This window comes from Dermacentor albipictus, chromosome 8, assembly GCF_038994185.2.
Source record: "Dermacentor albipictus isolate Rhodes 1998 colony chromosome 8, USDA_Dalb.pri_finalv2, whole genome shotgun sequence".
Classification (NCBI taxonomy): domain Eukaryota; kingdom Metazoa; phylum Arthropoda; class Arachnida; order Ixodida; family Ixodidae; genus Dermacentor; species Dermacentor albipictus.
This window is the reverse complement of record NC_091828.1, coordinates 42006534-42078622: the sequence shown is the minus strand read 5'-3', so window position 1 is coordinate 42078622 and position 72089 is coordinate 42006534. Positions and strand designations below refer to the sequence as shown.

The 72089-nt window shown below is 45.3% G+C and overlaps 1 long non-coding RNA gene across 3 annotated transcripts; it reads right to left on the bottom strand.

Moving 5' to 3' along the window:
• Nucleotides 1-38924: 38924 nt before the first annotated feature.
• On the bottom strand, nucleotides 38925-71373 carry LOC135896774 (uncharacterized). Of its 3 annotated transcripts, XR_011507690.1 has the most exons (6): nucleotides 71212-71373; nucleotides 68050-68156; nucleotides 64039-64116; nucleotides 62710-62916; nucleotides 46780-47249; nucleotides 38925-39934 (listed from the first exon to the last, which is right to left on the bottom strand). It is a non-coding gene; the product is annotated as an uncharacterized lncRNA (long non-coding RNA). The 3 variants fall into 3 exon arrangements; XR_011507689.1 differs by lacking the exon at nucleotides 64039-64116; XR_011507691.1 differs by lacking the exons at nucleotides 38925-39934; nucleotides 64039-64116 and adding an exon at nucleotides 44189-44367.
• Nucleotides 71374-72089: the final 716 nt, after the last annotated feature.

The following is a 72089-nucleotide window of genomic DNA, read 5'->3' as shown; positions in this document are numbered from 1 at the left end:
GACTGTAATTTTCAATATTATTGCGTGCACCTTGCTTATGACGCGGAAATACAATAGCGATTTTCATATCAACTGGAATCACACCGCCATCAAAAACAAAGTTTAAAAGAGATAGGAATACATGTTTAATTGCGTCAAAATTTCTCCGGAGTTCACTGACAGAGATTTTGTCGAAGCAAGGCGATTTGTCCGTCTGAAGATTGAAGAGAATGAACCTTAATGCTTCAAGCGATAGTAAACGAAGATATGCGGAATCTAGCAAGCTATCTGTTAAAGTACACACCGTTGGTCACCGTGTCCTTGATTCCGAGAGACTTGAAAAGAACTGACCAAATAGGTTTGCTAAAGTTCCGTCGTCTGCAGAAAAATAAGAAAAAAGGCGTTGTTTAGGCGTTGAAATGTTGCCACCTCTAAGATTATTGATTAGGGACCATGTTTCCTTTATGTCAGATCAAGGTTTTCGAAATTTCTTTCTAAAGTAAACGCGCTTCGCAAGTCTGATCATTTCATTCACCTTGTTCCTGAATACCCCAGACAAGCGCTGACGGCCAACTGGAAGTGTACTTGAAATTCTCCGGATATCTATACCTTTTTCAGCATAGGCATGCGCACACCAGTCGCCAAAACATCTGCAAATCAGCGACATTATAATCTTTCATCCAAAAATGTTACTTCTTTTCCCGACAAGGCAAGAGAGGTGGTGCATACACATTTATCTCCTTCCTTTCTAATGCGAATAGCCTCTACTATTTCCCTTTCCCTCTTACCTTTTCCTTTTCCTATGAATTTTGCCTTTTCAAATATGGGGATGTAGTGAGACTTGTTAAAGTGTGGAGCTAAATGACTCCCATAACCATTCTTTCGGTTACTGCTGTGCGGAAGAGCTCTTTCATTGAAGCACTTTCCCCTTTGGCAATTATGCGATTTTCCACAGATTAGCGGTATCTGATAGATAACGTTGCGCCTGCACTCAGTGAAACGAGTTTTATGATTTGTGGTGCACAAGTGCCTTTCGTGCTTGTTCATGCGATTACATATTGACAGCTTACAAGGGGCACTGAAAACCAAACTGACATCCTATAGACATAATATTAATTTGGTTTTCAGTGCGCCTTGTAAGTTGTCCTCAATATGTAATCGCATGAACAAGCGCGAAAGGTACTTGCGCACCACAAATAATAAAACTTGTTTCACTGAGCGCAGGCGCAACGTTATCTATGAGATACCGCTACGCTGTGGAAAATCGTATATAGGACAAACGGGACAGTGCTTCAATAAAAGAGCTTGTCAGCACAGCACTAACCTAAAGAATGGTGTTGGGAGTCATTTAGCTGCACACTGTAACAAGTGTCACTGCACCACCACATTTTAAAAGACAAAATTCATTGGGAAAGGAAAAGGTGAGAAGGAAAAGGAAATAGTGAAGGTTTTTCACATTAGAAAGGAAGGAGACAAATGTGTAAGCACTCCCTCTCTTGCCTTGCCGAGAAAAGAAATAACATTTTTGGAAGAAATATCATAATGTTGCTGATTTCAAGATGTTTTTGCGACTGGTGTACGCATGCCTAAATTTAAAAATGTATAAATGTCCAGTGAATTTCAAATAAACTTCCAGTTGGCAGTCAGCGCTTGCCTGTGGTATTTGTTTCCTTGTGTCCTCGTCTTTTTCGCGCTGTTTAAGCTCAATTCTTAGTGGGGAGGTTCGTTTTCAAAACGTAGTAGGTATGAAGAAAAGAGCGTTTTTGGAAATGCTGTCCTGTTACTTAGAATCTACCCTGGTCGAGTTTAAGGGTAGCGTATTTTTACAAAAAAAAATGAATTTGTATTACGTCTAGTGTTGCCACAGCGCTACGCAGTATTTTGCTGGGGAAAACTGACAACCTCATTTTCCCATCCTTGAAATACGATCATGTGGTCCGTGTGCTTAGATATGTTCAGGATTTTTTTATCTTTTTATGGCTTTCACAAAAGGACATTGTACATTGTATAGCACAAGGTATCTTGCGTGGTTTTAAGAAATTATCTCGTAGTTTAAAATTTCAATTACGCACTGCCGGATAACAAGGGCTTTAGATTCCTCGACATACATTTAACGTTTAACGACAATCACCGAATCTGCTGGATGTTTTCATCCCGGACTAAAAAAAAGCACTAATGCCGTATGGTTGTAACCAGTCAAAACTGGTCAAGAGCGGTGTAGCAGTTGGACGCCTTCTGGACGCAGTGCAGAAGAGCTGCTGCCACCGCATGAAGTATAGCCTCAAACAACAGGTTGAGAGTTTGCTTGCAGGAGGTCTCCCTTTCTCGGCCATTGAGACTGTTGCTGAAGCCTCTTGGCTGAGCGTCAAGGGTCCAGCAGGCCAGAAGTCGCCGACATCAGAGCGAAGAAGGCAACTAGAAGTAACACCATGCATTCATAAAATCACCCACAGCATTAGAAAGGTGGCGGGAAGGCAAGGTGTAAGCTTTGGGTTTTCCGCACGTTGCAAACTGGCTAGCCTATGCGCGAGGATTGGAAACGACGGGACGAAGAGAGGATTTGTAAAGTTAAACGTGTGAAACCCTTCATCGAGTGCATGACTGCTGTTGTTTACCGCATTCCGTTGGCTTCTGGTAAAGTCCATATAGGCCAGACAGGCAGGTGTGTTAATAGCACTAGCAAGAAAACAACACATCCTTAAGCGGCGACCAGAGAAGCAGTTTGGTAGTTCATTACCGCGGCTACAAGAAGTCCGAAAAAAGCACGCCGTTGTTCGGTCATGTGACTATTTCAGGGAAGGCCAAGGCCAGATACGAAAGCGAAACCTTAGAACCTTTGCACATTGGAAATAAGAAAGAAAATTTGCCAGTGATACAAATTTCTGTTTAAAAAGCAAGGAGCGTGCTCATCTATCAGCAGAACGGGGAAGGGATGTACGATGGGAGAATGATGGGGAAACGCTTAGTAGCGACCACTTCATTTTACCCATCAAGATAGAAACCCTCCCGATGAGGAAAAGACTTGGCCAGGCTAGGCTCACGGACTGGGTAGCGTGTCAAAAAACTAGGGCGGAGTCTGAAGACACTGAGATCACAAATTACGAGCTGAGTGGCAGGAATCAAGACAGACTGCAAAAGGCTAACCCGAGAGGTCGCCCTCACCTCCAACACACCCGAGGTGGTTAAGCATTTTTTACACCTGAGGGACACCAGAAGGGGGCTACTATTAAGATGGAAGCGGCAGAAGCACAACTGAAAACTGAGATTATCGATTAATGAGGTCACTAGAAAAACCGAACCGTATGCGACAGAACTCTCAGGCCGCAAGGGGGACCAAAAATGCAACGAGCTACAGCGGACACTAGACTGGAAAAAGACATGGGCCTTTCTAAGGGCTCTTATAGACCCAAGCATGACCAAGTCCGAAAATCGTAAAACTACCCGACGGATCACGCACCGATTCCAAGGCAAAAATCGACAAATGATAGAGAACATCAAGCTGGGCTACGCAGGGGACGCAACGGACGTCCACTGCTGCTTGGCATGCACACGCGAAGCAAATCGCGCGCTCTAGATGAGCCCATTAACACAGAAGAATCGAGACACGCTGTGATGTCTGTCACAAAGAACACCACGCCAGGGAGGGATGCCATCACCAACGCCATAATAAGGAACCTGGACGGAAACTTGATCAAACGATTAACAGAATTCATAAATAGACACTGGGAACGGTGCACCATCCCGGACGACTGGAGACATGCGGAAATAGCTATGATGCGAAAGTCGGGAAAGACTCCCTGCCTCGAAAACATGCTAGCTATTTCGCAAACGTCCTGCTTGGAAAAGTATACGAGAGAATCGCGCTTCAGAGTTTGGAGACCCACCTAAAGCATAACAAGCCCATGCCACACATTATGTTTAGATTCAGAAAATGCCTCTGTACGCAAGACATCCTCCTGCAGATTAAGGAGGAGGCACTTACTACCATCACGAAATACAGAAAAGATATCTTGCTTGCACTCGACCTTAAGGCGGCCTGCGAGAAGGTAAGTCATAGGGCTGTGCTGAAGGCTATCAGCAACATTGGTTGAGGACAGGCAATACACAACTACGTCAAAGCTTTCCTCAGTGAGAGAACCATTACCACTGGTTTCGAACATCAGGACTGACCCCCCTAACACGCCCAAGAAGGGAACGCCGCGAGGCTCCGGGATATCCCCAATGCATTTTAACATTGTTATGATCGGCTTAGCACGGAAGCTCGAAAAAATTTGAAGGACTCAGGCATGCTATGTACGCCGACGATGTCAAAATCTGAGTGAGCAAGGGATCCTTATGAGAAAAACAAGACCTTCTACAGAGTGCAGTAGATACAGTCCACTCGTACACTGAACACTGCAGACTTGTATGCTCCCCGGAGAAATCCAAGGTGCTAAAAGTGTACAGAGCAGGATACAGTCTGCAAAACTCCATAGACATCTGCACAGGGGGGAAGAAGATTCCGGAGGTATCTCAAGTTAATATCCTTAGCATGTTGATACAAAGCAACTGTCGCGTCGTTAGGCAAAACGTCAACTTATCCCAACGTTAAACAAGCAAAATGGGGCCATCAGCGCCATTTATTTAGCGTCGCGCCTACGTCACGCAATGAAGAACATGGCGGAATGTCTAGAATAGCACGCTAGGGCTCCAGAACTAAAGTGCACTCACCTTTTGCGCATGCGCTACCTTCTACATGTTTAATATTATCGTACGAAATCGGCGTGTAACCGCCTCATACGGGTAAAAAGTAGAACGATCATCACTAGTACGTTCAAGCACACAGAGCACTGTCCCCTGGCGAGCGTAGATTGCAAATCGGTATATTTCGATGGCTAGCCGGGTGTTGTTCTCTGGAGTGGTTTTCACTGATATTTGAGCTGATACCGCAGGCCACGTCCGTCACCAACTTTCTAGCTAACAGTGACTACGATACGTGCCGTTAAGCTGAAGACACAAAAATTTGTTTTTGCAATATTGAAATAAAAAGAACTTGAAGGAGAACCAAGATAACATCAGGCTGAAATAGATATTATGAAGCGATGCCTCCACCGCTGCCGTGGTGTATTTGATAGGACGCTCGCCACGGCTTCGGTAGGTGGTTCGTTCGAAACCCGCCGATGGACACCCGCCGGAAAAGGGTACAGGCGTCCCCCGTACACTGCGTCCGGTTGTATACGGGGTTTGTGAACGCCTGGTGGAGGTGACGAGGGTCAACCCGGAAGGGTGGTATTGCTCTAGACTCAAGTGCACGTGTGTCTTAGCTCTCCTCGAGTACGTCTTTGTTACACGTGTGCATTTGCTTAGGAATGAGTCCCTAATGACCATTCAAAAGCCGGTTAGAATGCATTCCGATGACTGCTTCTCACTAAAGAAAGGCAGAGAAACATGGTCCGATATACCTCCTCTTTTTTGGTTCCTCAGAACGGATGTTTTTGCCGGCTGCTTTTGTGCCTTGGGGTCGGGAAAAAATTGACCATAAAATGTAGGTAATCTGCAATCGGATACCATGAAAATTGAGTAAGACGTCGAAGCAAAAGTATATTTATATATATTTCCATGGTAATTATACATAATGAGAATTTATGTCGCATTCAGCATTCAATTCGTACAGTTTATCATACCGGGTTTCTTCCTTGCGTTGTTCTTGAGTTTACCAATAGCGCACTTGTCTATACAACACAGTTAAATACGAGTTCATCACAGTGTCGAAAACAAAGTTTGTTTTTTTGGTTTTGTTCGTGAAAATGTTCAGGCTTATCGTTTAGAATTGAAGCCCGAAGTGAGAATTTTCACTGTCAGAAGCGTTTTCACTCTGTACATTTGAGTTCAGAAGCATATGCACGAGCATATGGCAAAACGTAGGCACGACCCAAACCTAACCACTTTCTTTTCGACACTCTGATGAAGATTCCCTGGCGCAAGCTCTCGGGCTCGTTGGCGCATGGTGAAATTGAAAAAGGGGGCACCAGCGCAACACAACGCGCACACATGGAAAAGGTGTTAGACATGGACGGATGCTGGGCTTTCAATTGTACTTTATTGGAATTCACATTGCCGCCCATAACCTCCGACGCATACGCATTTTCTTCAATCTCTTTCAGTGCACTTTATAAAATTGTTAAAGGACGGCCTACCTGGAGCGAAGACAGCCTTTTCCTTTGACATAGAGAAACTTTATTACTCAAATCCCCACGATGAATCGTTCGTGGCGGTGCGTGAAACGATTGAACTTAGTCGGGAGGTTCGTTTTCAAAACGTAGTAGGCATGAACATAGGAGCGTTTTTGAAACCGCTCGCCTGTTATTTAGAATCTGCCCTGGTCGAATTTAAGGGTCGCTTATTTTTACAAAAGAAATGAATTTCTATTGCGTCTAGTGTTGCCCCAGTGCTATGTAGTATTTTGCGAGCGAAATGTCACAACATAATTTTCACATCCTTGGAGAACGATCATGTGGTCCCTGTGCTTAGATATGTTCAGGATTTTTTACTTTTGCAAAGTTTACACTAGAGGACATCATATGTTGTATAGCTCAAGGCATCTTGCGTGGTTTTAAGGAATGTTCTCGTCGTTTAAATTTCACTGACGCACTGCCGGATAACAAGGACATTAGATTCCTCGGCTTACAGTTCACCTTTCACGACAATCGCCATGTCTGCTCGATGTTTTCACCCCGGAAAAAAAAAAGAAGCACTATTGCCGTATGGCTCTGACCAATCTAAACTGGTCAAGAGCGGTGAAGCGATTGGGCGCCTTCTGGAAGTAGTGCAGAAGATCTGCTGCTACCGCATGGCGTATAGCCTCAAACAACAGGTTGAGAGGTTGCTTGCAGGTCTCCCTTTCTCGGCCATTTAGACTGTTGCTGAAGCCTCTTTGCTGAGCGTCAAGGGTCCAGCAGGCCAGAAGTCGCCGACATCAGAGCGAAGAAAGCAACTAGAAGTAACACCATACATTCATAAAATCCCCCCCCCCCCACCAAGCATTAGGATGGTGGCGGGAAGGCAAGCTGTAAGCATTGTGTTTTCCGCTCCTTGCAAAGTGGCTAGCCTGTGCGCGAGGACTGAAAACGACGGGACCAAGAGAGGGGCCTGTAAACTTAAACACGTGACACCCTTCATCGAGCGCTAGACTGGTTTTGTTTACCGCATTCCGTTGGCTTGTGGTAAAGTCCATATAGGCAAGACAGGCAGGTGTGTTAATAAGCGCTTGCAAGAACAAAACACATCCTTATGCGGGGACCAGAGAGTCAATTTGGCAGTTCATCATCGCGGCTACAAGGAGTGCAAAAAGTGCGCCATTGTTGTGTCTTGTGACCATTTTGGGGAAGGCAAAGACCACATACGAACGCGAAACCTTAGAACTTTTTCACATGGGAAACAAGAAGGGAAATTGTGCCAGTGATACGTCTTTCTCTTTAACTAACCAGGAATGTGCTCACCTATCAGCAGAGGGGGGAAGGGGATGTTAGACGGGAAAACGATGGGGAAACGCTTGGTAGCGACAACTTCATTTTGCGCATCAAGATAGAAACCCTCCCAATCCGGAAAATACTTGGCCAGGCATGGCTCACGGACTGGGTAGCGTGTAAAGAAACTAGGGCGGAGTCTGAAGACATTGAGATCACAGAAATAACGAGCTGAGTGGCAGGAATCAAGGCAGACTGCAAAAGGCTAACCCGAGATCTCGCCCTCACATCCAATACACCCGAGGTGGCTAAGCATTTTTTACACCTGAGGGACGCCAAAGGGGGGCTATTAATAGGATGGAAGCGCCAGAAGCACAACAAAAAACTCAGATTAACGATTAACGAGGTCACTAGAAAAACCGAACCGTATGCGACACAACTCTCAGGCCGCAAGTGGGACCAAAAATGCAACGAGCTACAGCGGACCCTAGGCTGGAAAAAGGCATAGGCTTTTCTATGGGCTCTTATAGACCCAAGCATGGCCAAGTCCGAAAATCGTGAAACTACCCAACCGATCGCGCACCGATTCCTAGGCACAAACGGGCAAATTATAGAGAACATCAAGCAGGGCTGCATAGGCGACGCAACGGACGTCGACTGAAGCTTGGCATGCATGCGCGAAGCAAATTGCGCGCTCTGGATGAGCCCGTTACCACAGAAAAATTCAGACACGCTGTGATGCCTGTCACAAAGAACACCACGCCAGGAAGGGATGGCATCACCAACGCCATAATAAGGAACCTGGACGAAAACTCGATCAAACGATTAATAGAATTTACAAATAGACACTGGGAACGGGGCACCATCCCGGACGACTGGAGACATGCGGAAATAGTTATGATGCGGATGTCGGGAAAGACTCCCTGCCTCGAAAACATGCTAGCCATTTCGCAAACATCCTGCTTGGAAAAGTGTACGAGAGAATCGCGCTTCAGAGGTTGGAGACCCACCTGGAGGAAAACGAGCCCATGCCACACATTATGTTTAGATTCAGAAAATGCCTCTGAACGGAAGACATCCTCCTGCAGATTAAGGAGGAGGCACTTACTACCATCACGAAATACAAAAAAAATATCTTGCTTGCCCTCGACCTGAAGGCGGCCTTCGACAATTTAAGTCGTAGGGCTGTGCTGAAGGCTATCAGCAACATTGGTTGCGGGCTGAGAATACACAACTACGTCAAAGCTTTCCTCAGTGAGAGAACCCATACCAATGGTTTAGGACATAAGGACTGATCCCCCTAACACACCCAAAAAGGGAACGCCGCGAGGCTCCGGGATATCCCCAATGCTTTTAACATTGTTATGATCGGCTCAGCACTTAAGCTCGAAAAAATTTGAAGGACCCAGGCATGCCAAGTACGCCGACGACGTCAAAATCTGGGTGACCAAGGGATCCTTAGGGGAAAAATAAGACCTTCTACAGAGTGCAGTAGATACAGTCCACGCATACACTGAGCACTGAAGACTTGTATGCTCCCCGGAGAAATCCAAGGTGCTAAAAGTGTACAGAGGAGGATACAATCTGCAAAACTCCATAGACATCTGCACAGGGGGGAAGAAGATTCCGGAGGTATCTCAAGTTCAGATCCTTAGCATGTGGATACAAAGCAACTGTCGCGTCGTTAGGCAAAACGTCAACTTATCGCAACGTTACGAAAGGAAAATGGGGCCATCAGCGCCATTTATTTAGCGGCGCGCCTATGTCACGCAATGAAGAACATGGCGGAATGTCCAGAATAGCGCGCTAGGGCTCCAGAACTAAAGTGCACTCACCCTTTGCGCATGGGCTACCTTCTACATGTTTGATATTATCGTAGGAAATCGGCGTGTAACCGCCTCATACGGGTCAAAAGTAGCACGATCATCACTAGTACGTTCAAGCACACAAAGCACTGTCCCCTGGCGAGCGTAGATTGCAAAGCGGTATATTTCGATCGCTAGCCGGGTGTTGTTCCTTCGCATGGTTTTCACTGATATTTGAGCTGATACCGCAGGCCACGTCCGTCACCAACTTTCTAGCTAACAGTGACTACGATACGTGCCGTTAAGCTGAAGCCACAAAAATTTGGTTTTGCAATATTGCAATAAAAAAAACTTGAATGAGAACCAACATAACATCAGGCTGAAATAGTTATTATGAAGCGATGCCTCCACCGCTGCCGTGGTGTATTTGATAGGACGTTCGCCACGGCTTCGGTAGTTGGGTCGTTCGAAACCCGCCGACGGACAACCGCCGGAAAAGGGTACAGACGTCCCCCGTACCCTGCGTCCGGTTGTGTACGGGGTTTGTGAACGCCTGTTGGAGGTGACGAGGGTCAACCCGGAAGGGTGGTATTGCTCTAGACTCAAGTGCACGTGTGTCTTAGCTCTGCTCTAGTAGGTCTTTGTTACACGTGTGCATTTTTGCTTACGAATGAGTCCCATATGACCATTCAAAAGCCGGTTAGAATGCATTCCGATGACAGCTTCTCACTAAAGAAAGGCAGAGAAACATGATCCGATATATCTCCGTTTTTTTTGGTTCCGCTGAACGGATGTTTTTGCCGGCTGCTTTTGTGCCTTGGGGTCGGGAAAAAATTGACCATAAAATGTAGGTAATCTGCAATCGGATACCATGAAAATTGAGTAAGACGTCGAAGCAAAAGTATATTTATTTATATTTCCATGATAATTATACATAATGAGAATTTATGTCGGATTCAGCATTCAAGTCGTACAGTTTATCATACCGCGTTTCTTCCTTGCGTTGTTCTGAAGTTTACCCATAGCGCACTTGTTTATACAACGCAGTTTAATACGAGTTCATCACAGTGTCGAAAACAAAGTTTCTTTTTTTGGTTTTGTTCGTGAAAATGTTCAGGCTTATCGTTTAGAATTGAAGCCCGAAGTGAGAATTTTCACTGTCAGAAGCTTTTTCACTCTGTCCATTTGAGTACAGAAGCATATGCACGAGCATATGGCAAAGCGTAGGCACGACCCAAACCTAACCACTTTCTTTTCGACACTCTGATGAAGATTCCTTGGCGCAAGCTCTTGGGCTCGTTGGCGCATGGTGAACTTGAAAAAGGGGGCACCAGCGCAACACAACGCGCACACATGGAAAAGGTGTTAGACATGGACGGATGCTGGGCTTTCAACTGTACTTTATTGGAATTCACATTGCCGCCCATAACCTCCGACGCATGCGCATCTTCTTCAATCTCTTTCAGTGCACTTTATAGAATTGTTAAAGGACGGCCTACCTGGAGCGAGGACAGCCTTTTCCTTTGACATAGAGAAACTTTTTTACTCAAATCCCCACGATGAATCGTTCGTGGCGGTGCGTGACACGATTTAACTTAGTGGGGAGTAAGATCTTGATGAGGGCTAGTTGGTTCATACTTAGAACTGAGGTTAAACAGCACGAAAAACAAGAGGACACAAGGAAACAAATACAATACAATACAATACAATATTTATTGTGCATAAAGAAAACAAAGTAGATATAGCAGGCCTACCAAAGCCTCAGGGGGCTTGACTGGCAGTGCCTGACAGTCAGGTCACAGAAAATTGCTCAAGGTTAATAGCTGAGTTAGCTATTAGTGGGTCGGAGGAAAATGTTGAACAGTTATACAAAATGTTACGTTAAACATCGATAATTCTAGTTTCTTAATCCCACGTCTTGTCTTTGCTTCTAGCACAGGCGTTGGCAATTTATTAAATATGGCAGGAACATAGCATTGCCGCGTTCTCCTTCCCTACTTTGTCGCAGTCTTAGGGATGACGAAGGGTTCCTTCGGTCTTAAGGAACGGACAGGCGTATATCGTGTTTTAAAATCATTATTCCAGAAGTGTTTAATTACAACACTTTCGACAATCAGGGAAGTGAAGTTTGTCAAATTCAACAACCTAAAGACATCTGCATCTTCCTTTGGACACAAATCTTAAGCCACTGTTGACAGCTGTGAACGTAAGATTGAATTAATTCTTGAGCTCCACCTAAGTGTACAATGGCCATATACAGTCAAGCCATAACGTAGCAGACTGGAGACTAAAGCATGGACAATAATTTTTCGAACGGAGATTGGCATAAGACATCGTATATTGTATCACACACAGGAGACCGCGCGAAGCCTTTTGCAGACGTGGGATAATTGCGAGTTCCATAAAAGATCACTGTCATAAAGAAATCCAAGATACTCAACAGAAGATGCATTTTTAACATGTTGACATGTACATTCATAACAGTCCGATGTGTGGAAGCATAATGATGTCGTAGGCAGGATTTTTTTATGGGGTAATGGAAACAGACAACTCGAGTTTTAGAAGGGTTGATGCTTATTAAGTTACCCATAAACCAGTCCATAATTTTAGTTGCCTCATTCTGTAAGGCGCTGATTGCATCCGAGTAATTAGTTGCACAGGGTACAAGAACAGTATCATCGGCATATCGATACATATAATTACTTACTACACTGGACAAATCATTCACATAAATGTTAAAAAGCAGGGGGCTTAATATTGAGCCCTGAGGGACTCCAGAATGAATACTCGTAAAGAAACTTAAACTATTTCCCACCTTTACACATTGTCGTCTATCCTGCAGAAAGTTAGTTAATAAATTCAAGAATGATCCACGAAGGCCTAGGAGAGACAGTTTCTGTAACAATATGTCATGACAAACAATGTCAAATGCCTTAGAGGCATCCATAAATAGGGTACATGCTACCCGGTTACGGTCTAGTGTTATGTTTAAAAGATCATAGAAAGCTTCTAACAGTGTTTGTGTACCCTTCCCCTCTACAAATCCATACTGATGTGATGATAATACACTATGCTTATCTAGAAACTGCGTTATCGTAAGAGCCACATGTTTTGCTAATATTTCAACTATACAGGGAATTATCGAAATAGGTCTGGAATTTTCAATACTATTGCGTGCACCTTGCTTATGAAGCGGAAATACAATTGCGGTTTTCATATCAACTGGAATCACTTCGCCATCAAAAACAAAGTTTAAAAGAGATAGCAATACATGTTTAATTGCGTCAAAATTTCTCTGGAGTTGACTGATGGAGATTTTGTCGAAGCAAGGCAATTTGTTCGTCTGAAGATTGAAGACAATGAACCTTAATGCTTCAAGCGATAGTAAAGAAAGATATGCGGAGTCTAGGAAGCTATCGGGTAAAGTACACATCGTTGGTCGCCGTGTCCTCGATCCCGAGACACTTGAAAAGAACTGATCAAATAGGTTTGCCGAAGTTCCGTCGTCTGCACAAAAATGAGATGAAAGGCGCTGTTTAGGCGTTGAAATGTTGCCACCTCTAAGATTACTGATTAGGGACCATGTTTCCTCTATGTCAGATCGAGCTTTTCGAAATTTCTTTCTAAAATAAACGCGCTTCGCAAGTTTGATAATTGCATTCACCTTGTTCCTGAATACCCCAGACAAGCGCTGACGGCCAACTGGAAGTTTACTTGAAATTCACCGGACATTTATACCTTTTTCAGCATAGGCATACGCACACCAGTCGCACAAACATCTGCAAACCAGCGACATTATAATCTTTCATCCAAAAATGTTATTTCTTTTCCCGACAAGGCAAGAGAGGGGGTGCATGCACATTTGTCTCCTTCCTTTCTAATGTGAAAAGATTCTACTATTTCCCTTTCCCTCTTACCTTTTCCTTTTCCTATGAATTTTGTCTTTTCAAATATGGGGGTGTAGTGACACTTGTTATTGTGTGGAGCTAAATGACTCCCATAATCATTCTTTAGGTTACTGCTGTGCTGACGAGCTCTTTCATTGAAGCACTTTCCCCTTTGGCAATTATACGATTTTCCACAGCTTAGCGGTATCTAATAGATAACGTTGCGCCTGCACTCAGTGAAACGAGTTTTATGATTTTGGGTGCACAAGTGCCTTTCGCGCTTGTTCATGCGATTACATATTGACAGCTTACAAGGGGCACTGAAAACCAAACTGAAATCCAATAGACATAATAATAATTTGGTTTTCAGTCCCCCTTGTAAGCTGTCCTCAATGTGTAATCGCATGAACATGCGCGAAAGGTACTTGCGCACCACAAATAATAAAACTCGTTTCGCTGAGCGCAGGCGCAACGTTGTTTATCAGACACCGCTAAGCTGTGGAAAATCGTATATAGGACAAACGGGACAGTGCTTCAATGAAAGAGCTTGTCAGCACAGCAGTAACCTAAAGAATGGTTGTGGGAGTCATTTAGCTCCACAGTGTACCAAGTGTCACTGCACCCCCATATTTTAGAAGACAAAATTCATAGGGAAAGGAAAAGGTATGAGGGAAAGGGAAATAGTAGAGGAAGGAGACAAATGTGTAAGCACTCCCTCTCTTGCCTTGTCGGGAAAAGAAATAACATTTTTGGATGAAAGATCATAATGTTGCTCATTTGCAGATGTTTTTCCGACTGGTGTACGCATGCTTAAGCTGAAAAATGTATAAATGTCCGGTGAATTTCAAATAAACTTCCAGTTGGCAGTCTGCGCTTGTCTGTGGTACTTGTTTCCTTGTGTCCTCGTCTTTTTCGCGCTGTTTCAGCTCAGTTCTTAGTGGGGAGGTTCGTTTTCAAAACCTAGTAGGCATGAACATAGGACCGTTTTTGCAAATGCTGTCCTGTTATTTAGAATCTACCCTAGTCGTGTTTAAGGGTCGCGTATTTTTACAAAAGAAATGAATTTGTATTGCGTCTAGTGTTGCCACAGTGCTACGCAGTATTTTGCTGGCGAAAACAGACAACCTCATTTTCGCATCCTTGAAGTACGCTTATGTAGTCCGTGTGCTTGGATATGTTCAGGATTTTTATCTTTTTATGGCTTTCAGAAGAGGACATTCTACATTGTATAGCACAAGGTATCTTGCGTGGTTTTAAGGAATGCTCTCCTAGTTTAAAATTTCACTTACGCACTACCGGCTAACAAGGGCTTTAGATTCATCGACTTACATTTAACGTTTTACGACAATCACCAAATCTGCTGGTTGTTTTCACCCCGGACTTAAAAAACAGCACTAATGCCGTATGGTTGTGACCAGTCTAAGCTGGTCAAGCGTGGTGTAGCGGTTGGACGCCTTCTGGAAGTAGTGCAGAAGATCTGCTGCTACCGCATGGCGTATAGCCTCAAACAACACGTTGAGAGGTTGCTTGCAGGAGGTCTCCATTTCTCAGCCATTACGGCTGTTCCTGAAGCCGCTTTGCGGAATGTGAAGATCTAGCAGGCCAGAAGTCGCCGACATCAGAGCGACGAAAGCAACCAGAAGTAACACCATACATTCATAAAATCCTCCCCCCACCCCCCACAGCATTAGGAAGGTGGCGGGAAGGCAAGCTGTAAGCTTTGTGTTTTACGCACCTTGCAAAGTTGCTAGCTGTGCGCGAGGACTGGAAACAACGGGACCAAGAGAGGGGCCTGTAAAGTTAAACACGTGAAACCCTTCATTGAGTGCAAGACTGGTGTTGTTTACCGCATTCCGTTGGCTTCTGGTAAAGTCCATATAGGCCAGACAGGCAGGTGTGTTAATAAGCACTTGCAAGAAGATAACACATCCTTAAGCGGGGACCAGAAAAGGAATTTGGCAGTTCATTACGGCGGCTACAAGAAGTGCGAAAAAAGCACGCCGTTGTTCGGTCATGTGACCATTTCAGGGAAGGGCAAGGCCAGATACGAAAGCGAAACCTTAGAACCTTTGCACATTCGAAATAAAAAAGAAAATTGTGCCAGTGATACGACTTTCTGCTTAAAAAACAAGGAACGTGCTCACCTATCAGCAGAACGGGGAAGGGATGTTCGATGGGAGAATGATGGGGAAACGCTTAGTAGCGACCGCTTCATTTTGCCCATCAAGATAGAAACACTCCCGATCAGGAAAAGACTTGGCCAGGCTAGGCTCACGGACTGGGTAGCGTGTCAAAAAACTAGGGCGGACTCTGAAGACACTGAGATCACAGAAATTACGAGCTGAGTGGCAGGAATCAAGGCAGACTGCAAAAGGCTAACCCGAGAGGTCACCCTCACCTCCAACACACCCGAGGTGGCTAAGCATTTTTTACACCTGAGGGACGCCAGAAGGGGGCGACTAATAAGATAGAAGCGGCAGTAGCACAACTGAAAACTCATATTAACGATTAACGTGGTCACTAGAAAAACCGAACCGTATGCGTCAGAACTCTCAGGCCGCAAGTGGCACCAAAAATGCAACGAGCTACAGCGGACACTAGGCTGGAAAAAGACATGGGCTTTCTAAGGGCTCTTGTAGACCCAAGCATGACCAAGTCCGAAAATCGTAAAACTACCCAACGGATCGCACACCGATTCCAAGGCACAAATCGGCAAATGACAGAGAACATCAAGCTGGGCTACATGGGCGACGCAACGGACATCGACTGCAGCTTGGCATGCACGCGCGAAGCAAATAGCGCGCTCTAGATGAGCCCATTACCACAGAAGAATCCAGACACGCTGTGATGTCTGTCAAAAAGAACACCACACCAGGGAGGGATGGCATCACCAACGCCATAATAAGGAACCTGGTCGAAAACTCGATCAAACGAGTAACAGAATTCATAAATAGACACTGGGAACGGGGCACCATCCCGGACGACTGGAGACTTGCGGAAATAGTTATGATGCGGAAGTCGGGAAAGACTCCCTGCCTCGAAAACATGCTAGCCATTTCGCAAACGTCCTGCTTGGAAAAGTATACGAGAGAATCGCGCTTCAGAGGTTGGAGACCCACCTGGAGGATAACGAGCCCATGCCACACTTTATGTTTAGATTCAGAAAATGCCTCTGAACGCAAGACATCCTCCTGCAGATTAAGGAGGAGGCACTTACTACCATCACGAAATACAGAAAAAATATCTTGCTTGCACTGGACCTTAAGGCGGCCTTGGACAATGTAAGTCATAGGGCTGTGCTGAAGGCTATCAGCAACATTGGTTGCGGGCAGAGAATACACAACTACGTCAAAGCTTTCCTCAGTGAGAGAACCATTGCCTGTGGTTTAGGACATCCGGACTGACCCCCCTAATACGCCCAAAAAGGGAACGCCGCGAGGCTCCGGGATATCCCCAATGCTTTTAACATTATTATGATCGGCTTAGCACGGAAGCTCGAAAAAATTTTAAGGACTCAGGCATGCCATGTACGCCGACGACGTCAAAATCTGGGTGACCAAGGGATCCTTAGGGGAAAAATAAGACCTTCTACAGAGTGCAGTAGATACAGTCCACGCATACACTGAACACTGCAGACTTGTATGCTCCCCGGAGAAATCCAAGGTGCTAAATGTGTACAGAAGAGGATACAATCTGCAAAACTCCATAGACATCTGCATAGGGGGGAAGAAGATTCCGGAGGTATCTCAAGTTAAGATCCTTAGAATGTGGATACAAAGCAACCGTCACTTCGTTAGGCAAAATGTCAAGTTATTGCAACGTTACGAATGCAAAATGGGGCCATCAGCGCCATTTATTTAGCGTCGCGCCTACATCACGCAATGAAGAACATGGCGGAATGTCCAGAATAGCGCGCTAGGACTCCAGAACTAAAGTGCACTCACCTTTGCGCATGCGCTACCTTCTACATGTTTAATATTATCGTCGGAAATCGGCGTGTAACCGCCTCATACGGGTCAAAAGTAGCACGATCATCACTAGTACGTTCAAGCACACAAGCACTGTCCCCTGGCGAGCGTAGATTGCAAAGCGGTATATTTCGATGGCTAGCCGGCTGTTGTTCTTTCGCATGGTTTTCACTGATATTTTAGCTGATACCGCAGGCCACGTCCGTCACCAACCTCCTAGCTAACAGTGACTACGCTACGTGCCGTTAAGCTGAAGCCACAAAAATTTGGTTTTGCAATATCGCAATAAAAATAACTTGAATGAGAACCAAGATAACATCAGGATGAAATAGATATTATGAAGCGATGCCTCCACCGCTGCCGTGGCGTATTTGATAGGACGTTCGCCATGGCTTCGGTAGGTGGTTCGTTCGAAACCCGCCGACGGACACCCGCCGTAAAGGGGGTACAGACGTCCCCCGTACCTGGCGTCCGGTTGTGTACGGGGTTTGTGAACGCCTGGTGGTGGTGACGATGGTCAACCCGGAAGGGTGGTATTGCTCTTGACTCATGTGCACGTGTGTCTTAGCTCTCCTCGAGTACGTCTTTGTTACACGTGTGCATTTGCTTACGAATGAGTCCCATATGACCATTCAAAAGCCGGTTAGAATGCATTCCGATGACTGCTTCTCACTAAAAAAAGTCAGAGAAACATGATCCGATATACCTCCTTTCTTTTGGTTCGTTTTAACAGATGTTTTTGTCAGCTGCCTTTTTTGGCGTGGGGTCGGGAAAAAATTGACCATAAAATGTAGGTAATCTGCGATCGGATACCATGAAAAATCAGTAAGGCGTCGAAGCAAAAGTATATTTATCATTATTTTCATGGTACTTATACATAATGAGCATTTATGTCGCATTCAGCATTCAATTCGTACAGTTTATCATACCGCGTTTCTTCCTTGCGTTGTTCTTAAGTTTACCTATAGCAAACTTGTTTATACAACGCAGTTAAATACGAGTTCATCACAATGTCGAAAAGAAAGTTTCTTTTTTTGGTCTTGTTCGTGAAAATGTTCTTCATGCGCCTTCTTCAGTGCAAAAACACACAAGCTAGGGAATCTGCTTCATAACCATTGTGTTGGAATTTGTGGCTTCGTGTTACTTCAGAATTTCTGTAGGAACACTTTGACAGGTTGAGAATTGAGGACTCATTCCTTGCTCGCAGCTGAGTGTTGTACACTTCCTGCCGGAGCATAATCTCGGGAAACACGCAGGCTTAGTATAGACATAAATCTATAGTATTCATTGCCACAGGTGCGTTGCCTGCAGTTTTTTAAGGACTGCATACACGATCAAACGGATTAGCTGGAATTTGCTGAAAGGTGTAAATTCTGTGTGCAAACTTTCTGGAGCTTCTTCATTCCTATTTAAAGTCAATTTTGGTCTGCTCGGATGGTGAAATATTTGTCCAGAAAGCAGGCATGTGCATAAGTTCCTGTGCTGCGCCTGTGCTCAGTAGTATCTTCTTGAGTTACATTGGCCAGGAAATTAATCCAAACCTGAGTAGGCTTGCTCTTAAGATTTTCGGATAGGTGGGCGATAATTTGATTTTCGTGCACGAACGTAACTTTCGCAGAGCTGTTACCGTTGTACTGAGGCTATTTAGAGAACAAGAACAAGGTTTCAACTTTAGAAGTTCAGGAGAAAGATGTGCAGCAATTTCTTCCTATCAGGCTTACTTTTACGAGATATCACGTGTGCTAATGACATTAGCCAAGAACTTCCCTTCTTGAATAAAGGTCTAGCCATTCAAAACTTATTAAGCACAGCATTGTCGCTCACGTAATTAGAGACTCCCTAACCAAGAGCTGCCCCCACCTTATTCTTGAAAGTGGGAGGAATCTGGTGACAAGGCTTAATGAGGCAGATCAACCAGTTTCAGTGATTTATTTATCTTGAGACAAGGTAATCATGGAACTTCAAGCGCAACCAGGGTAGTAGAAGCAAGAGCGGAACAAAATTGGTATTATCCCCTCCATTCATTCTCCCACAGGCTGAAAAATGTGGCTTCTAAGTTCCGGGTCACTATTGGGTTTTCGCACAAAAATAAGCCGAAGGGAACATGTGAAGCAGTAAACAAGCGCGTGCTTCACACGGGGTGTCTGAGCAGGGAAAATTGCAAAGTGAAACATGGCATGCAGTTTGTCCCTTGCACACAAAATGTTGCTTATCTGATTCCTTTTTCTTGCGGCCTACAAAATATTACATCGGTCAGACTGGAAGATGCTTGAACATTCGAAAAGGGGGTATACCATAGTTGTTCGAAGCTTCTTTTGCACATTCGCACCTTTCGATGCATTGTTGCGATTGTGGGTGTCATCCAGTTTTTGAAAGCTCTACTCTGCTATTCAGACGCTGTGAAGAGCTCTCGAAGGAAAGGAGGCTTATCACAGAAAGAAAGGTTCACTATATGTCAGCCGGCCATCCATATCGCTGCAAGCTAGCGAGCTTGCCTTGTTAGAACTTGGGTAAAGCCACCGAGTTGCCTCGTACCTTAGCAATATTTTTTTGCGTTGATTAATCAGCCATGGCATCTGCGTCGCCGTCGAAACATGAGTATTCTTTGACATGAAGGTCGGTTTTGATAGTGTATCTTTCGATAAACTTCAATTGTCAGTCAGCACCGTATTGTGTCCCCTTCTATTCCTTTCGTCCGCGTCGGTCACGCTGTAGCTGAGTGTTGGGAATGACGATCGAGACGCACGGCAGAAACGGCGAGACCACGACCCGGCTCATGGCGAAAGCGGCGAACGCCACGAGACTACTCAAGCGAGTCACGACCAAGACAAGCAGAATGGGGGAAGAGATCCTGATCAGACTCATCCACTGGTTCGTCATATGCCACGTAGCGTACGTGGCGGCCTACCGCAAGTGGAAGAAGAGCGAGAGAAACAAGATAGATGTACTCATCCGCAGAGCCTACAAGACGGCACTGGGGCTGTTCGAAACAACGAGCACCAACCGTCTCCTGCAGCTTGGCGTGCACAACATGCTAGAGGAGGTAGTGGACGCCCGACGCGCCGCTCAACTCGAAAGGCTCTCTACGACCGAGGCCGGGCGGAAAATCCTCGACAACCTGGGAATTGGACACCAAGGCAGGGAGCAGACGCAGCTTCCCGTCGCCGATGAGATCAGGCGCACTATCAGAGTGGATTCATGCACCCGGAGTATAACAAAGGGAGGAGAGCGGCGAGAGCCAAGGCGCTGATAGACCAGCACGCGGCCGACGAACACGCACGATATGTGGACGCGGCTGAGTACGCCAAGCTACACGGCTTCACGAGGGTCTTCATTGACGCGACCGGCACCGTTCCCACGACCGCCAGCAGGAGATGCACCAAGGCAGAGCAAGCGGAGGAGGTGGCCATTGCCCTGGCCATCGCCGACCGCGACTGCCACATAGTGCTGTGTGGCTCGAGCCAAGCGGTGAGAAATTGCGCCAAAGCCTGGATAGCGAAGGAAGCGGTGCGCATACTGCAGGCATCAAAGAACGACGATGGCTGCAAACGACAAGTGAGAACCAAGTGGTTCCCGGCGTACGCGGGCGAGGCGACGGACCGCAACGTCAACCACAACGAGACGGCACACGACGAGGCGCGCTCGCTGACCGTGCCTCGGTCGACTGGCCTCTGTGGTTCAGCGCCAAGGACCGAATGACCGAATACAACGAGATAACCAAGGCTTCCCGCCTGACTCGCAGAACCCTGCCACCCCCTTCCTCGGAGTGAGTCGAGGGCAAGCCGTTTCATTCAGACAGCTGCGGACGGGCTCACTCCCAAGCCCGTCGCTGACGCACAGAATGTATGCCGAAACGCACCCGATAGAGAAGTGCAGTCTACCGAAGGGAGATGGCCGGCTTCGCACATATGCTGTGGAATTGTACCAAGTAGCAGGAAGACGGCATTAGTGCTTTTTTTTTTAGTCCGGGGTGAAAACATCCAGCAGATACGGTGATTGTCGTAAAACGTTAAATGTAAGTCGAGGAATCTAATGCCCTTGCTATCCGGCAGTGCGTAAGTGTAATTTTGAACTACGAGAGCATTCCTTAAAACCACGCAAGATACCTTGTGCTATACAATGTACAATGTCCTCTGGTGAAAGCCCTAAAAAGGTCGAAAATCCTGAACATATCTAAGCACACGGACCACATGATCGTTCTTCAAGGATGTGAAAATGAGGCTGTCAGTTTTCGCCAGAACAATACTGCATTGCACTGGGACAACACTACACGGCATTCAAGTTCATTTCTTTTGTAAAAATACGCGACTCCTAAACTCGGCCAGGGTAGTTTCTAAATAACAGGATAGCAATTTCAAAAACCATCTTATGTTCATGCCTACTAGGTTTTGAAAACAAACCTCCCTACTAAGTTCATTCGTTTCACGCACCGCCACAAACGATTCATCGTGGGGATTTGAGTAATAAAGTTTCTCTATTTCAAAGGAAAAGGCTGTCCTCGCTCCATGTAGGCCGTCCGTTAACAATTCTATCTAGTCCGCTGAAAGAGATTGAAGATGCGCATGCTTCGGAGGTTATGCGAGGCAATGTGTATTCCAATAAAGTACAGTTGAAAGCCAAGCATCCGTCCGTGTCCAACACCTTTTTCTTGTGTGCGCGTTGTGTTGCGCTGGTGCCCCCCTTTTCAAGTTCACCCTGCACCAACGGGCCCAAGAGCTTGCGCCAATGAATCTTCATCAAAGTGTCGAAAGGAAAGCGGTTAGGTTTAGTTCGTGCCTACATTTTGCCATATGTTCGTGCACCATATGTTCGTGCATATCCTTCTGAACTCAAATGTAGAGAGTGAAAAAGCTTCTAACAGTGAACATTTTCACTTGGGGCTTCAATTCTAAACGATAAGCCTGAACATTTTCGCGAACAAAACCAAAAAAAGAAACTTTCTTTTCGACACTGTGATGAACTCGTATTTAACTGCGTTGTATAAACAAGTGTGCTATTGGTAAACTTAAGAGCAACGCAAGGAAGAGACACGGTATGATAAACGGTAAGAATCGAATGCTGAAGTGCGACATAAATGCTCCTTATGTGTAATGACCATGGAAATATTATAAATATACTTTTGCTTCGACGTCTTGCTTATTTTTTATGGTATGCGATTGCCGAATACCTATATTTTATGGTCAATTTTTTCCCGACCGCACGGCACAATAGCAGCCGACAAAAATATCCGTTAAGAGGAACGAAAAAAAGGAGGTAAATCGGATCGTGCTTTTTTTTTCTTTCATTGAGAAGCAGTCACCGGAAAGCATTCTAACTGGGTATGGAATGGTCATACGGGACTCATTCGAAAGCAAATGCACACGTGTAACAATGGCGTATCCGAGGAGAGCTAAGACACACGTGCACTTGAGTCTAGAGCAATACCAACCTTCCGGGGTTCACCCTCGTCACCTCCACCAGGGGTTCACAAACGCCGTACACAACCGGACGCAGGGTACGGGGGACGTCTGTGCCCTTTTCCGCCTACCGAAGCCGTGGCGAACGTCCTATCATAAACGCCACGGCAGTGGTGGAGGCATCGCTTCATAATATCTATTTCAGCGTGATGTTATCTTGGTTCTCATTCAAGTTTTTTTCTATTGCGATATTGCAAAACCAAATTTTTGTGGCTTCTGCTTAAGGGCACGTAGCGTAGTCGCTGTTAGCTAGAAAGTTGGTGACGGACGTGGCCTGCGGCATCAGCTAAAATATCAATGAAAACCGCTGTAGAGAACAACACACGGCTAGTCATTGAAATATAACGCTTTGCAATCTACGCTGGCCAGGGGACAGTGCTTTGTGTGCTTGAACGTACTACTGATGATCGTGCTGCTTTTGACCCTTATGAGGCGGTTACATGGCGATGTCTGACGTTAATACTAAACATTCATAAGTTAGCGCATGCGCAAAGGGTGAGTGCGTTTAAGTTCGGCTAAAATAAGCCGCCGTGTTTGAGCACAAGTGACGGAACTGAACCCTCGTGATCAGAATAAGTAAATATTTTTGAGCGTTCAATACCACTTCTAATGGAGGAGGAAAAGAAGAAAGTAAAGATAGTTACGCCGACCAGTCGCGGGTTTGGTTTTGTAGCCTATATGGGGGGAAGGGGTGTAACGGTAGAAAAGAACGGAGAGGAAGGGAAAAAGGTTCTCTCAATGTGAACACGAGCGGTTGTCTATCCCTTCACGCCCACAATTGTTTACCGAGGCCTGCGCTTTCCATGAATTGTAGCAGCGTCATCGTCGCTTTGCAAGCGTGCGATGCGTGCAGGTAGCACACAAAGTCTTCAAAACGTCGTATTAATGGATTCAACGTCTCAAACAGATTTGTGACCAAACTCGACGCGTTACAAACCTCGCAAGCAGGATAGCTTAAAAACGAGGGTTGAATACGTTGCGAAAACGTTTTCATTAGTCTGGCCGTGGCTGTTCAGTTAGCGTGTTGGGTTTTCGACGGCGCCGTTTTTTGCGGGGAATTAAGATTTATTTTGGAGTGTGCAACAGACGTTTGTGAAGATGAATACGGCATGGCGCACGTAAAGAGCTCTTCACAGTTGGTTCAGCGCTGCGTGTCGTCTCATCTGCCTTCTCTACCGTTTCGTTCTGCCTGAGCTTCAACAATCTACAAGATAGCCTATCTACAAGTTCATATAGCTACCCTCATTGCATATGCAGTATTTGGAGTTCGGCTGCCACGAAGTCATCGTGTCAGCCCAACAATAACCTCGCGCTACCTGTGCTCGGCATCGGCTTCTGGAAAAATTATGTGTGTATATTGGTCGTGATTGTACATATCCGCAATCACGAGCTCTTAGCTTTATTGCTCCAAACTATATGCTTGCTGCAAGCGCTACAAGGACCAACCCGAAAACTCGCGTGTGCCCCTGAACGAAGCCTCAAATGATCTGTGTGATTACTGAACGTGGAATGAAAATTGTGTAGTGAAATTCAGGCTGAGCGCTAGCGTGGTTCGTCCTTCACCATGCGTGTGCTGTATATATATATATATATATATATATATATATATATATATATATATATATATATTATAAAGGAGATTTATTGGGGTCCGTAGCGACCGCCGGTTCTAAGATGCACCGAGCAGTTCCCGAGCCTCTGCTGCGCGCTTGATGCTGCCGATGCTGCTGACTGTGTGCGCACGTTCGTTGTCTTCCTTACAATGGCCCCGAGGAAATAAAGGAGCCATCCTGGTGACTTAGTTTTCTAGAAGGACGGTAGAATGGTGGTACGGCTTGAGACGCTGCACGTGAACTACTTCGCGGTTACGACGTCGCATGTCGGACGGCGGCGTTAGCGGCTCAAAGAGACGTTTAGCTTGTACGCTAATCCGGTAAACGGGAGCGGTTTGGGCGGGTTACCGGATGGTCGGGGCGTAAACTTGAGTGGTGAAGCCGCCTGGCATTGTAGAGCTCAACCAGACAAACGCATAGCTAAAACTGCAGTAACTCACCATATCCTGCTTCGCCACTCGCGCAAATTTTCGGCAGCGGCGTAATTGTGAACACGATTACGCCACTGTCGAATATTTACCCCAGCAGCTAAGCAGAATACAGTAATTAGCTCTGTGGTTGTGTGGTTGAGCTTTGCGCCACCAGCTGGCGCCACCGATCGGGCCGCTCACCTTTACGCCCCCGCTAAACCGGAAAACCGGCCGCGCTTTCCCGGATACCGGACGCGCTAAAAGTCCCTAGTGATGTTCGCTCGAGAACGCGGTATGGCCCGTCGTACTTCGGAAGAAGTTTTGAAGCGAGGTCAGGCGTGCGGTGTGGCACTAACAACCAGACGAGAGCACCCGGGGGAAAAGTGGGAGTCGAGTTCTGGGCATCGTGAACGGCTTTTTGACGGTTCTGGTCGTCCGAGGTGAATCGGCGGGCCAGCTGGCGACATTCCTCGGCGTGTCTGGCAGCTTCCGAGATCGGCAGGCATTCGGATGGGTCCGGTCGGTAGGGCAGAATGCTGTCAATTGTGTGCGAAGGATGACGGCCGTAAAGAAGGTAAAAGGGTGAGAATCAGGTAGCGGCCTGAGTCGCGGTGTTGTAGGCGTAGGCGACAAACGGAAGAACTAGGTCCCAATTAAAGTGATCAGGTGAGACATACATGCCGAGCAGGTCACCAAGAGTTCGATTAAAGCGTTCCGTGGTACCGTTAGTCTGCGGGCGATAAGCAGTGCATTTACGATGAACAATAGCGCATTCAGCAAGCAGTTGTTCGATGACTTCAGATAAGAAGGCGCGGTCTCTGTCGCTTAAAAGTTCACAAGGACCTCTATGACGAAGGAGAAAACGGCGAAGTATGAAATTGGCGACCTCCTGCGGTGTAGCATTTGGTAGAGCAGCAGTCTCCGCATAACGGGTTAAGTGGTAAACCGCAACTATTATCCCCCTGTTGCCGGTAGGAGTCAACGGAAGTGGCCCGTAGAGATCTATGCCCACGCGATCAAAGGGTCGGGATGGGCATTGTAAAGGCTGGAGTTCACCGGCGTAGTCGTGCGGTGGCGCTTTGCGGCGTTGGCACCCATGACAAGAGCGGACGAACTTTCGAACGAAATTGTACATTCCCCGCCAGTAATAGCGGTGTCGGTCTTTCGCAGGTCTTGAAGACTCCCGCGTGGCAACACTGAGGGTCGACGTGGAACGAGGAGTAGAGCTCTGATCGCAAGATTTTCGGAATGACGAGTAACCAGGTGCGTTCCTCTGGGGCATAGTTGCGCGTTGATATAGTAGCTGGTCCCGAATCGCGAAATGAGGAACTTGGCGCCGAAGCGTACGTGAAGCCAGAACTTTCGACGCATGCGAGAGAAGGTCAAGCAGAAATGCAGTCCAGGGATCATTACGCTGTGCAGCAGCGATAGTGTCAACGTCCAGAGAGCATAACGTGCACTCGGAGGAGGAGTCGTGACTGGCCTTCAGGGGAAGCGGTGATCGGGATAGCGCGTCAGCGTCGGAGTGCTTTCGCCCGGAACAGTAAACCACGCGGTTGTCATATTCTTGGATTCGCAATGCCCAGCGGGCAAGGCGGCCCGATGGGTCTTTGAGCGTCGACAGCCATCATAGTGCGTGGTGGTCGGTCACTACGTCAAACGATCGGCCGTATAAATATGGGCGAGACTTGCCAAGCGCCCTCACAGTGGCCAAACACTCCTTTTCTGTAACGCTGTAATTGGCCTCCGCCTTGGTTAACGTGCGACTCGCGTATGCGACGACGTATTCTGTGTGGCCAGGTTGACGCTGTGCTAACACAGCACCAAGGCCTACACCGCTTGCATCGGTTTGGATTTCGATTCCCTTAATCGAGAAGATGCCGTTGCGTGGCGACAGCTTCAAACTAATTCATTTCCCTGCCTCTTTTATCTTCACCTCTTCCACCCCACAGAATATCCCTCATACTGTCCCTATTGTGGAGCAAAGCCCACAATATATCATTGCACCTGGGAGTGCCCACATCCTCCGGGCTACTCCCGTATTCCTTCACCTTCACCTTCCTCCTGGGAGACTGCGCTGACCAGCTCAGACCCGCAAGAGCAGCGACGGCTGATCCGGCGGGCACGCGGAGTGGCGCGGGCCAATGGGGCCCTGAACTAAGGGCTCCACCCTGCGAGGAAGTCGCCCAATCTGATGACAAATAAATGTTTTCTCTCTCTCTCTCGGTTGGCGCTTGAGGGTCAAAATGGCGAAGAATTGGTGGCGTCGTTAGAAGATGGCGCAAGGTTGTGAAGGCATCGTCACACGCTGGAGACCATGATGAGAGATCTCTAGCGCCACCAAGGAGCTGCGTGAGAGGCGATATAATTGATGAAAAGTTTCGAACGAATCGCCGGAAGTAAGAGCAGAGGCCGATAAAACTGCGTAGCTCTTTCATAGTGGTAGGTTTTGGGAACGCAGTAACGTACAGCACGTAGCTTCTCGGGATCCGGGCGAATGCCCTCCTTTGACACGACATGGGCTAAAATTGGAAGCTGACGAACAGCAAATCGACACTTCCTCAGGTTAAGTTGCACCGCGGCGTTGGTCAAGCAAGTGAGTACGTGCTGAAGGCGGAGCAGTTGCGTTGGCAATTTAGGGGCGAACGCCACGATGTCGTCAAGATAGCAAAGACAGATTTTCCATTTGAGGCCACGCAGAACATTATCCATGATTCTTTCGAACGTAGCAGGTGCGTTGAAAAGTCCGAAAGACATGGCGGTGAATTCATACAAGCCGACTGGTGTAACAAAGGCAGTTTTCGGGCGATCGGCCTCTGCCATCGGAACCTGCCAGTAGCCTGACCCGCAAATCCAGCGAAGAACTCGGCTCCCTGCAAACAGTCCAGAGCATCATCGATGCGTGGTAATGGGTAGACCGTCTTCAGCGTGATCTTGTTCAACCGTCGAAAATCAACACAGAAGCGGATGGAGCCGTCTTTTTTTGGGACGAGGACCACGGGAGAGGCCCATGGGCTTTGGGAAGGTTGAATGCGCCTCGACGGAGCATGACATCGACCTGGTCTGCAATGACGCGACGTTCCGTAGAGGACACGCGATATGGTCCGACGAGCGGTGAGTGAGAGTCAGTGTCGATGTAATGCTCGACCGTCGATGCACGGCCAAGAGATGTTTGCGCAACGTCGAAAGAACGACGGAAGTGCTGAAGGATTGCGAGAAGTTGATATCGGTGCGAATGTGTCATATCTTCGGCGATGAATGGGCTGAACACACCAGTCCATGTTGAGTCGGGTACGGAGAGCGCGCTCAGTTCATGGACGGCAATAGAAGGCACTTCGTCGAGGACGGAGACAATTCGTGTTGAATCGACCGACTCGACGTAACCAAGGCATTCGCGGCGGAGCAATGATAGCGGCGTTGAAAGATGATTGTAAATGGGCCTCGTGCTGACACCGGCGGCAAGGTGACTATCCTTCAGATAGTCATTTAAGCATAGGCCCCTTTGGCCTACATTGAACTTGCCACAACTGAAAAGTATCTCTAGACTACCCCACAGCACAATCCATAAAATGGTTGGCATGATTTTTCATACATCCTTGTCTCGTGGTACGAAAATACAATTCGGATAATTTGATGGGCTTGTAAAAAAGCAACTGGGACACCATATCTAACTGGCACGTTCTTCAAGCTGTGGCTAAATTTGTGCACATATGGCAATGTAAGGTCTAGTGGCGTCTGTTCCTGTTATGTCTGGTTGTCAAGTCCTTCTCAGGATGCTCTTCAGATTTCAAAGAATGAAATTGGCCATGGCACACGACCTATAGGGCTAACCTGCTTTTCAGAGCCTGTCTATCTGTTCTGTCTCATTTCACTATCAGCAATAACTAACTGACTGCTGTTACTGTAGCCACTTTAAAGTCCAAAGAGATCCCTTTTTGGTCCCAAAATATGGTTGCTGTCACCTCAGCTGCAGAAATTTGGATTTGGAATTCCTTAGGTTGAGGGAAACAAATCTTTTCACTTTTCTTAGTATCAGATTGTAAAAAAATAACCAACACGGCGCAAGTGGCGCGTCGCAGCAAGAACTATCAGCTCCTCGTGCAGCAAGTTGATTTAACTCTGGTATAGAGAGACCAGTTTGCCAGCGTTGTGCTAGCATAGAAACTGCATAAGTGCTCTGGTTTAAAGCAACATAAATGTCACAAATTTTGCTTTGTTACTTAAAGGCAACAGCAAAATTATTCAGTTTCACACGTACAAATGTTTCACACCGCTGAACAAGTTTTCGGCATGAAATAAAAGGTCCTTTTTTTGCTGGAGTACCGATATTCGAACCGACGGAAACAAATCAAGTGTTTTTTTCGGGCATCGTCATGCCTTATATGAGGTTATGCTTTGACATAGCAATTCAATAGTCAGCAAGCATGACTCAGCTCGGTATTCAAGTAGCTCGCTCTTTCGAGGCATAGCATTGACTCTAGTGAGCCCTCAACTTTCGCTTACTTTAGCGTGCTCAAATTAGCCACTTCTCGAGCTAATGCACAGAGGTGATGGAGTGCGCTCATTATATTCACGTCACTGAAATGTTCATGCACTTTGCTGGATCTGATACTGCGCCCACACTTTGAAGGAAGCAAAATGTAAACCTAGGGTTTAGGGGCACGTTGAAGTAGAGATATTAATCCGGATTTTTTTAATAAGGCTGCGCCTCACGGTGAACGTCTGGCGTACTGTTATTACACATTGCAGCGCTATCGCAAGTTGGTGACGAATGACACAACCCAAGCCTAACTGAAGAATGTGAATGGACTTAATGTCTCGAATTATTAATCAGAGTGAATGGATCCGGTCAGCCAGACGTCGCTTCATGGGCATAGCACCTCCCAGACACATACCTTCACCGGATGCTGAAGCAACAGGAGCCTGCCGTGGCTGCCAGTGCGAGAGCAGAGAGACGATGAAACCTATGAAGCATCGGCGGGGAAACTCAGTGAGGTATCAGATCACCCAGAGCAACAATTTAAAGACATGTATTTTATATTAATATCAATTTATTAAACAATTTTCTCCCCCTAGCATGGTGAAGAGGATATCTTAACCAAGCCCCAATATGGACAGGCAGAAGAATGACACAAATGTCCAGTGGTGCCACCAGGAATGTCAACATACGAGCACTGAAAACGCAGTCACCGGTGATTTGAGGACTGAAGACCTAACAAGAACCACGATGTGAAACTCAAGGCGTGAGTGCGGACACCCGTCTTTCAAAAAAGATCCATTATCTTACTGAACGCACCAATCCCATGCTGCGCCCCGATCAGTTTCAAAGCCATGAACTGCGCTGTCTTACAGGGTGCCTATTCCCCAACCGTCCCATAGTTGCACTTCTGCTGCAACATATGTCGCGGTGCTTGCCAGCAAGCTGAATTGCTAGGTGTATACTAGATTGAGAAGTTGCCATATGTTTGCATTTCTTGTCAGCAATTGGGGCACAGTTAGCTAAAGCTTTCATGTTTGGTGCATTAGTGGGTATTTACCGCAAGCATCTTTATGACAAATCGAGCGTCTCTGCTATGCATTTAGCTGAAAACCTATTTTTTATGGCCGATTCTGAACAGTATTCACAATTGCCCGGCAGGCCACTTCCTTATGCCTCTTTGGATATTCTCTTCCAAGCTGAAGTAGCTAGCCGGTATCACGCTAGGCCATCTTCCTTTCGACCAGAGGACCAAAAGAGACAATCAACTTGTAGAAAGCATAGGGTAAAATAATTATTGTTTATTTGGAATTTATAATATGGAAAAGGGAAATGAAAGTGGACGGACAACTTGCTGTAGGTGGGAGCTGAAACCACATTTTCAATAGACATGCTGCATACTACCAATTCAGCTACTATGGCACTCACCCTCCCATTTACTTTAAGTATTTGTGGGTGTTTGTAGAATAGCAGCCCTGGGAGTCAGCCAGTACCACTCAGAGCCATGGCAGCGAATGTAAAACATTTTAACGCGACAGCGTTAAGGAGCTCGTGTCGCAGAAAAGCCGGTGTCGTCGGTGTCGACGTCATCTGCGTTAGCCGTGAGCGATAAATCCCAGCAGGCACTTCATGAATAAAAAACATCTTGCAAGATGGGCTGGGTGGGAATCGAACCAGGGTCTCCAGAGTGTGAGACGGAGGCGCTACTACTCAGCCACGAGCTCGATGCTTCAAAGCGGTACAAAAGCGTCTCTAGTGCATGCGGTGTTGCCTTAGAAACGAGCTGTTTCTAAGACTCAGGCGTCCGTCGCTTGCTCCGGCGCACATTTAGTTGCCGCGCCGAACGCGGCGCTGCTCGACGCTCACCGCGTCCGATGCGGGGCGCGTAGTCGCTGCGCCGTAGCCCACTGTCTGACACCCCTTGGCGGGTCGACGGGAACGCTGTCGCGTTCCACTCTTGAAGGCGAAGCTCAAGCGTCCACCAATTTCCTTAAGTATTTTGCCGTCAAAGTGACCCGCCGGGAATTTGTAGGCTCCAACCAGTGTATTTTAACTGCAGCCGTGGTGCAATACATGAGAAGGCATCTGCTCAAGGTCCCAGACTTCGGTTGTCTTGATGCCTTAAGATGGCATACAATGGTTTATTGGCCATTTGCCCAATTAGGGGACAAGTAGCATATTTATGTGGTTTCTTCAAATGAACAGGCATGTAAAAGCCAACTTCACTCAATTTGTTGTGCATGTTGTGACTGAATCTGTACTTTGAAAGTAGAATAGCAGCTCGACTAGGACAAAAGGAACAGAGGTAACTAGACCCGAATTTGAGCCATATGTGCACCACAAAGTGAAGAACTTAGATGCTAAATATGGCGTCCGAGTGGTTTCTCCCACAACCAACCAATTAACCCAACTGTGTCCTTGTACCACAAGAACTGAGACAAGGGTGTATGAAGAACCATGCCAGGCACTTTGTGTGTTGCACTCCGGGCGTTATCTATGAGACACCTCTCAGCTTTGGCAAGTCCTATGTGGGTCAGAGTGGCTAGTGTTTAAATGACCATATTAGAGAGCACTCAAACAATTCAAGTAAATTTGATGGGGTTCATCTTAGAACACTGCAAAATCTGCCAATGTGAGCCGTGATTTTTGTGTGTTATGATTTGGGCAGTGTGTGAGCTCATGGAGGCATATTTTATCAGAAAGATCCTGCATGTGTTAGTAACACCTTAACTTATATTCCACAGAGGTGCTCTTGTCTGAGGCCAGCTTGCAGCATTACTAGTAACTAGCACTGTCATAATATCAGCATCTTGCGCATGCACAAAATTTGCACCCTATGTTTGATCCTATGAAACAATAAATCAGTTGGTAGTTGAAACTTTACGTGTCTTTTCTTTGTTTGTTTCTGCCCAAAAACAAGAATTAAGATTTTGATATTGTGATCAGCAGGGTACAATAGCATAATTGGTTTCCGGCAGAACGTACTGACACGGACAGAAAGGGACGACGCCACTTTCCATACTACATTCAAAAGAAGCGACAAGCATAAGGGGATCCAGCATGCTCAATTTTTATTATTGACAATCACATCAAAGAAATGGACAATGAAGCCAGGGAAAGCATAGGAGAAACTAATTGTGTTTAATTGTAATGTACAAACAATAAGGAAAATTAAACTGCTGCAGCTTGGAGTCGGACTAACATCTTCCACATTACACGTGCATGTGCTTTACCACTAAGTTACCGTAGCAACAGTCCTTTCAACTTTCTTGGGTATTTGCCTATGCGTACACGATTAGCCCTGGAAGTGTTAACCAGCACCGCTCACAGTCATGTTGGCAAATGAGAAACAACTGTTTAACTGCAGGGATTATCCCAGCCATTGCAGCTGTATTTAAAAGGGGGTGAAGTGTAAAAATGCCCTACAAAGTGGCTCATAATCATATTGTGGCTTTGGCACAAAAAACCCCATAATTCATTTTAATTGCATGTGACCTTAGAAGCAGGCAAGCGGCCAATAAGCTCTTGTATGCCAACTCACTGCACTGAGGCTGTCAGTCAGGGCCGTCGACCATTTGCCTGTTCCTAAGCTCATGTATTGGCAAGTCAGTTCTGTGGAAGCCCGCAAGGAGGGTTTACGAAAACGAAAATCGTCATCAACTTTACTGTAGCGCAACGTCCTGTGTTTTATTCCCGGACCAGGAGAAATGATCAAGCTTTGTTTTTGAAAAACCCATGCAGGTTTCTAAAGAAATGCTTTCAGCTAAGAAACCCATGAAGCCATTGTTGCTTTAACATACATCACATGACATAGCTATTGGTACGTACGATTGTACAACACACAGTCACTGATGACTTCACAATCCATGCTTCTCTTGCGTATGCTTGTCCAGTACACATGTAGAAGCCAACAATTGGCATGTTGTAAGCTCACCCCGAATGACCATAGTAGAAATCATGCCATCGGTGTCACACCATCATGGTCACTGCCGTCTTGTTGCTGTCATACACACATAGTTGTTCATTTTCAACAAACATGTTGGTCGGCCTGGTAACACTTCACGTTGACCGTATCGATGCTCGGTAGCCAGTTACTAGCAAAATGTTTCCCATAACATTGATTCCCAAAATGCATGGGAGATGCTTCACTTTGATTTCCAACTTGTGTAACTGTTTAAACCTTCTGCTTAAATGAAAATTCCTAAGGCCTCATGGTAAATTATAGAAATTTGATAATGACTTGCAGGCTAATGCAATGTTTTGTGACTTGTGATAAAAGCATTGTTAGTAGAGGTGCGTGTGCAAAAAACCAATAAACATGAGCAATGCTTGAACATCTCTGAACTGCATGAGCTATTAAAATATCCCTATCACGCAAGAAAGTGCAGAGACCTTTTGCTAAGTCATCAGTAAGTCATCTACATCAGTACAGGACAAAGTAGTCCTTAGTCCTGTAAACGTTCATGTCTTCCTCGTCTGTTGTACAGCTGTACAAGAGCCCCCACTGTGTCTACTTGGTGAAATACCGATGCCAAACTTGGAGGAAGAAGCTTGACCCACATTGAGTGACTGTAATGTGACAGTATTGTTAGGATTACCAACATTCAGGACTGGCTCTCATTACAAACCACATTGAAACTCTTGCAAGAAACCCTCACTAAAAGACAAAGCACACACTTTCTGATGAGCTTACCCTTTGCATTTTCATTCTTTAAAGCTTTGTCCATATTTTTTCTTATAGGTTTTAACTTCAGAAACATTAGCTACACCGGGTTTTTTCCATTCATGGTCAAAATCCATTTACAAAAGAACCAAAATTTGTGCTAGTCAGTGTCGACTAGGCCAAATTTCAGTTTTTCATTGTTGTATGTAATCTTGCTTTTGTGTTTGTGGCACTTAAGATAGCACCATCGACATTTAGATACAAAGTAATACAACCATTTGTATTAGAGACACCAATTATCACACCAATGCAAAAAATACTACTGTTGAAGGCAGAAAACACTAAAATTTGGCAAGAAGTACTGAAATTTGTTTTCTATGTAGGGCGTACACTGTTCATTAAAAAAAATTGATTGGCTTTGAGAAAGGCTTTAAAAAATATTGTATAATTTGGTTTCCTAAAGTCAGTTTCCTCACAATACAGGCGTGTTGCGCGGTGAAGCACATCAAAAGCGAAAAGGGGTTGTCACAGGATGTGTGTTGCACACGCGTGCACTCGCCATCTCCAGCCACAGTATGAATACCGAGACACGTAATAACTGTACTGGATGTTATTCAAAGCTATTTCTGTGGCGATTTAAGTCCTATATTCAGGGGTGAAAAGTGTGGTCCTAGATGTAATATATTCTTTAAAAACCAAAGTTCTGATGTTCATGTTTTTTAAAGTGTTCATTATTTCTCAAATATAAGCTACATCCTTGCGATGTGGTGGAAACAAGAGTTCAAATCGCCACAGCCAAGTCCCAAGTAGCTCTGAAAGCCTGCTAGTACACTAAATAGGTGTCTCAGTGCTTTTACTGAAAGTAGATGGTGGGTTCGCGTGTGCATAATTAAGGAACATATACGTGCTATGACAGTGGCCCCTTTCTACAATTAATATGCTTCACTGTAGTAGATTGCACATGCTTCAAAACGTAACACGACTGTATTGCAGCGGAACTGACTTTAACCCATTAAAGACCAGCGTGACAATATGGTCACGTTAATCTGCACAGTGGATTTCCAATAATAATTATTAACAAAACTGTACCAAAATCGCCTTTGACATGCTGATTGACAGATTAGAGTCCCCTTTATGGATACCAAGTGTCAGCAGCTGTCAGTTGTTTTGTGGGAGCCCCTCGCAAAGGCGGGAATAAGTGTTGCTCTGCGAGTAGCGTCGCGATGCATCGCTCCAAGGAGTAAGTGTTGTTTTTTTCAGTACTTGTTTAAGCAATAGTCGGATATCATTACCTCCATATTGCTCTTTGAATATGTGACTTTCAATGAGCATTTGTGAAAGAAATAAGTTTGATTTATCCATGAACGAGTACGTTATCTTGTGCGTTGCCGCATGGTCACGCTGGGCCTTTAGGATACCCAACTTTTTTATTTTTTTAAACTGCATTCTCATTTCTTGCATGGCTGCTGGCGCGTTCCCGCAGTGGTTATTTGTTATTTTATTGTCTGGATAGGTAGATGTAGGAAGAAATAGTGAAGATACTCGAAGAGAAAGATGACGATGTGCCAGTGATTTCTATCGAGCTGCCAGAGGCTAGCACCAATTCGGATGAACACTCGGCCGATGAAGACTCAGACAGGCTGAACTGAAGGGAGCACTGAGGCGAAAAATGAAAGAAGACACAAAACTCATCTGCGCAAGCTCAGGAATGGTAACACCACGTGTCAATCGGGTACACGTGCTGGTCTACGTGAGAGATAACTGTTAAGGCACTTAATCTCTTCCTTATGTAAAGTAATCGAAGGCTGACTCACGCACGCACTTCCCCATTATAGATATGTCATGCCTCTACCATAAGACGCGTATCTTCATTCTTATGCCTGTACAGTATCGCGCATTCATCTAACTCTGGATTGCAGTTACAATCTCGGCAATGTAGTGAAAGATTAGAAGACGATCCACCGGTTAACGACCTTTTATGCTCCATTAGCCTCTGATTGGGTTAAAGGCAAACAACGAACAGATATTTGTCCAGTGAAGCACAATAAGAACAACAGTTTTACTGAATGTCGTGTGGGTGTGGTTTATCAAATTCCCCTTAGCTGTGGCCAGTTCTACGTAGGGCAAAAGGGACGGTGTATCAATCAGAGGCTAATGGAGCATAAAAGGTCGTTACCCGGTGGATCGCCTTCTAATCTTTCGCTACATTGCCGAGATTGTAACTGCAAGCCAGAGTTAGATGAATGCGCGATACTGTACAGGCATAAGAATGAAGATACGCGTCTTATGGCAGAGGCATGGCATATCTATAATGGTGGAAGTGCGTGCGTGAGTCAGCCTTCGATTACTTTACATAAGGAAGAGATTAAGTGCCTTAACAGTTATCTCTCACGTAGACCAGCACGTGTACCCGATTGACACGTGGTGTTACCATTCTTGAGCTTGCGCAGATGAGTTTTGTGTCTTCTTTCATTTTTCGCCTCAGTGCTCCCTTCAGTTGACAGTCGGCGTTCGTGTTGTCCACTTCTCTACACTTGTGTCCTGTCTGCACGCCTCACTTCTATTTTGCATTTTGACGAAGCCGTCGTGGAGCTGCTAGTCGAACAAACAAGAAATATTATTTTGAATATGCCTGATACAAAGGTTACCAAAGAATAATTGAACACTCGGCAAGGTTATGCCGATAAGTTTTCTTGGAGTACTTGTTTTTTCCAGCTATAACCGCTTGCCAGATAAATCGTGCTATTGAGACAGCGGCACGGATATGTGCAACACGATGGCCTAGAATGCTATGCGAAGAAATCGCTTCATACAGATAATGTGATTCCTGCACGGAGCGAAATGGAAGCCTAACACTTAGTGACAAGTTGGCAATGTTGCGTCCATTGATGGCACTATTGAAAACAAGGTTTCTGGAGCACTTTCAACGTGTGTGTCACCTGAGCTATGACGAAAGTATGATTGAGTATTATGGTCGTCATGACTGGAAACAGTTCATACGCGGAAAGCATATCTGCTTCGGGCATAAAGTATGGCGCCTAAATGCCAAGAACGAATACCTTGTAAACTTCAAAGTGTATCAAGGCTAGCAGGGATCTCGGAACACCTAAAAAATATTAAAAAGACTTCAGAAAAGCAGTGGCACCACTTCTTCAAATGGTGGATGAACTTGCAGCAGAGACGCACAACCTTCCTTTCTTTCTCTATTTTGATAATTTATTCACAAGCATGCAGCTACTCAGGCATCTCAAGGCACAGGGCTACGAAGGCACGGGCACAGTGAAGCAGAACCGTGTTCCCAAAGAATGCCCTATCGCTGGTCCAGAACTCGTCAAGCGCCAACCTAGCGGGCACGAAGAGCCCGTGCTGAGTGACAATGAGATAATCGTTGTCCGCTGGATGGACAATTCTGTAGTAACGATCGTAAGCACCATTCACGGCGTAGAGCCAATGTCATCTGCAGACAGGTCCTCTCGTGTTCAGAAGAAGCGAATCAAGGTCGCCCGCTCAAACACTGTTGCTAAGTACAAGATTTACGGGAGGTACGGACTAGATGGATGCAAGCGTAGGCGCCTACAGGTTTGCAATCCGTGGCAAAAAGTGGTGGTGGCCGATTTTCACTTGACTTTGTGATGTATCTATCAGCAACACTAGGATGCTAATTCGTAGCACAGGGTTGAACGTCACGCAGGTGGCATTCCGCAGGCAAATTGCACAAAGCTACCTGATGCGATGGGACAATAAGCCTAGAGGACCTGGTCAACGCAGAATCCCAAAGACTGGTGATGTCCTGACTGGTACAGGGCATGACCAAGGGGCCCACTTTGTTGCACCAATACCTAATGGCAAGAGGTGGAAGTGTGCATGAGATAATTGCAACAATGCAGTGCAACCAAAACGCACAAAGTATGACGTCGGCATGTGTATTCCGTGATTTAAACCATATCACACTAAATAAGTGCTCGACTATTCGCTATTATGTTTTTTGTGACGTTTCATGGCTTGAAATAAATGTTTTTCACTTCGCGTATTTTGCTGTAGCGCAAGGGCCCAGTGTGACCATATGGTCACGGGCTATATTTCAAAAACTAATTAGGCTAGAGTAATAATTTTTTGCAGGTGGATTATTAGTATAAAGGTAAGTTAATATGTTTCATTTATTTCAATATAGCAAGAAAAAAAGTGAATTTAAGCAACGAACTCGCTCCGCGCCGGATCGCTCTCACTCGCTCCGCCGCCGAGGCGTGGATTTGGGCGGAAATAGCTCGCGTCACTTTCGTCTTCAAGGGAAATCAGTACCCGGTTGGTACGCACAACATTGTGTTGCTTCGCAAAATGGCTGCGTTCGGTACTGCTGCAGACAGTGGCTGCAGAGCTCGCGTTTAGCGATGAGAGCTCGGACGACCGCGATCACGAGGTGACGCAGGTGCTGTACAAAATTAAGCCTTCTATGCACGTTGTGCATGCACAATCCTTGCGGGCGCGATATGGAATTGACGGACTATGCGAATGCCGCGGTAACGTGGAAACGTATACAGAGCGGAAGTCGGGCATGGTTTCCGGAACCGGTTTCTGCGACGTGTACGCAGACTGCCTGTGTGATTTCCCACGGAGCGTTTTTGCGCTCCGCTGGCCGATTCGGATTTGTGAAACCCGAGCGCTCGCTCGAGGATTTCGGCGGCTGCTCCAGATCAACCAGTGAAAAACGCCACGATGAGTGATTTTTTATGGCCCAATATTTTGGACCTATTGATTATGCGGACCTCCACGCACAGCAACATCAATCGATATAAGCAATGTATAGGGCAAGAGAGTCCTCGATAGATGTTATGTCAATATTTCATTATTAAAATTCATAAAATATAACAAGCGACTATATTGAGCTGCATGGGTGTTCAAAGCATTGTTAGAGAACAAAATCTGCGAGTCTTTACTTAAACAGTCAACATATTGAATAATCGAATACCTTTTAGCATTTTCATAAAATTTAGTTATTTTTTGGCTTCCACTGACGCATTCTCTTGATTCTAACATTGGCAGTTCTAAAAATCTCAACAGACCACCTAACCATATGCAGCAATTTTTTAACAAAGCACATATTAACTGCATTTGCCTGCATTCCACATGGCTGCCCATAATCAGTAGCTATGATGCAGATTCTTTATATTTGGAATGGGCTACTTAGGCAGAGCCTCAGAGCACAGAAAAGACGATAAAGCCGTTTGCATATGTCCAACAAAGCATTTAATGCATACATGAAAAGGAAAAAAAATTGTAAAGACAAGAAAACAATAAGACATCTTGACCTGACGTGAATTAACAGCAAACTACCACAAATAAAGTAATACAAGATAAAGCGAATGAGGAAAGCACTTATCAGCCAAAGAAAACAGTTCACCGTTGCAGCAAGGTGAGACGAATACGGAAGCAGCAATGTGCACACCTCAGCAGCCACAGGCTTGACCTAAGGGTCCAAGACATCACAAACACTACACTTGGCCGAAGAAGCAGAGGCCATATCAGGAACCTCCAACAGGAACACTAGGAGGAATTGTCCTGGCCTGGCCAGACAGAAGCTTGTAAGGCTGTGTTCTGGCCACAGAAATGGAAGCTCACAGGCCTTATGTTAGCATTCTGTGGCTGGTGAAGTTGCAAAGCATGCTCTTGTAGCGATGTGTTGGTCAAGCCTTGACTGGTTGCCCTGGTCCAGTGAAGTTTTGGCGGCCTGGTTCCAAAAACGGACGGCATGTCTTCGGCACAGTCCTCTGGGCAAACTTCTTCCTATGTGGCTTCCCTCCGTGTTCCAACTATACCCTTCACTTTTCTCTTCCGGAGCTCCTTAGTCCCCAGTGATTGGTTCTTTACTTAGTAGGTATATAAACCACCCCTAATTTTCCTGTTTTCTTGCCTTGCATGCTTGGGTGCCTGTCGCGTAGAGAAGAAGGTGGCATCTCTTACCTATCATTATCGTTTTCACTAGAGTTCCAATAAGAGAGTAAGATCAGGGTAGCCATGACATCTGTCTCAGTTCTTTGCATTTAGTGCCGTAACCAGTACTCCTACTGCGGCTGTAGGCGTCATGTGCAGGTTCGCAAGGCAGGAGCACCTTCCCCTTGCTCTCCTGTCTTCTTGCCTTTCAGCACAATTGCCCGAAGTTTGCAAGGCTGGGATGCCCCCGGAGATGAACAACACAACCTGTCAGCCCAGCCTTCAGAGCAGCCGATGGCATGCCTAAAATGCAAAGGACAACTGCAATGACAACTTTGAAGTTGGCAAGGCTGGGACAATGAATTTCTTGAGTGAAATCCATCTTGTGGGCTTAGCCCTCGAAGTGAACAACACACAGAATGCAGATGTGTGCCGCTATCACTACAATGACTGCTCCATAGCTTGCAAGGCTGGAATAGCGAGTCTCATTTGAAGCCTAATCGTGCAGGCCTTGCCTTTGAAATAGCCAATATTGGGCACCTTTATCATGATGGCTACTCCAAGGTCTGCGAGGTTGTTTTTGATGTTTTTACTGCCAGAATATATACTTTCAGGCATGTGCTATCAAATATTTGCTTCGTTACAGTCAATACTGTGACAGATTCCTCATTTCTGCCTTCATTATAGCAGCAGAATACAAACTGATTTTTATATTAAGTTTTTTATATCATATAATTTTTTATACCCATATACATAACCTTATGTCCAAGTTCAACTGTATATGAAGAAACATTACACAAAGAAAGACAGAGAAATACACTGCGTTTTATAGCGGAACTTAAAAAGCAGATCATTCAGACGTCCGTGATGTATTAACAAGCATCACAACGCATTGCATTGAACATACATATTTCGTAGGGGCGTGTGGGCAGTAATATTTGATATCCATACAGTGTAACACAGGAATCCAATCGAATCAAATACGAAATACTTTTTGAACAAATTAAATTATAGGGTTTTACATGCCAAAACCACAACGTGATTATGAAGCACGCCGTAGTGGGGGACTCCAGATATTTTGACGACTTGGGGTTCTTTAACGTGCACCTAAATCTAAGTACATGGGTGTACTTTTTGAACAATGAACAGTCAGTTTACAAGTACTAGTATAAAACAGTGATCAGATCCTAGTTCTCACAATGTTAGCAACTTTCTGTCATTACAATGTGTATTAGGAAACATTCTTTATTAAATGTATGAACAGAGCACTAGAAAACAGACAAACAGCTCATTCACATACACAGCGCTCTTCAGAAAGTGCAAATGATCACTGCAAGACCCAAGCAAGCATGACTCTTGGTAGCATAGCCTGCTCCACTATTTAAGTTTATGTTTATAAATACCCTGTAGCTTTAAAGTTACTATATTATAATTTCGATGGGGGCGAAATACAAAAACACCCGTATGCTTAGATTTAGGTGCACGTTAATGAACCCCAGGTCGTCAAAAATTTCCAGAGTCCCTCACCACAACACGCCTCATAATCAGATCAGGGTTCTGGCACATAAAACCCCACAACTTAATTTTTAAGAAATACTATGATGTGTTTCACAATAGGTTGTTAAAGAAAGTTGTTTATACATAAGATAGTCATAATACAGTAGATATATAATGTGTTCAGATCACCGATTTAGTAAATTAATATCACGCTATATTTAGCAGTTCTGGATATATGTCCGGGAGAAATATGTGAAGAAAAATCTTTTTTAATGGTACAACTAAAAAATTCAGTTAGCTTTATTGTGCCTACTCACTGACCATGCCCAGATGTTTTCTGTAATGTCATTAGCCTTGCAATGCATTGATTTATTCATCCGGAAATATCAACAGATATATCGATAAGCTGGGAGCTTGGATATGCATTCGTTACAGCCTATACCACGTAGACTACCCATGATGATGGAAATGTTGCCAGCACATTAAGGCAGTGCTGCCTGATTGCACCACGACTTATCCGGGTCTAACCCTAAGCTCACAAGAAGGCTAAGATAGGTTACTTTGATAGCTATGTAGAATAATAATAATCCTTATACCCTTACAATACAGCATAGACCGCTTACAGTGTAAGTCGCCAGAATAGCGAGTGTCTGCACTACAACCAAAACAACATTTTTCTAAGGCTGCAGAAGTGCAAAACATTTAGACCAAGCTGCTGCACATATCCAGGAATCGAAGCTTGCGACCACGTTGTTTGCATCCGTTTGAACTTTTGAATTCTCCAAGGTTAATGTCTGAGGACCCAAGGTATTTGCATGCAGCAGACCAAGTAAAACAGAGAGATAAAAGAATGTGAAAGAGGAAAGTAAGTCACCAACTAGATTTTCAGACCTGCTCAATTATCCGAAGGGGCCACAGCACCGCCATCTACTCCACGGAACTAATATAGAGTGGTATCAAAATTTTGGACGCCGTACAGTTTCTTGAGCTATTTCTCGCAGTAATTCAAGTGCACATGATATCGAAAACGTGGTGACTGCGGCCCAAGGTGCCACCATTTGTATGTTGCCCATGTCGCCTATGCCCTCTCTTTTGTTGTCGAGGTGGTTACTCCGCTTCCCAAGTGCTCGTTCCAATGATTTCACACAAAACCACAACTTTGGCCACTGACTCCCAACAAGCAACACTGGTTAGGCCTAGCCGGCAGGTGTGTCAGGCAGCATACCGTTGCAGCAAGCACGCCCTTGATATGTTTATAGCCGTAGGCGATAAGATAGAGATTGGGCAGGCCATCGTAGGAACAGGCTGAACTGGCAGCAGCGCGTGGAAAGTGGAGCTTCGTTTCTCGGGCAATCAGCTGCCGCAACCACTGCAAATGCCTAACAAGTCTCTATGTGTGCATACTGGCGGGAATAGTGGATGTTCCCATGTGAGCATAGAGCCTGAAAGTTTCCAACCAAATCTGCGGAACACTGCTTAAATTGACAGCAGTCAAGGTACTACGCACCACTGATAAGAGGCTAACCAATGATTTCTCCCGTCGCCTAGGCAACCCTTGCATGCCCACATCAAGCTGCCACCGCCGTTATTTTTTTTGTTCATTCCTTGTTCGTTTGCCTCGCATAATCTCCTTCACATCCACCTTGTCGCTCTGCCCTCGCATTGGTGATGCACCACGTTGAAAACCACACTTGTTCACGGAAACGCATTACAATGGATATTTCGTCTCTCATGGCTGCACTATTAATAGTATGTGTATACAAGTTCTACAGGAGGGTAGATGGGGTCAGAAAAGACTGCACTGCAGCCGGTTCTGCACTGTAAGCAGCTACGTTGTAAGCGGTCTAAGCTGTAGATTATAAGGATGTCCCACTTCTGCTGCCACAGCATTGGCAACACTTCTAAGGCTAGCCATGCACACATACAAGAAAATGGAGAGTACAGTTTAATTGCCGAAAGGTCTAACCAATTAATTAAACAAACCTTAATAAGTAAAGCACTACACAAGTTATCTGGAAGATGTGACCCCCCTGTGGCATGTTAACTTTTCATTTCCCTTTTGCTCAGCATTGCTGCAACCAACATAATTATTTTGCCATATGCTTTCTCCAGCTTCGTAGTCTATTGCCTACACATATTCTTAACTTAAAATAGGCAGCAGTATGTTTGGAGATCACCAATACAGCCGATACATCTAATTACACCAAATACACCTTGGTGTATCTAAATGCCCCAATACATCTAATTATCAGTATTTATCATGACTTGGTACATTATCACACACACAGTCTTTTTAAGGCGTATCTGATGGATAAGTGCTTATTTGTTGTGCCTTTACAGAGAGGATTATCACATGAACATGGCCCCTGTAGTAGACTAAATTATCATTATTAAAATGTCCCTGCAACTGCCAAGATTAGGCAGGGACATCGTGCGAACAAGCTTGGCAGTCCCACATATAACAGGGCCATGAAACGCACCATGGAAAGCTTGTCGAGCAGCACTGATGGTGATCTTGTGTATTTCATAAACAGAGTGATGCTACTATCCTTGGTTAAAAATGTAATGTGCAATTTAAGTTTGCATGATATTGCTAGTACAGTGGAACCTCATCAATACAATCTTGTTTTGTACGGTTTCCCGAAGCCAACATTCATGATGAAGAACATAAAAAATGACCCGACAGATTTATGCTTCCTTTTTACCAATTAAAGGGTCCCCTAATGGCGTGGACCAATTTTGTAGACACATAGGGTACAACTACAATAAAACAATTACGCCACAGTGTAATTGAAGTATGTCATATTTAGAGAGGCATGAACGATTACAAGTTGCCTGAATGGCAACATGTCAAGCTGCGACAGGATGTCGCAGCTTGACATGTCTCCAATTGCTAGATTTGCAGTAAAAAATGTAACAAGGGCAATCCATAGTCATTGCAAAAAGAAACCTCGAGGTCAACACCACTCAAGCTGTAACACCAGCATACGACACTTGTGTGCCGGAAATATTTGAGTGAAATAAGGAATTGATTGTGTGTTCTCTTTCTGCTACATTTTTTTATAGAAACAAGTTAACCAACATTCCAGCTATCTGGAACATTCGTTCACCGTTAAAGTGGGAAAAATTATAAATGACACAATGTGAGTAGTCAACCAGGTAGCTTGTTCTACTGATGTCGCACGTGCCCACCATGTAGATGTTGACTGGGCAGCTGAAAGCTCAGGGGACAGCTGCTGCTGCAATTGGTAGCAATGCACTTTTTTAAAACCTTACAATTAGGCATGCGTGAATATTAGAAACTTTTTAATAATGAATCGAATAATCACTATTTGTAAATACAAATATTTTTCTAATAGTTTTCAAATACAGTAAAACCTCGTTAAACCGTACCCGCTTAACAGTAGTTTCATTTTAAAAGTAGTAAAGTCAAATCTCTGACTCAGGGGGCATTGCACATAATGCGTTTTGTATCCTCATAAACCATACCAGCTTATTGCATACGTATCGGTTAGCACGTAGTGTTTACACTTTTCGTCGCGCAAACACGCCGGTGCATCGTCTCCATCGGGCGGCCTGGCAGAACAAGCCTCAGAGATCGGAACAACGGCTTCCAAGCACCCTGTGCGTTTGTGCTTGAAGCCACATCAACATCAACATCATTTCGGAGCCGTGCCAGAGTGTGTTGTGGCATCATGCAATCAAGTCCTCGCGTCATGCCGAAGCTCAGTAAAGTTCAAGACGCCAGGTGCTCAGCATAGAAGAAAAATTAGACATCGTTCATGCCACCGACTGTAACACGAAGAAGTCCGTGCTGCCACACGACACAGATACACTGTTGACGACGGTGTGCGACATTTGGAATTCGAAGAAGTGGTTCGGCAGCGCTGCTGCGACAGCGAAGAGATGTCAGCTATGAGGTTCAACTTTTTGCCATGGTTGCTTCTGTTGTTGCCAAAGTGTTGACTAGCGACAATGATGAGGATGACACAGAAAGTGACAGCACGAGCGATTCAGGCCCAATAGTGGCAGAAGCTGTGCATTACATCAGCCTCCTGAATGCAATCGTCGCGATGAGAACAGCACCATGCAATAAAGAAGGCGCGCCGCGACTTCAGCAGCGCCACCGCGCGTGCGGATAGAGAATATGTAATGCCAACGAGGAATCTGCCATGCAAGTGTTTGCCGAGAAGAGGGGGCGGGCTGAAAAGCTGGCTCACAGCTTCAGTAAGTTTGAGGCTGCTGTCGTCGCTGCTAGGCCGCCACGGCATCAAATGAAAATAGCACTTTTCGCACGTGAAGTGAATAAGTATTGCATGTTTTTTTTTTCCTTTTATCGCACACTCTCCGAGTTCCAAGTTTGACAGGTAAGTGTGTGATCTCATGCTATTTCGGTTAAGCAGTACTACCGTTTAGTACGTACTTTTTCCAAGCTCCGGCCAACTATGGCTTAACGAGGTTTCACTGTACTTCAAATTGTCAACTCTGTGTTATAAAACACAAAATTGGCACAAACGTAGACTAATCGTCATCCCTGTGGGCATAAAATGCATATATAAGCTGAGAACCTTCCTAGTACAACAGGCTACACTAGAGGAATCCTTCTCACTTTCAGAAAGTCCTGTACATGTGAACAAACACTGCTTAATTGTTTCCAATGCTCCATTATAAATTTTGATAAACACTTGATAATGTGCAATGCCATGATAGAAAGATGCTACACTTATTTATGACTACTATGATCTGAATACCATTTTGCATCAACTGTGAAAATGGCTGCTTATTATTCGAACACTATGAGAAAAGTATAAATATTCATTTTGATCCAGGCACTATTCAAGTTGTATTTGATTCAGTCTCAGAAATTGCTATTTGCACACCCCTAGTTATACTAAATTATGAGCTTCATGTGGCACACTTAAGTGTATCACTTAAGACAGCTTTAGTTTAGCGTTTGTAAACTGAACGTAAATGCACATACGTAAACAAATGGCGTCGTTCTCACTATGCATGCTCGGATGTACTTGAGTTTCTACGGTTTACGTGCACTATGATAACGTATATTATTTGGTGAGTTAAAGAGAGAGCTTTAGTTTAGGGGACGCAAGCAGCTTGCGTATGCAAGCGGCTGCGTCCCCTAAATGGTGCTGTGTTCTCTTATGTCTGCACAAGTAATCAGCTTAAATAAAGGACTCGGAGCAGGCTACGAAGCGGTATGGTTGGTCACCCGTATATGAATGCTCGGATGTTGCTTCATAGCACTCTTCAACGAGAATTTCTAAGTGCATGAAGGGCATGGAAATGGCTTCTCGCTTGTGTGGGTGTGCAGCTGCTGCTTCATGTTGGACTTCCGCTAGAAGCTCCGACGGCACGAAGGGCATTGAAGGGCATTCCTGTGTGGGTTTGCAACTGTTCCTTCATGCTAGACTTATGGAAGCAGTTAAAACGAACCTTTGGGCGAGTTGGTATATCATTTTAAGCAGAACAGCTCATATTTTGGCAGGGACAAGGAGGCAGACACGACACGGACAAGCGTTGTAGAGTGCTCGTTCGTGTCGTGTCTCCGTATTTGTCCCTGTCAAAACTTGCGCTGTTCTGTTTGTTATGGAAGAAGCTTTGAAACCATGAAGTGCATTGTTATGGATTCTCACCTGTCTGGTTGCACAGATGGGTTTTCAGGTGGGACTTTTGTGCAAAGCTCTGAAGACATGAATGGCATTGAATGGCTTCTCGCTTGTGTGGGTGCGCAGGTGGGCTTTCATGCTGGACTTATGCGAGAAGCGTTGAGGGCACGAAGGGCAATGCCATGGCTTCTCACCTGTGTGGGTGCGCAGGTGAACTTCCAGGTGGGTCTTCCATGAGAACCTCTCAAGGCATAAGGTACACTGAAATGACCGCTCACCCCTGTGTACACGCAAATGCTTCTTCAGGGTCTCTTTTTTTGCGAAGCTGTGAGGGCACAAATGGCACTTAAACCAAAGCCCTCCTCTATAGACCCTGACATGTGCTTCTAGACGGAACAATTTATCAGTCTTATGGCCAGAAGGATGGTTTTGGTGCAGGCATCCCTGCTGTGAATCGTCACCGTTGGCTGTTGATGGAGAAATAGAAGGCATCGATCCTGCACAGATGAAGAAAAGGAAGTATTATGAAACGCAAAAAGAGCACTGATACTAAACACAACAACGACTTTCATCTCCTTTTTGACTTAGGAGGTCTTGAGGGTGATTTCAGGTGTGATGGCATAAGTGATGCCTAGTGGCCCTTTTTGGTTTACTCAATATTCCTGCACCTGAATGCTTCTCAAGTCCACCCATATGAATTATTTTTCAGAAAGGTAAAAGATTACAAAGTGAGAGAATCTGGAGTGGTTGAAGACTCACAGATTTCTGCGACCCTTATAGGACAATGACAAAAAGCTTTAACTCAGTTAGCGCTCTAATCCTCAACGACCACTTTAGGTTTGAAGGTTATATTTGGCCTTTGCAAAACTTATGATTTGCTGGCATGACAAATTTCTCATATAAGATTTCATCAATGGTTTCTTCTTGATCACCTGCCTCAATTTGGCAACGTTTTCATAAGTTTAGATTGTAAAGAGCTAGCTAGAACGTACTGTATTTTTTCTCGTGTAACCTGCCCACATGTAAAACCCGCACCCCATTTCAGAATAGCTCAGAAAACAAATATATATATATATATATATGCAATACTTCTGGGAGAATAAAAAAATTCGACCAGACACTTAAGACTGCTTACGTGTGGGAATGCAAGAGCGTTGTAGTCCCTTTGGTGAAATAATTTTTTTTCCCGCATTGCTTGTCTGTGCAAGCTCCCACATGCGTTCTACCGCACCTCTGTAAGGCCAAATCAAAATGCACCAAGTGTCTTGATGCACTTGCTTGCAAGTGAGAATCTCATAACTCGAAGAACAGCTCAGCAGCGTTCAATTGGACATTATAGTTTTGTATTTTACGCACTAATTTTATACACAGGATGTAAGCCACCTCCTCCCCATTGGCTGCATGGCCACGTGCCCAACAGCACACACACCATGCACACCCTTTAGTCAGCCAGAACCGTGGAGCCACCATGCCTTCGAGGAAGCGGGCTTGTCCTACAACTCAGAGTCTTGGGCTCGATTTCCACCCGGATGGAAATTTTCTTTTCAAAGTCCTTGATTTACTTTGTTTACAGGAGCCTCCCAAGAAATTTGACGTCAATACGAGCATTTTTCGCTCTCCGTCGTCGGCCATGCTAGTACAGTCGCTAGGTGGCAGCGCCGCCGGATTTTTGTGTAATGGGGCATACAATGCTTTCGCCCCAAAGATGACATGCGTATAACAAACAGAAATAACTGTATACAACACTCAAATGTTTACAAAATAGTCTGCTCCAGGGGATAAATGACCTGTCCATGTCTTATCTTCTTCCAGCAACTGTTCCCTCCTTTTCAGCAATGCTGCTGGCCGTTGAGCGCAGCTTATCGGAATCCGAGTTCTAATTTGATGGCCCCGTACGCACTATTAGCTAACCGGTATAGTGCGAAATGGTTAACCATAAGGAGGAGGATAATGGGCAACCACAAAGGATGGGAGAAGGGATCTTCATTATGTAAGGGAGGAAGGGGGATAAAGTTACCTAAGAGATAACTTTCAATGGCACAGAACATTGGCCTGAAGTGTGGCTTCATGCCCGGGCACAATGCGCTGCCGTGAAGCCAAACCTTAAAACAAAATTTGGGCATAATCCGTGCCCGAACATTACTGTTATATTTTTTGGTGCTGGCTAGATGCCCAAAAAATACGGTAGCTTCTTTTTTGAGATGTCACCATTCTCTATCTCGGAAAACTGCTTGCCAACTTCGGCTTTCCTCAGTGTCATCCTTATAGGCTTAACAATGTTTGACAATACCTTCAATTGCTGTTTTACTCAAAGTGAAAGCTATTTGACACACACTTTGCTCCTTGTGCGGTGCAATCACAAAATTGTGGCAACTGGTTGCTGAAACTGACAAGGAACAGTCTAAACAAACCTCGCCCTCTCCAAAGTGCAATGAAAATCAATACACCAGCAGGTAAAATGAGTTAAATCAGGTTTAATGGCACAAGAGCAACTTGGCCCATGCTGCACCGTACACAAGGTGTTGACAAAACAATGGTAGAGGCTGCAAAAGCTGTGTTGCTTTAAAGTCTGTCCATAAAACATTTTTTTAGAAGGTTCAGGACTTCTGTAAGAGGTACAAGTGGTTCATCTCCCAAATTAAAGTGGGGTGTAAAGGTATCTGTAATTTGTATCATTTTCGGCAGCATTTTCTTTCTTATTTCATTATGTGGACATGTGGACATGTGATTAGAATGTCCATCACTCTTATTGGTTCCTGGCAGTTATCGCATGTTGGTTAGTCTTCCTTTTTCAATAAATAATTGTGTGTGAGATGCGTGCCCCATCCGAAGTTGGCACAAAATTACTTCGATGAAGCCTTCTCGATGGCAACATGTTTTCTTTCACCAAGGACAGATTAAGCAAGTTGCAGTTTGTAGTTTTCTCTCAAATTCCACTCACTTTGCCATTTGAAGGTCAGTGGTTAGCAAATAGACTGAAGCCCATGCCTAACTAGTACAGTAAAACCTCGTTAAACTGTACACACTTAAACAGTACTTTCGTTTTAAAAGCAGTAAAGTCAGATCCCCGACTCAGCGGCTATTGAACATAATGTGCTTTGTATCAACATAAATTGTACCAACTTAGTGCGTACGTATCAGTTAACACATAATGTTTCCACTTTTCATTGCGCATACACGGCGGAGCGTCGTCTCCATCAGGCTGCCTGGCAGAACATCAAGCCTCAGAGATTGGAACCATGGATCAGAACCACGGCCTCCAAGCGCCCTGTGCGTTAGCGCATGAAGTCAAATCAACATCATTTCGTCGCCGTGCCAGAGAGCATTGTGGCGTCATGCAAACAAGGACTCGCGTCATGCCGAAGCTCGGATAAAAGTGACACCGGGTGCTCAGTACAGAAGAAAAATTAGACATCGTTCGTGCTATCAAATGTGACATGAAGAAGTCGCCACTGACACGCAACAGGTATCTACTGTTGACTACAGTGTATGGCATTTGGAATGCAAAGTGGGTCGGCAGCGCTGCTGCAACTGTGAAGACATGCCGGCTACGAGGTTCTACTTTTCGACATCAATGCCTCTGTTGCCGAAGTGTCACCTAGTGACAGTGATGAGGGCGACACGAGAGCATGGGCGATTCAGACCCGATAGTGGCAGAATCTGCGCGTTACGTCAACCTCATGAATGCAATCGTCGCGACGAGAACAGCACCCCGCAATGAAAAAGGCACCCCGTGATTTTTGCAGCACCACCGCGCGCATGCACGGAGAATAGCTAACGCTAATGAGGAATCTGCCAAGCAAGTGTTTGCCGAGAGAGGGGCTGGCTGGAAAACTAGCTCGCAGCCTCACTAAGTTTGAGGCCACTGTCACTGCTGCTAGGCCGCCACGGCATCAAACGCAGATTACACTTTTGTCGCGCAAAGTAAATAAATACTGCATGTTTTTTCCCCTTTCATTGCACTCTCTCTGAGTTCCGTGTTTGACAGGTAAGTGGGCGATCTCATGCTATTTCGGTTAAGCAGTACTACCATTTAGTACATACTTTTTCCGAGCTCCGGCCCACTATGGTTTAACTGTCACTGCTGCTAGCCCGCCACGGCATCAAACGCAGATTACACTTTTGTCGCGCAAAGTAAATAAATACTGCATGTTTTTTCTCCTTTCATTGCACTCTCTCTGAGTTCCGTGTTTGACAGGTAAGTGGGCGATCTCATGCTATTTCGGTTAAGCAGTACTACCATTTAGTACATACTTTTTCCGAGCTCCGGCCCACTATGGTTTAACGAGGTTTCACTGTACCTTTATTTTCGAAATAGTCTGGTGTTTTGCCTTAGCTGCACACTCATCCGACTTTTCATTTCCTGGAATTGTGATCTGGGTTGGGACCTCCTAGCAGGAGCACATGGATTGGCCTTGACATACTTGTTACATGTTTAAAATATTGCTTATGAAGGGTTTATGCTCAGATTGCAAATTAAGATCCTTTAGTGCGCTCAGACTGTATAAACAACTGCTTTTGAGAGTTTGACTGTTATAATTTTTTCCATTGCCATACTCGGAGCATAACATTCTACTGTGAATACAGAGGCAAACTGTGGTGGCCTAACAGTATGTTCCCACGTACCTTTGACAACGCTGCTTCCCACCTAATTTTGCATCTTTGATTTGTCGGCGTAAAATTCAGTGTAAGTGTTGATTTCTTGTACTGCACGAAACTTGTCTATTGTGGGTTCGTATGGATATCCCGCTTGTTTAAGTGTGTTAACGAAAAATCAAGGAACTATGTAAAGTCACTCCAATGGGGTAACCTGGGTGGCCTGTTAGCAACAGAAAGTGCTTCATTAGGGACAACGTATTCTAGACATTTTTCCCCGTACCAAAGTGTGAGAGGTCTGATTGGCTACGGTTCGTTGCGTACTGTAGCTGTGTATCGCAGTGGGTGATAATGTTATTACAAATGTGCTCTGGAGATCGTCAAACTTTGAGAACATAGGTAAGCATGTACAGTCGAACCTCGATATATCGAACAGCGCGGTGATCGCAAAATAGTTCGATATAGCCAGAATTCGATATATAAAATCACGTAGAAAACGCGTTAAAAACTGGCACAAATCAACCAATGAACAAATCGTGGCGCAATAGATACTCACATGAAGCTTCAAACAAAGTATTTATTTCGTTCGCTGAAAGTACTGAAGCAGCGTAGCCTGCTTCATTTTGGCAACCGCGTGCTTGACCACGGCGTCCTCAACATAGTCCAAACGGTCCACAAGAGACGGTCCAGTGCCTTCTATTGCGCCGCAGTAGCGGCGTACAACGGCCAAAGCAGCTACAGCCTCAGTTGCAGTCGGGAGCGGGGCAACATCAGCACTTGCTGGATCAGCCTCGGCAGCGTCTTCGTTTGGCCGCTCAGCAGTCACTTCTGCCGCAATCTCCACGTCTGTTAACTCCGACACTGTTCCGGTGCTGTCATCACCGCCAACGAAGTCCTCAGTGCACATGCTGTGTGGCACAGCACCGACAAAGCGCTCCAACTGGCTCCACGGCCGCCTCGATCACACGCGCACGGCGGGGGCGCGGGCGCGCGTGATTTAGGCGGCCGGGCTGACTCACAGCTGGGGAGCGCGCGCTCCCCTCGAGACCGGCCCAGACCGGCCGTGGCTGGCTCCAAGCCGCCGCGTGTGTACGCCGCTACGTTCAAATGGCGCCCTCGGCGCAACCGATGTGGGAGCTGTCGTACGCAGCAGTCTGGAACGCCCATCGCGCCGCCGCTATCTTCGAGAGTGTTGCAGGAAAGCTCGCCTCCTGTCAACAGAGCGCACATGGTCTGGGGCGGCGGAGTTCAATATATCCATTTTACATCCGGCCCCGTTCGAAATAAAAAATTAAAAATGCATGCGATTTTCCACGTGATATAGAAAGTGTTCGATATACGCAATAATTCGATATATCCGTGTTCGATATATCGAGGTTTGACTGTATTGCATTCTTCAATGTTCCAAGGACTGCTCATTACTCTCCAAGTACAAACTGGGAATAGCCAATGTTCTGTAGGCACTGCTTGCTAAGCGTAGCCATTGATAATGAACTGGATCTAATCGCTGGAGGTATGACTGCCTGGCTGAGCCATAAATTATGCAACCAGAGTATTTTACTGCCTACTACACAATGACAGATACACAGAAGACATCTGAAGTCAGAGTCCCAGTGAGTCCCAGTGTTTCTGGGACAGGATTTTGAGAACTTCAAGTGCCTTGCTTGCCTTAATCTTCAGACTATGTGTGCTAGGAAGTTCAGCTTCTTATCGAATAAAACCGTAAAAACTTGTGGTCTTGTTTGGCTGGCAGTATGGTTTCATTAACTTTCAAGATCGGGTCTGGTTGTAAGCCCCTTTCTTGTGAAAGGACCCCAGCAACAGCTTTTTCAGTGGAGGAATGGAAGACACCTTTATTTCCCACAATCAATTTATTTAAAGTGATATGGATCTGCCATCTGCAAGTTAGCATGTCCAATGCACAGTGCCCACCTTGGAGATGATCAATGCATAAAGAATGCATTAAAGATAGCATAATTCTGTTTCTGGAGTTATTTTCCTCACGAACAGTGTCGTGCTTACAACACAACCGTATGGCACCCCGTTTTCCTCAGTTCTGGGGTTTCAGTGCCAAAAGCACAATTTGATCATGAGGCACACCGTAATGGGGCACTCCGGGTTAATTTTGACCACCAGGGGATCTTTAACGTGCCCCGAATGCAAGGAACGCGGGCTTTTTTGCATTTCACCCCCATCGAAATGCAGCAGCTGCAGTGGAGATTTGATCTTGTGACCTCGTGCTTACCAGCACAACACTATAGCCACTTAGCCATTGTGGTAGATGCTGTTTTCCTGGACGAATATTCACGAAAGCTCTGTGCCAAGATGCACCTGAAATGTTCGATTAAGTCCGCTCGACAGCTCAGTATCTTGTTGCCATGAATCCCTAGGTCTGCCAAATCCCCACTATACCAATATATCCATGTAGTAGGCTTTGTCCAAGCCAACGAAAACTGTGAGACAGTGTTGTTTGTGTAGAAAGGCACTGCGTAGTTCATATTCTAATCAAACAAGGGGATCAGTTGTTGAACAACCCTTTTTATACCTGCATTGATGACTGTCTAACAGATTTTGTGTATCAAAGCTAAATGTTAGCTCGGTGTTTAGTATACATTCATAGTATTTTACCAAACAGCTAGTGAGAACAATAGGTCACTGGCTGCTTAGAAATGCTGGGAGTTTTCTGGCTTTCAAGAATGGTACTATTATTGCAGTTTTCTATGCTTTTGGCACTACTACTGCTTCCCAAATCATGTTAAAAAATTCCAGCAGAGCCTCTACGTACCGTATTTATTCAAATCTAGGGCGATAGCTTTTTCAAATAATCATATTCAAAACTCTAGGATCGGCTTAGATTCAAGGATTTTTAAAAACACGCCGGTTTTTCATTGGAACTGCTAAATATGGTGCATAGCTAGCGCCATCTAGAAAAGTTAGTATCACAGCCGCTACTAGCCATGCCAGTAGCCAGCCGTACACAAGCAAGGTCGCCATTTTGACCTGTGTCAGTACCCCGTATCAGTGTGCGCTCCTTGTCTTTCACTCTTACCGTGGGCACTTGACTGAAAACGTGAAGGCTGCGCTCACCCAAGCAAACATGGACCTCGCTGTCATACCGGGCGGTATGACGGGCCAGTTGCAGCCACTTGATGTCTGCATCAACAAACCTTTCAAGGATCGTCTGTGGAAATATTACACAAACTGGTTGACTGACGAAGACCATGCTAACGGCAATAGGCTGCATCAAACATGCATAGCAATCGCAGCTGGTGGGCTGGGTAGCTGCAGCGGGGGACGACATCCCAGGTACTTTGATCGTGCGTGCCTTTAAATAGTGCAGCATATCTAATGGGCTAGATGATACCGAGGATAGTGCATGTTTGAAGGTGACAGTGACAAGGAACACAGTGACGAGTCTAGCAGCGATGACGACGTTGAATGAGCTCTGCATGTTCAGATTCAATGAATGCTGTTTGCATTTTGTGAATGCTGTCCTCGCTTTTTTTGTTCGGCCCGACATTTTAGGTAATATATATTTTTTTTGTTGGCTTCGGACTTTTGGGGGTTCGGCTTAGAATCAGGGTCGGCCTAGGTTCGAGTAAATACGGTATGCTTGTTATAAGTGCGCAAGTATTTACAAGTGGATGCAGTCAAGATTCGCTGCTGTTTTCCTACGGGCAGGAAGTACTCTGTTCAATTCCAGCAGTGTCAGGAGAGTATCATACGGTTCATTTAAGGCACTGCTAGTTGGTAATTCCTCTTTTTCCGTGATGTTCTTGTACAACCTTCGGAATGTGCAGTCCACTTATAACAACTCCACTTTTGCGAATATTCTGCTCAAAAATTTCAAAAAGAACGAAAAATCTATATGGTCCACCACAAGAGTGGACCATATATATCCCGCACGGGCACTACATCGGCAGTGGGCACGGCAGCACTACTAGCATGCGGTGCACTAATCCTCTCATCTTCGTTGTGCAGGTGAGAAGGCCTTATGGAAAATGCTTCCGCTCTAGCAACCGTTTTTTGGTGGTGCTGCCATGCCCGCAACTATGTCACAGGGTGTTCGATATGGCTGTATTTCTGTGGAAGTTGCTACTGTCATCAGAAGACGTTGAAAGAAACCCCGGCCCTGAACTAAAGGACATCGTTAGGCAACTGAAGGGAATTGCTGCTGATATCAAAGAAATAAAGGAAGAACGTCTCGCAGATATAGAGACCAAATCAGATGCCATAGCGCTTCTAGAAAGCAAAGTACAATTTTCTCAGGCCGAGATTTCCCGCATGAGTCACGTAATAGAAACAATGGAACAAAAAATCGATGACCTTGAGAACAGAAGCAGGAGAGCTAACTGAATAGTTTATGGCATGCCGGAATCGGAAGAAGAAACGAGTGACAGTTTTGAGCAGATAGTTAGCAGAGATATCATACAAGATATCCTAGAGCTGGACCCAGTTACGATAGAACGCATACACCAGTTAGGCAGACCGCAAGCGAAAAGGACTAGGCCTGTAATTTTTAAACTTCCAAATTCCCGTGACAATAGCAATATTAAAAAAGGCTTTAAACTTAAAGGCTCAAAATTTGCCATTGGGGAAGACTTTTCTCCTAAAATACGAGACATTAGAAGGAAACTGTGGAACAGTGCTAAAGAAAATTGCGACAAACACGACAAAGTCTCCCTCGCCTTCGACAAACTGTACATTAACAGTCGCGCCCTTTGTTTGGAACGACGAAACCAATGACAAAGTACCCCTTAAAAAAAACGAAGCGGAATCAAGCAAAACAAACGGCCCGCCTATGACACGGAGAAGAGCTCGATAAGACAACTAACAATCATTAATGTGAATGCAAGAAGCTTACTAAACAAAATAGAATCTTTCGAAAACCTGTTAACTGATCGCGAACCTGATAGAGTCGCCGTCATAGAAACGTGGCTTTCATCGGATGTTTCCAACCATGAAATCATTTCACCGAATTATTCAGTCATTCGAAAAGATCGGGGTTCCCGTGAGGGTGGCGTGGCTCTTGTGATAAAGAAAAACGTTCCATTTGTTTAACTGCCAGATGTATCAGGTGCTGAAAGCGTGTTTTGCAGGATTCTTTGTAATGATACTACTATTTGTGTGGGTTTCTTCTATAGAAGCCCCTCTTCAGGTGATGAGAGCATTTCTGCCATTCATGAGTTTCTACACCGATATGCTAACAACTCTAGAATTATCTTTATGGGAGATTTTAACCTTCCAAACGTAGACTGGGTAACTATGCGTCACATATCATCTTCTTCAGAAATTCTGTTTGGCCTAATGTTATCATTTAACCTTCACCAAATAATCCTCGAAACGCGTAAGCAAGGTTCAGTAAACAATATCCTTGACCTTATACTTATCAGTGATCATTTTTCAGGGCACCAAGCACAGACAGAAATTATTGAAGGCATTTCAGATCACAACATACCGCTATAGTTGTTGCCTCTGGACTACTCAATAAGAACGCGTTGTAGTACGTCTATAGTAGCCTACTTCGAGAAGGCGGATGACGCCAGCATACTAACCCACCTTGCGAACGAATTTCAACCCTTTACTGAAATAACCTCCGACCCGTCAGTCGATGTGAACACAGCCTGGCTTCATTTTAAGAATATGGTTTGCTACTATGTAACTAACTATGTTCCGTTAAAAAACAAGCGACAAGAAAGAACAAGCCCATGGATAACTCGGGAAGTCATCTACGCAAAACGTCATGCAAAAAGGATATGTAACTCTATTAAAAATCACGGATCATGCCCATCCAAAACTAGCAAACTAGCATGTGCAGTAGCATGTTTTTGACAGACAGCCAAAGAAGCTAAGGAACATTATTTTTATGTAACGCTGCCTAACTTTCTGACAAACAGCCCTCAGCGATTCTGGAACCACTTCCACCCTACTAAAGACACGTTATCGGACTTGTCTCCTGAGGAAAAAACTAACAACGCTAATGGGTACAATAACTATTTTCACTCGAACTTCACAAAATATGACGGCAACCTGTCAGACTTGAGTAGCAGTTCAACATCACGCATCGATCCTTTAATCATATCTGACGCGGGTATCCTTAACATGTTGCTCACCCTTGACCCTGAAAAATCATGCGGACCAGATGACATTCCAAACCATTTTCTAAAGAGATATGCAGAGTGGTGCAGCCAATACTTGGGCCTCATATTTCGAAAATCCCTATCACAATCATCCTTACCCGACGACTGGAAAAATGTGAAAATCATCCCAATACACAAAACAGGAGACACCTCATTGCCCTCTAATTATTGACCAATATCTCTTACTAGCACCCCTTGCAAGATGCTCGAGCATATCATCCTTAAACACCTCAGAAACTTTCTTGACATTCACGACTTATTAACGCCACACCAGCACAGATTCCGCCACGGATTGTCAACCGTCACGCAGCTTACGGAAGTTGTGCATGACCTCGTATTTAAAATTAATAACTGTAGCCAGACTGATATAATATTATTAGACCTTTCCAAAGCATTTGATCGCGTATGCATGCCACAGTAAATTATTAACAAAATTGTGAGGTTTTATTGGGGATGGGGAAATTTTAGACTGAGTAACAGATTTCTTAACAAACCGGACACAATTCGCACTATTTCAGCATGTGGAATCTGCGACAGTGCCTTGTCACATCAGGCGTCCTCCAAGGATACGTGTTGGGGCCACTGTTATTTTTAATTTTCATTAACGACATAACCAGAAGTATTGACTGTAACATCAAACTGTTTACTGATGACTGCATCCTCTACCAAACAATTAACACCTACGAAGATCATGTTTTGTTTAGCTACTCACTAGACCAGCTAAATGAATGGTGCAAAAAATGGCAAATGACGATAAACACAACTAAATCAGTTTGCATGAGGGTAACAAGAAAAAAACAAGCTTACAACTTTCCGTACTTTACTAACGGCGCAATGCTAATGAAAGTTTACCAGCATAAATACTTAGGCATCACTCTAACTTCTGACCTGAGATGGGACGCGCACATTGCCAACGTGACCTTGAAGGCATTACGCAACCTATTTTATCTGCGAAGATGTCTCCGCCTCGCACCAACATCGACTAAGCTTCTCGCGTATACTACTTTTGTTAAACTGGTTTTGGAGTACGCTAACACAGTTTGGTTTCCCCACTCAGTAACTAACATAATGAAACTGGAAAAAGTACAGCGAAAAGCGCTGCGGCTTATTCACAACAAGTATAAGCGCGCAGATTCACCCACTAACCTTGCGGCGATATCGGGTTTAGCGATGCTCTCATCAAGGGCGAAGCAAGCACGGCTCAAATTTTTATCTAACTTGATTCACAACTATTATAAGATTGACCTAACAAAATACAAGTTTTTCGCAGTCACGATCATCAAGACATAAACATGCACACGCTTTAACAGAATATTCATGCCATAATGACACATTCATGTACTCATATTTCCCCCTCATGATAAGGGAATGGAATCGCCTCGATCTGTCAGTCATTTCTGCAGACTCATTATCTCAGTTCACATCACAGTTAGAATACACATCTAGTAATCAGTAACGCAGTCTTATTCACATAATATGCTTTGCAACTCTTGTAAGTCATGCTGATTATCGTGAAGGTGTTTACTGTTATTTTTGTTCCCGTTTGCTGTCCAATTCATGATGTATTCTCTGTATTGCTGCACATGCCTCCTAGAAATGTGATATCTATATTTGTTTTTTATGTATTCTTACCTTGTTCCTTTACGTTCCTTGTTTGGCTTATTGACACGCAATTTGTATGGGCAAGTTTATTACCATGTCTTTCATTTCTGTATGTTCACCTGCTATGGTCCTTGATGGGACTGGCAGTATTGAAAATAAAAATAAATAAAAATAAAAAAGGCAATGCCGAAGTGCACAGCTTACATGTGTATCGTGCTGGTTCACCAACTGCAGTGATCGCTGTGTTGAGCAGCACCATAGGCCTCATGCAGGAAGGCTAGCGCAGGCATATGGTAATTTGAAGCCTACTTGACTTGAAATGCGCGAGAACGATGCCAGTGCATCACAAATATTTGATAGCGCCTGCCGCTTAGATGTTTCATGGTTGCCTTAGGTAGTCTGCACACGAGCATGCGCTCTTGTGTTTTATGTTTTAATCCCAACGCCAAGCGATCAGATAGTGAGCGGATTTACCATTTCATGCTCGTAATACAGAGACACCAGTTCTCTTCATTGAATTAAAACCAATATACGCAAAATACTTCACAACACATACACACACCGCAGCTGATAATGCGCATCGCATGTTTGCGCCCCCAAGAAATATTTCCGCACACTGTAGTTACCGATACAATAAAAGGCTTCCCTGACTACTTCATATGAATGGACATGGTGTAAATTTCACCAAGTACTATCTAAAACATCTCGAAATCATTCTGCAGCACGCGACAGCACTACTTTCAAGCAGCGCCGCGCCGGATCGCCCAAGCCAGCTAGGAGGAAAGGCTCTCCGTGCGCCCTATCCTCCTCGCCTGATGAAAAGGTCTTATATTGCTATACAGTCGCCGACCGATTTTCCGGACTCCGAAAATTCGGACATGTGCGATTATTCGGTCAGCCTCGCGGCACCGCCATTCTCCCCATAGACCATAATGTATAACAACTGCCGAAAGTTCGGACACCTTGCAACCTCTCGTTTGATTTTTCGGACACTCCTTGAGCCAACTCGGTCGTGAGCACCATGCACCGACTCTGACCGGTGCATGGTTCGACTTGCTGAACGCCATTTTTGTTTTGAACGGAGCTTCCTTGCTGCCCCACGAAGTGGCGCTACTGGAAATCCCCGCTCATCATCATCGTTTCTGCCTGGTTAGATAGAGTGGCTCTGCAGCAGTTCCGGTTTCAGCTTAGTAAGCCATGTCAAAACAATCCAGCAGCTGATTTGTTTCTTCGCTGACGCTGCGAGCAGGCCATGTTTTTCGTTTGTGCGACTGGTGTCGGCACGGTGGTGTTTGCTTTGTGTGCTGTGTCGAGGTTTCGGTGAGCCGACGCGGCATACGTAAACATCGCGTCAAAGGTCTAATGGTGCCGACAGTGCCCGCGCAGACTGCGCTGGGGAATGCCGGCAAGCGGGTGCCGGGAGGCCTAAGACTTGTCGCCTTCCGATGTGCTCCCTACTGACGCGGAAAATGTTCTGCCAAGACCTGTGCAGTGGTTGCATTGCGATTCCGGACACCATCTCATTTGACAGTTTCATAGGTGCTGATACTGCTGTATTGACATGCGCAGAACTTGACGATGGCAAGATCATTCGTCAGGTTTCTGCTGCACCGCCGGAGATGACGCACCATGTGCTACGCTGCCGTCGCATGCGGAGCATGTACAAGCAGTGACTGTGCTTTCAGCCGCTAATAGTGACCGTACGACCCTCTCCGAGATTCAGGCTTATCTGATTGCGCGTAAACGGAACAGCGTGCAACGGCGCATTCACGATTTCTTCCAAGCCTACTGCCGAGCCCGAATAAGTGCATGGAAATAAAGGATTTCTTTTTTTTTAATCTGCTTTTTCGGACACCTGTTTATTTCGGACATTTTCGCAGTCCCCGTGAGGTCCGAATAAACGGTCGGCGACTGTATATTGACTCTGGAGCGCGTTGTGGTATTATGGCAGAGTAAATATTCGAGCAGGTCCAGGAAATCAGGTGTCCGAAGAAGTCACGTCAGCGACTGCACTACTATTACAAAGAACATATTCGAATTCCACTTAGTGTCAGTAAACATTACGTAAACTATTTTGCAAATCTTATGCTGCAACTGCATGGGCCTGAATTATCAAGGAGAGGCTGGGCCTTGGTCCGGCATAGCAAAGTACCTTTAGTGCAATCTTCCTGTGTTTGCCATGTATGTTGTGAACCAAAATAAAAATGTCTTGTTCATCACTGCCAAAATGGAGAAAGCATCATATTTGTCCTTACTGTGGCCAACACGCTAACTTTGCAAACACATGTTAATACTGCTACGCGTGCAAAAATAACATCTCTCGGCTTGACTTTATTACTGCCTTTGCAAACAGTGTGATAAGATAAGTGGAAGTGTACAGCAGAATTGCGGCAGTGCACCGTTTGGTTTCTGAGAATAGAAATGAAAACAGTGTAACTGTCGATTTTCATTGAAAGCTTTGTTGCGCAATGGCTACCGTGTTGACCGTGAACTTGAAGACACTGTGGTGGAATTTCTTTGTGAGCACCATGCATGACTTCTACTGATAACAGCAGACTGGAACGGCCTTCCTAACGACATTGCTGTCATCATGTGCCCATCGAAGTTCGTCGAAAATGTAAAAAACTTCCTGTTACTGTGACTATGCATTTTTATTCTCGCCACCCCTTATGTAACACCCCATTTACTGGGGCCTTTAAGGTAATAAAATGAAATGAAATTCAGTTCACTGCAAAGGCAATTGAATTTGGTCACTGCACTAGTGTCTCGCTTCTTGAAGTGAAAAGGTTTGACTTTTCACATCGGCGAAGGTGGATGAGATTTTAGCACATTGTAGCAAGAGTGCTGCGAAAGAAGAACTATCTACTGGGATAAACTGGCGCAACGGAAGCGGTCTCATTGGCCACTGCACTCTGCAAACACTGCACAAAAAACTTGAAGCTGCTATCGACAGGAGAGAATCGAAACAAGTGTATGGCCTGCAGTCCCCTGGAGACACCTACAGGTCGGCTGAAGTGATGGCTGGCATGCACCTCAGGTGCACAGTACATACTGCTCGTTGCCCGATAACACTGCTGCGCATGCCTAGTCCTGCTTAGTCAAGTGCTGAGGGATGTCGTGACTCAAAGCTTTTCCAGAACAAGAATCCCAACAGTCCCAATGCGCTTTTCACCACTCTCAATGAATGAGCATATGATAAAGAAGTATGGTACTGCATTAAAAAATTCTGTTTGAATTTTGTTCACCTCAAGCACAGGGGCCGAGTTACACTTCATACTGATCTATATTCCCGTTTTTACACTATAGTGATTTAGGCATAACTAAAGGACTCACTGGGCTTAACATGATCGTAAAGCACTGTGAGGGCCTGCAACACCAGGGCAAGAGGGCTCTGGATTAAACTCTACCACCTAAGGTGCTTCAGTATGCTCAGTAAAACAGTATTTTTGCATTTTGCCCCAATGAGAATGCAGGCAAGAATCACAAACCTGGCAATATGTCCTCAGCAGCAGAACGTCATACACACTTGAGCAGGTCACACCAATCTAAGCAGACTTGGCTATTTATCGCAAACTCACACAAGCAAGCAAATGTAAGAGAAGTGACGGTAACTACCCACCTGAGGTGGAGACTGATTGATCCACAGTCCCTGTAGTCTGCACACTCCTCGACTCACTGCCTGCTCTGAAGGAGCACCCAACAGACTTGTCAGCCAGAGGCAAGCTGCACTGCGTGCCAACCTCGACCTGGCCGATGACCTTGGAAGCGGCGCCGCATGCCATTTTCGCAGTGATACCTTCGGCTAGGCTCATCGCGTTTGTGAGGCCTGCAGAAAATAATTAGAGTGACTGCAGTCCTGTTACATCCCCGAGTACAAGAGGTAAATCCAACCATAGAATAAATGCATGGGCATGTTATAATGCATAGCCGTGGAACACAACATAATCCTTTCTGTTCAGTATTTCTAAAGGGCTACATGAGACAATCCACATTGAATACTCGAAAGCAGGGCAACCTTTTTCTGTGCAAGGTTTAAGGTGGCAAAATGTATTTCCAACCTCTTCCCTCTCGTACACCTTAAAGCTCTTGGAGGAGTCTAACTAATGCAAAGTGGTTGCAAGATCCTAAGATCCTTGCCATCAGCCTATTAAAATGTTCACTGTAGGATCTCTAATAGCCCCATGTCTTGGGCCAGCTGATACCATCCTATGATTGCAATTTCCTATATCCACACACTAACTAGTTGTCTGTTGACAATATTTGCATGTCTGTTTTACTGGTACCCATTCAGTGGCCCCAACAGACTGTCAATTACCTGCCCAACACATTACATTGCTTGTCAAAGTTCATTTTTAATGCAATAGCATTCTTTAAGAACTTCACCCAGTTAGCAGTAGTATGTATGTATACTTGGAAGAATGCTAACATAATCCTAATCCATAAGAAAGGGGATGCCAAAGACTTGAAAAATTATAGCCCGATCAGCTTACTGTCCTACAAAGTATTTACTAAGGTAATCGCAAATAGAATCAGGAACACCTTAGACTTCTGTCAACCAAACGACCAGGCAGGATTCCATAAAGGCTACTCAACAATAGACCATATTCACACTATCAATCAGGTGATAGGGAAATGTGCGGAATAAAACCCACCTTTATATATAGCTTTCATTGATTACAAAAAAGCGTTTGATTCATTCGAAACCTCAGCAGTCATGGAGGCATTATGGAATCAGGGTGTAGACGAGCCGTATGTGAAAATACTGAAAGATATCGATAGCAGCTCCACAGTCACCGTAGCCCTCCATAAAGAAAGCAACAAAATCCCAATAAAGAAAGGCGTCAGGCAGGGAGATACAATCTCTCCAATGCTATTCACAGGGTGTTTACAGGAGGTATTCTGAGACCTGGATTGGGAATAACTAGGGATAAGAGTTAATGGAGAATACCTTAGTAACTTGCGATTCGCTGATGATATTGCCTTGCTTAGCAACTTGGGGGACCAATTGAAATGCATGCTCACTGACCTGGAGAGGCAAAGCAGAAGGGTGGGTCTAAATTAATTAATTAATTAATTAATATGCAGGAAACCAAAGTAATGTTTAACGGTCTCGGAAGAGAACAGCAGTTTACGATAGGTAGCGAGGCACTGGAAGTAGTAAGATAATACATCTACTTAGGGCAGGTAGTGACCACGGATCCGGAGCATGAAACTGAAATAATCAGAAGAATAAAAATGGGCTAGGGTGCGTTTGGCAGGCATTCTCAGGTCATGAACAGCAGGCTGCCATTATCCCGCAAGAGAAAAGTGTACAACAGCTGTGTCTTACCAGTACTCAAGCACAGGGCTGAAACCTGGAGGCTTACGAACAGGGTTCTACTAAAATTGAGGACGACACAACGAGCTATGGAAAGAAGAATGATGGGTGTAACGTTAAAGGATAAGAGCAGATTGGGTGAGGGAACAAGCGCGAGGTAATGACATCTTATTTGAAATTGGCAGGACATGTAATGAGGAGGGAAGATAACCGATGGTCATTAAGGCTTATGGAATGGATTCCAAGGGAAGGGAAGCGTAGCAGGAGGCGGCAGAAAGTTAAGTGGGCGGATGAGATTAAGAAGGACATGACCAGGGTAGTTGGAGAAGTATTGGAGAGGCCTTTGCCCTGCAGTGGGTGTAACCAGGCTGATGATGATGATGTATGTATGCACGTGTGTGTGTTTATACCCACCGCGGTTTCTCAGTGGCTATGGTGTTAGGCTGCTGAGCACAAGGTCGCAGGATCAAATTCCGGCCACGGCAGCCGAATTTTGATGGGGTCGAAATACCAAAACACCCGTGTAATTACCTTTAAGTCCACGTTAAAGAAACCCAGGTGGTTGAAATTTCAGGAGTTCTCCACTACGGCGTGCCTCATAATCAGAAAGTGGTTTTGGCACGTAAAACCCCATAACTTTTATTGTATGTATGTATGTATGTATGTATGTATGTATGTATGTATGTATGTATGTATGTATGTATGTATGTATGTATGTATGTATGTATGTATGTATGTATGTATGTATGTATGTATGTATGTATGTATGTATGTATGTATGTACCTAACCTCTTTCCCGCCAACTTGGGTCACTGAGTGGACTATGGTGAAATGAGTAGAGCATCTGGCTGCTGTGCCAACGGAACTGGGTTGAAAACCAACCGTCAGCCCAGCTTAGGGCACTGAGCATGCAACACTGGGTATGTGCTGCTTTACAACAAACTTCTCAAGACACCAAGTTGGGTTACTCGGCATGTTGCACTCAGCATGTGCTGCTTTTCAATGAACCTGGGTGGCCTCTCCCAATGATGTCCAATTTTCCCTGTCTTGCACCAGCTGATTTCAAGTTGTGCCTGCAAATTTGTTCATTTCATCCCACTTAACTTTCTGCCATCCTCAAATATGCTTTCCTTTCCTTAGCACCCATTCTGTAAGCCAAATAGACCATTGATTATCTGCCCTATGCATTACATAGCCTGCATAGCTACATTTCTTCCTCTTAGTGTTAACCAGAATGTCGGCTACCTTTCTTTACTCCGAGATTGATACTGCTCTCTCCCCGTCTCTTCAAGGTACATCTAAACTTCTTCATTCTATCACATGTTGTGCAGTTCTTAATTGTCCCCAAGTTTCTTTGTTAACCTCGAAGTTACTGACCCACATGTTAGTACTGGTAGAATTCAATTATTGTACACTTTTCTTTTGAATGATAGCAACAAGCTACCGGCCACGATTTGATAATGCCTGTAGTATGCAAACTTTCATGGTTTCTCGTTTCTTTGTTTGCTTAGGAGAACTTACATGTTGCCTTTGTGCCTTACCTCTCACTTCAATCTTTAATTCTGAAATCAGCCACATTACAGTTTCATTCATTACCTTTAATGTTATGTTTATATTTCTGTTCTAAAGCTGCATAATTGTTTGAGAGCATCAGCCTGAATTCATCTACTTCTACCCTGACTGTGTCTAGGCTGGCCTGTTTCCTCTTAACTAATTTTGTCTTTCTCTTCAAATTTAGAATAATCTACCTACGATCAATAACCTCAATAACCTATGATCACTGCCATTTACCGTACCTAACACTTCTACATTCTGCACTATGCTAGGGTCGGCACAGAGTATAGAATCTATTTCATTTCTTGTTTGCCCATTAGGGCTTTTCCAGGTGAACTTCCCATTACTGCGCTTCCAGAAAAAGGCAATCATCATTTGAAAGCGATTCTTTTCCGCAAACTCTACCTACATCTCTTGTCTACTATTTCTAGAGTTGATGCCATAGTTGCCAGTTGCCTGTTGTCCCATCCAATTTTCTTCCAATTTTGCATTATTGTCACCCATGAATACAGTAAACTAAGTTTGTGTCTTTCTCACTGCTAATTCAACATCTTCATAAAACTGTTCTATCATCATTCTTGGAGGTTGGAGAGTAGGCTTATACTACGTGTAATCTATATTTCCTGTTAAATTTTATTACGACGACTGCTACCCTTTTGTTAATAGTAGGCGCGTTTACATGAATGCGACAGAATGCGCCAGTAGCGCATCACCTTTCCTAGCGCACCACGAGTAATGCGATGCGCCAGCGTTTACATGTAGCGCATTACCCTTGGTGCGATGGTGGCGCGCGCGGTGTCTCTCTTTCTCTCTCCGCGAGCGTCTGACGTAGACGGTAAAGCAGCGCTTTCAGACACATTCGGCGCCACGCCATGCTGCAGCTCGGCGAGCGCAGCAGATCAGCAGCACATTCAATTTCCCAGAATTCCTAATGCGATGCGATCGCGTTTACATGCATTGCGAAAATCGACTTACTCGTGTCAATCCACCTCGGTCTGGCGCATTAATGTGACGCGATTTCCTAGCGCATTAGGCCCGTTTACATGGATGCGATGCAATGCGCCAGTTGTCGCATTCATGTAAACGCGGCTACTGTCATGTTGAAGTGATGGTGTAAACCAGTCACACAATGCATTCAGCAAACCTGTGTCCAGGACAACAAGTTACACTCAACACAGTGATAGTGGCAAGTATACTCAACAATTTTTTTAATCTGATTCATGGGTCAAGTGCATCAGCTTTTATACATGACTTATCGAATATGTTCCAGTGTAATCGCTGGTGCCTTCATGCATTCCAGAATGTACTACACAATTCCTGTCGTGCATACAATCTGATTGCACAAGGTTCGGTGACAACAGACAACAGATAGGACCAGCAGTAACATTCAAGAAACTTCCGATACAGAAAGGTGTGTCTTAAGTGGAGTGACAGCATTGTAACACAGATTCGCAGGCGAAAATGGTTCACCAAAAACAAACTATTTACACGCATGTCAATACTGCAGAATTAATCAATGTTGCCCACTGTATACTTATGAGTTAGAAATCCTACCCTATATTCCCTCGTCTGGAAGACCTCTATGGTAGAGGACGTGGTCGTTAGTAAGTTCTGCATAAGCTTCACGTTTTTCAAACCTCCTTACGCCCAATAATATGTCGGGCAATGCCTGATGATGCCTCAAAGAGCTAAGCTAGCTTCGCTAAACAGGTTTCACATGTTAAATGTTGCCAGGTTCAATTTCCAGTGGCAGCCTGTCCAAATCCAGAGATTCCTTGCACCCGCTGCCGGTTTGCAGGTCTGACCCACACCTTGTTCACATACTCCACAACCGCACTAGATGTGTGCTGCTCGTCATTTAAACACCTTGACACCAACTTGGGTCACTGGGCATGTGCCAGTGGGTATGTGCCACGATTGAATGAACCTCAATAACTTAAATACGCGAACAAGCCATGTCATCTGTCCAGCACAATAGTGGTAGAGCGTGATACATCACTCAAGCCACCATTCATTACCTGCTTTTTTTACTGGAGCAGTACAAGTAATAGAAGCAACGGCATGCCTTGAGCAAGTGGATATACATACTAAATTCTGGAATGAGCCAACCAGCATCATTCAGCACTTGCGGCTATTTGTAGTAAACGATGCAGAGACAGGTTAGATCTTCGTGGGCACAAAAACATCAGCAGAAGCTGCAAAGACAGCAGTAGCAAAGTAAAACACATTAGACAAATGGTTGAGCACACAGCCAGGGATATGGGCCTAGGGCACTTCACCACCTAACTGCCAGAAATTGAAACATGCTCCTCACGCAACCAGGAAAATTCACAGAGGAACTCCTCTGATGGTTGTACAAGTGTGTGTAAGCATTGTGCCACTCGCTCATCTCCATGCAGCCCAATGTCATTATCAATGATATGGAACTTGATCCGATCAGTATAAACCCTTATAAACCTTCATCAGTGGTTTGCTTATACTTGTTAGCGAACATAAGGCAGGCTTAAGTAAACGTTTGATACAGCACTCGAGTGTACAGTCATTGGTGTTAACTAAGGTGAAGTTAATTAGCCACAGTTAAGATAGAGTTCATTAGGGCACGCAAACTCTCGACCTTTGGTGGGAGCCGAACCCACGACATATCGTGTTAAGTTTAATTTAGCAAAACTGTTGCAAAACCACCACTACATTTGCTGTGGGGTGTATTCAATGCACTGTAATGGTTCAGATGCTTAATTTAAGCATGTTCTTTATTTAATCATATGCTGCTATGTGTGTTGTATGGGTGATGTTAATGAATGTACACACTGTTCGCTTCACTTTGCTGAGCGCTTGTAGCCTCTGCCTTACGTTGGTATGAGCTATTGCATATTTTGCTTGCTTACGGCGGTATCAGCCATTGCCTAAGGGGAGTATTAGCCGGTAACTCTGAGCTTAGTGTCACACATTCCTTCCCCCCTCTTCTTTGGCTTCTGGATTGGATTGGCGCGGCTCGCTACGTGCTTGCGCACGCTTTTTCGAGCGCAGATTGGTGTGCGCCTGGTTTCTGCACTAGGCTGTTATGCGATCGCTTTTTCGAGCGCACATTGATGTGAGCCTGGTTTCTGCACTAGGCTTTTGCACGATCGCCTGCTTTTTGCACTGGGCTTTCAAAAGGCGAAGTGAGCGTCGCTTACTGCGGAAGTGCTGCGCCACATAGGCACGTGGCTCATGAAGGAGACGACCGGCGACTTGCTTAATCTGTCGGACCATGTCATCGCCGACTGGAGGAACTACGCTCGTGAGGTCGTGCGGGACGAGCTGCTGGCGCGACCCCCACTCGGTGGCCCCGGGAGGATTGTGCAAATTGATGAATGCCTCCTTCGCGGCAAGCGAAAATACAATCGAGGCCGCCTGAAGACGGGCGACAACGTTCCGCCGAGCCGCCAAAGTTACGGCGGCATTGCAGATCGTGGACCATGGGTATTCGACATGATCTGCGTGACCACCGGGGAGCTCCGACTATTCAAGGTCGACCGACGAGACGCGGCGACGCTAGGCCCCATTATTGCAGCCAACGTTGAACCGGGAACCACCATCCACAGTGATGAATCGGCCGCACACAACTGCATCCCGAACTTAGTGGGGGCTAACGGAGCAAGACTGAATTTGCAATGGGAGGCTGTTAACCACAGCATGAACTATGTAGACCCAATCACGGGCGCTCACACCCAAAAAATCGAAAGCTACTGGCAGAAGGTGAAGCGCCACCTCGTCTCCGCCGGCTATAGGGTGACTCCACAGCTTCTCGAGTCGCACCTGATATGGCTATGGTGGGCATCGATTAATGGGCACATGCGCTGCAAGGACTCGTTTCTGCGTTTATTAGAAGCGATCGCACGGCGCTACCCAGTGCGACAAAGTAATGGAAAATAAAGCGCACTTTTCTGACCCTTTGCTTTTGTATGAATGTTTCCCGGCATTGCTGCGCGCTTCCATACACAGTACGCCCGCGGTGCAGCACTTCCGCAGTAGCGACGCTCACTTCGCCTTTCGAAAGCCCAGTGCAAAAAGCAGGCGATCGTGCAAAAGCCTAGTGCAGAAACCAGGCTCACATCAATCTGCGCTCGAAAAAGCGATTGCATAACAGCCTAGTGCAGAAACCAGGCGCACACCAATCTGCGCTCGGAAAAGCGCGCGAAAGCACGTAGCGAGCCGCGCCAATCCAATCCAGAAGCCAAATTCCCCCTTTAGATTTTTATGATAAATATAGATATTATTCGTAGTAGGTTTATTAGAATTTTAGGAAATGTAGTTAAATTAATATCAGTAGGAAGTAATGTGTGACACTAAGTTCAGAACTGCCGTATTAGCCATTTATTGTCTTACGTGAAGAAGAAATTGCTCGTTCTGTAGGCTCGCTAGAGGCGTCACCACCTGAGTGCACCAAATGGAAAGCACTGACGCCCCAGCTGGTGTGGTCAGCACAAGCAGTGAGGAAGGGCAACGCCTCCTATAACATACAATGCCTGGAACGTGAGCCGCAAACGCGCTGCCCTTCCCTCGCCTGTACTCTCCTCCTTTTGGTACGGTGGCGAGCGCCTCTTGCGGCCAGCCCTTGTAAACACGCCGGTGGCACGGCTACCGGGAGCGACGTCGGCAGCCAAGCGGCTGGCGCGTCGTGAGCTTTCGGCGGCGGCGGCAGTGGTTGCCATGGGGACCGGTACGGTGGCGCGCGCCGTCCTGCGGCGCATGGTCGCAACACTCGGCAGAGAGCTCCCAATGGAAAAGAGAGCGACGTTCCAGGCATATAGTTACAGGAGGCGTTGGGAAGGGAAATAAATGCAGTCATGTGTGACCACTGCTCAGCACAACAGCACAACTATCGCGTGACCTCCGCATAAAAAGAAGCGTAACATCCCAAAAACGTGGAGAAAAAAAAATAATAATGACCCACGAGACAACATTTCCAGCACTAACAGTGCAGTGCATACGGATGTGTTTGCGCGAGGGAGGTGCCACCTTGTTTACATCGCCACTGAATACAGGCCTGTTGCACATTACTAACTGTGGTTCAAGTAAAGGCAGCGCAAAGGAACTGCAGCAATGCTCATCGAAGGCACGAATCAGTGGTTCTGCGATTTCTGCAAGACTGCGGCAACTGTTTTGCGCAACCTGGCATTTTGAGATTATACCACACGCATTCGCAAACGCGGTGGTTCCTGCAAGTGTCAGCAAAGGAACGCGTAATCGCATAAAAAGTACTCTCACCTCAGATGCGTTGCGGTGATACGGCACAGGTTCGGGTCCAGTGGACCAAACAGCGCTTTCCCGCTGAGGCACCGCGTGTGGAAGAATTGTGTGAGGGCGCTCCGAGCGGACTGGATGTACTGGATTGAGGCAGGGGCGCGCTTCGCGGCGTATTCAGCGTAATTCCGCTGCGGGCGCCGAGACCGACTGCGCACCTACGCTCTTATAATGATGTTTTATTTCAACTCGAAATTTGTAGTGACACCTTTTTGCAACGTATACGTATTTGAGGCATGTGTTTTGAAAGACAACGTTTTGAATTTCGCTGTTATTGTCAAGTGTCTGCTAGCGAACGGGCGTTCGTTGCGCGGACCCTGGCGGACGGCCAATTTTTCTCGCAGGAAGTTTGTGCAGTAATATTTTTTTTTATGGTTTTACTTGCTTTGGTGCGCGCGCGGCTTTTGTCGGCCGGTACCAATTGTAGCTTTAGGCAAGTGAACTGGTGCATTTTTAACATTGTTTTTTTTTAAAGTAACACGTAATTTGTGCCTGAATAGCCGCCTATATCTGCAACATGAAGCTACGCAAGCTACCTATGTTGCGCAGAGGCGCATTGCTCCCTGAGATAATTAACGCACTGGTGGGTTCTGCTGAACAAGTTCCTAGCTGTCATTTAATATAATTAAACGCCCATTTGGTGGCAGCCTGTAAATCTGCTAACTTGATACAGGTAAGGAAAACATTTTTTTTGACAATCTCACCATATGTCTGCAACCCATTAAATCTGGGGGCCCAATATGTGGTACCACACTTCTTCAACCGAACGCAGCAGACCTACAAATATTTCTACTTGTATGTGAGGCTTACCGCTCCTTTAATTGCTTCATTATTGTCGTTAT